At 41.0% G+C, this 68,317-nt stretch overlaps 1 protein-coding gene across 3 annotated transcripts; it reads left to right on the top strand.

Moving 5' to 3' along the window:
- Window positions 1–14,858: 14,858 nt before the first annotated feature.
- dapp1 (dual adaptor of phosphotyrosine and 3-phosphoinositides) lies at window positions 14,859–61,564 on the top strand. 3 transcript variants are annotated; one of them, XR_011077495.1, is made up of 10 exons: window positions 14,859–15,068; window positions 23,526–23,648; window positions 28,827–28,960; window positions 34,206–34,336; window positions 34,743–34,790; window positions 34,937–34,999; window positions 35,183–35,268; window positions 56,753–56,840; window positions 59,567–59,696; window positions 60,636–61,564. XR_011077495.1 is itself a non-coding variant. In XM_068576500.1 (9 exons), the coding sequence occupies exons 1-9, from the start codon at window positions 15,022–15,024 to the stop codon at window positions 59,588–59,590; spliced, it is 744 nt and encodes a 247-aa protein (XP_068432601.1). In that variant the 5' UTR covers window positions 14,859–15,021; the 3' UTR covers window positions 59,591–60,186. The 3 variants fall into 3 exon arrangements, 1 of the variants encoding a protein (XP_068432601.1); XR_011077494.1 differs by lacking the exon at window positions 60,636–61,564 and adding an exon at window positions 59,804–60,186; XM_068576500.1 differs by lacking the exon at window positions 60,636–61,564 and having other exon boundaries at window positions 59,567–60,186.
- Window positions 61,565–68,317: the final 6,753 nt, after the last annotated feature.

Below are 68,317 nucleotides of genomic sequence, written 5' to 3'. Positions count from 1 at the left end.
GGCCGCCAAAACCTGTGGAGGGTGCTGCGTCGGTGAAAAGCTGGATGTCCTCCGGTCTGGTGATGTGGTCTTTGTAGAAGGAGATGCCGTTCCAGGAGGAGAGGAACTGGTGCCACAGTTTGAACTCTGTTCTGCAAGCATCGTCGAGCGTGACTTGTGCGTGGAGGTTTGTGACGGAGGCAGCGACTGAGAGGAGGTGTGACAGGAAGGATCGACCCTGGGGAATGATGCATATGACGTAGTTGAGGTGGCCTCGCAGGGAAAGGAGTTGGTGTTTGGTGCATGACGAGGCCAGGAGGAAGTTGGAAATAAGTAGGGTGATGCGGTTGATTTTCTTGGTGGGCAGGGATGCTTGGAACAGCAGTGAATCGAGAGTGATCCCAAGGAATTCTAATGACGTGGCGGGACCTGAGGTTTTCTCGGCGGAGAGTGGTATGGAGGCCGAGTGCTGGGGGGGAGGAGGAAGGTGTGATTGTGAGGAAGTCGTCCAGGATGTGTATGTCGTATGGGTGTTTATGGTTGTTGGTTAAAATCCAGCACAGAGCTTCAGCGAGCCAGTCAAAGATTTTTGGGCTGCTCCTGCTTCCGAAGGTCAGGAGCACTGCAAAATAGTACTTTGCCTTCCAGAGAACACCGAACAGGTGCCAGAAGTCTCGATGTATGGGCATGACCTTAAAGGCGTTGGTGATATCGCTTTGGACAGCCATGCTGCGTGGCCTGCTCGGCAGATGAGGGATAATGGGGTGGCTGATGGTGGCATACTGCATGGAGTAGTTGTTGATGCTGGGTATGGAAGAGCCGTCAGGGGATGAGAAGTCTAATGTCAGTCTTTTTTCCAGAGTATTTCCTGGTGGGCCGATGAGCGGGCCGATCATAAACGCCTTTTTGACCTCTTTGACCAGGAGTACGTCGACTGTGGGCTCGGAGGTGGCGGATGTAAGGTTTCTGCATGTGAAGGGGGCTTCACATGTAAGCCTGGGTGGAAGCCGTGTGTGAGGCCCCTGTATTAGGTTGCGAGTGAGCTGGCGGTCGCGATGCGGTGAGGGTGCATGTGGCGGCCAGGTGGGACGGTGCGCCGCAGAGCTCTCAGTTGAGGGAACGTTGTTGAGGGAACGCTGGGCTGCGAAAGACTCTACAATAGATCTAGAGTCCAGTGCGCCCCAGTAAGTGCCCAGGTTAAACTGTAGCACGCAGCTGGCGGCTTCTGCAGCGAACAGAGTGCCAGAGCCACCGAAGCGCAGAGCTAAGTTTAGGACTAGCGTGAGGTAGTCGTCTAGTTCTGGCCTCCGGTCGGGGTGGGCAGTGCAGATGACATCTCTAAATAGGGAGAAGGCGTAGGCAAACTCTGTCGTGGTGAGCTCCTTAGACCGTGTGAGGAGGGGCTGTTTTAGTTTGATGGGGTTAGTTTGATGTCATTCGAGCGGCGAGCAGCGCGGCGGCTGGCATAGCGCTGCAGGTCCGGCGGCATGGACGAGGTGTTGCTCCGGGCGGCCAACAGAAGTGAATACAGTGTTGCCTTCCTGTCTGCCTGGCGGATAGGGATTTTTTGGGTGAGGGTGGTTTTTAAGCTGATGCACGGTCCAGCTGCTGACCAGGTGGGGTCTGGCGGAGCAAAATCAGTAGCTGTGGCCGCTCCGGTGGCTGGATCCCGACCCGACGAGAGAGTATCTCAGCAAGGATCTAAGGATCCAAGGATCTACCGGCTGGCGGCCGGTGCTGGACTGTCGGGGATGTTTGCTGGTCTCTGGCAGGAGTTCCGGGGAACATGAATTGTGGATTGCGGCCGGGGATGCTGGCGGCGGACGATCGTCGATGACAGAGAGGTTTCCGGAGGTTCAGGACGGGACGGCTGGTAGGGGAAGAGCTCGTCGTCCGAGGGGGTCAGCGTTAGTTGCAGTTTCATCGTGATCTGATGTGGAGACTGAGTCAAGGAGGAATTGGATCGGTTAATTGCGTTAAGGTAGCCGGGTGCACAGGAGAACAGGCTGCGTTGGGCGTGGTCCACGTTCCCAAACTACGTTTCATGGAAACATCATTTAAATGTAACCATTCACTGTATGTTTGTTGTCATGCAGTTTTTCATGTTTCCTATTTAAATGTTTGGACTTACCCTTCATCTTAAACATGTAAAATTCAAACTTTAATAAAACAAAACTCCAGGGGGCACTATGGAGCTGAGTCGGGACAGGCAAACAACAACCACCACAGATGATATGCTTAATAAGCTTAGAGACATCCAAATGCTGAAAAACATTCTTTTGTTTGTTTTCAAAACACTATGCATGTAAAGAGCGGCAACTTACACAACCTCCATTAGACGTACAAAAGTAATGGTCTTCCATAGTACTGCATTCTAAGACATTTCTGTACTGACTACGGCTCTCATCCATGGTGTTGGCTGGTAAAAAGTATACAAAGTATTCTGAATGAGGGCCTTGAGATCAAATGCATACATGATGATGTGTTATGATGCTCACAATGGCCGCGTTTCCCAGATTGGTTTTGATGCAAGAAAAATAATAGCGTGAGAAGAAAAATAACGATATAAAAATAAAGAATTGCCCATGTGTTCCTGTAGCTACATGAATTAAATGAATCATCAATACTATCACTCATTACATTTTCACACACATTCGGCGTCTATATATGAGTTAAAATTAGCTATGAAAATAACAATCCTGTGGTAATTTCACAGATATCAGGGAAACTGACAGGTGTTTGCTGGAACCTCATCAAGAGAGGCTCCACCTGTTTGTCCAGGCGTTGCTGTATTCCATGCGTGTGAGACACCATGGCTTCAATACAGCATATTCTTTCTGCTAACCAACAGCGTCGCTGTGCGCGAAGCCAGATGGTTTACATAAATGCATATGTGTGTCAATGTGCTGTCGGACTGGGCTGTCCAGTCCAAGTACCAGCTTCCCCGTGTGGAGATCCAATGCCTTGTCACGCTAGTATCACCACACATTCAGAGGCCAACCTGCTGCAATTTTGCCCTCAGCCCGGAGGTGCGGTTTTACGCAGTGGGGAGCTTCCTGGAAGTGGTGGAGGATGGTATCGGCCTCAGCAAGACATCGGTCTCACGGAGTGTGGCAGCCGTGACACTGATCCTCCTGCGCCATACCCGGACCCACATCAGATTGCCCACCACACGGGACGTGGTTCGCCAGGTCCACCATGCATTTCATGCCATGTCTGGGATCCCCCGGGTGATTGGTGTCGTGGATGGCACACACGCACACACACGCGTAGCATAATTGCACTTGTGTATGGGGCCACAGGGTGTTGTGTGTAATTTATGCGCTGATAAAGTGGTGGGTGATCGATTTGCCTGGCATCGATTGATTTAGTTTCAGCAACACGGCGGTGGACAGCTTCCACCAAGAGCTTCTTAGGAAGCTTCTTTGGCGGGATCTTAAGAAGGCAGTTAAGACCGCGTCTGGAAAAACCCTATCTTAGTGCTCCTTCTTAGCCGAACCCTTCTCACGAGCCTTCTTAAGTCCTTCAAATCTGGGAAACGCGGCCAATGTCTTTTTTGCATACACTTATGTTAACGTCCTCTGTTTATGTGTGATCCATCATTAATGGTTCTGCTTAAGATGCAGAAAGAGAGAAAATACTGCATGCTGTTTCACCTGAGGGTTGTACTCTCACTGAAATAAAGAACAAATAGTTCAATATGACAAGAGTCTCATCATAGCAATGCAATCAATGATAAGGGGAAGTAAGCATCATGGAGCTGAGTTAAATAATATTTGCCAAAATAATTGATATCTAAAAATAGTAAGTGTAGCGTACTCCTCTGACAGATGGTCTTGCACTTTAACTGATGATTTTTTAAATGGTTTTATTCCTTACAAAACAAAAATGAATCACTAAAAAACCAACGTAAGAACTTGTTCCTCTTCAGGAGAGTGCTAAAACCGTTTCTTTTACATTCCGTATTACCGTTACAAACTTATTTTTTAGCCGTTGCGCACTCTGACTTCCGGTTTAACCGTAATTCTCGCCTTCAAAATAAAAGCACCTCACAACAAAACGTGAAATCAAATACATTTTGATTATGGCAGATCAAAACATGCAACAAAAAACAACTAAATTGATTACCAAACAGTTTCTAACTAAAGCACACATTGAGTTACTTACAGTAAGTTAGCCTGGTTAAACTTCTAACTGATCTTATTTCATACGAAAACAAATTAAACTTAAAATAGTTGCTCAATATTGATATCGTAGTATCATACAATATAGCATCAATAGCCAACTAGAAATAGCATTTCCTGCTGTAAAAGAGTTGGAATGCTAAAAGCTGAAGCTTAAAGCTTAAATATTTGAAAAGTATAGCTGAATGTAGCTAAATATAGCTGAAAAGAGCAACTACTTGCTGAAGTGTTGAAGCCCAAAAGTGTTGAATTGAACTGCTGAAAATCCTTGTTGTTTAAATGTTAAATTGAAAAGTTGGAAGCAAAAACTAAATCTAAATAATCCAAGAGATGAAACAATCCAGGAAAAGAAACTAAACGATTTTACTGTCGAGTAGTGTTAGTAAAAATAACTGAGAAAATGTTGAAATTTCTGAAAAAGAAGTCAAAGCCCAAATGCCAAGAACTGCGCTGCTAAAATACCTGGTAGTTGGATTTATAAAGAGGCAGAATTGGAAGTTGAACTGCATTATCAAAAGCAGCTAAGAACTTAAATACAGGCATCTGAAAGCTAAACCGGTAGCACTGATAAACCATGAACTAATCATTTATAAAGCATTAATCCAACATGAATACTTATTAGTAACTCATCCATAAACACAGTTATAAATGATTATTTCTTGATTAATAAGCTAGGGTTTCATACTTTATAAATGATTGATTCCCCATTTGTAAATGAATTATTCAGGACTTATACATGATTAATAAGAACATTTGTAAAGTGTTAGTAAATGCTTAAAAATGCAGCAATTCATAATTAATTCACTAGTTACAACTAGTTAGTTAAGCATTAGTTAATTATGTCTGTGACATAATCTAAAGTGTACACTATTTATACTTTACAAAGCATTAATAAATGCCATGATGAATTTACCAGTTACTACTCATTAATTCACCAGTTACTACGAGTGAGTTAAGCATGAGTTAACCATATTCTGCGACCTAATCTAAGTGTAGACTATTTATGCTTTACAAAGCATTAATAAATGCCATGATGAATTTACCAGTTACTAGTAACTAGTGAAGTAACTGTAGTAACTGGTGAATTAATGAGGAGTAACTGGTCCTGGCAGAAGGTGCATCATAACAACAACAATAAAGAACATTTAACTATACAAGTGAAAGTATAAACATTTTGAAAAAAACAAGTAATAACTTAATAAGTAAAGATGCAGTAAATATACTGTAAATTAGTAAGGATGCAAGTAAAATACAAAATTAAAACGATCAATAATAAGAGTAACGGTAAAGTAAATTGCACAAGACATGTTTTCAAGGGTATGGCTTTAGATTTATAGGCTGTGGTTTCAATTTAAAGGGGTGCATCACATTAACATTAACAGGGTGTGGCTTTTATGTTAATGAAGGTGTGGCTTTATGTTAATTGGGTGTGGCTTTACGTTAACAAGGTGTGGCTTCAAGTTAACAGGGTGTGGCTTCAAATTAAAGGAGTCTGGCATCACATTGAAGAGGTGTGACTTTATGTGAAAAGGGCGTGGCTTCTTGTTAAAAGGGTGTGCCATCACGATATTGGGGTCAGACATCACATTTACTGGGTGAGGCTTCACAATAAAGGGGTGTGGCTTGATGTGGTTTCACGTTGAAGGGGTGTGGCACCAAGTTAACGGAGTGTGGATTCAAGTCAATGGGGTGTGGCTCCATGATAAAGCACCACAATAACAAGGTTGTAGCTTCACTTTAACGGGGTGTGGCTTCTAATTAAAGGAGTCTGGCATCAATTTAAAGGGCTCTGACTTCACGTGAAAGGGGTGTGGCTTTACATTAAATGGATGTGGCTTCACGTTAATGGGGTGTGGCTTCACGTTGATTGGGTGTGGCTTAATAATAAACTTCATGTTAACAAGGCTATGGCTTCACTTTAATGGGGCGTGGATTCACGTTAAAATGGTGTAAATTCAAATTAAAGAAGTTTAGCATCACATTAAAGGGGTGTGGCTTCTATTTAAAGGAGTCTGGCATCAATTTAAAGGGCTCTGACTTCACGTGAAAGGGGTGTGGCTTTACATTAAATGGATGTGGCTTCACGTTAATGGGGTGTGGCTTCACGTTGATTGGGTGTGGCTTAATAATAAACTTCATGTTAACAAGGCTATGGCTTCACTTTAATGGGGCGTGGATTCACGTTAAAATGGTGTAAATTCAAATTAAAGGAGTTTAGCATCACATTAAAGGGGTGTGGCTTCTATTTAAAGGAGTCTGGCATCAATTTAAAGGGCTCTGACTTCACGTGAAAGGGGTGTGGCTTTACATTAAATGGATGTGGCTTCACGTTAATGGGGTGTGGCTTCACGTTGATTGGGTGTGGCTTAATAATAAACTTCATGTTAACAAGGCTATGGCTTCACTTTAATGGGGTGTGGATTCACGTTAAAATGGAATGGTGTAAATTCAAATTAAAGGAGTTTAGCATCACATTAAAGGGGTGTGGCTTCTATTTAAAGGAGTCTGGCATCAATTTAAAGGGCTCTGACTTCACGTGAAAGGGGTGTGGCTTTACATTAAATGGATGTGGCTTCACGTTAATGGGGTGTGGCTTCACGTTGATTGGGTGTGGCTTAATAATAAACTTCATGTTAACAAGGCTATGGCTTCACTTTAATGGGGTGTGGATTCACGTTAAAATGGTGTAAATTCAAATTAAAGGAGTTTAGCATCACATTAAAGGGGTGTGGCTTCACGTTAACGGGGTTTGGCTTCATGTTAACGGGGTTTGGCTTTACATTAAAGGGGTGTGGCTTTACGTTAATGGGGTGTGGCTTCACATTAACGGCGCATATCTTCACGTTAACGGGGTGTGGCTTCACGCTCACAGGGTGTTGCTTCACATTATTGGGGGTTTGGCTTAACGTTAATTGGGTGCGGCTTTACATTAACAGGGTGTGGCTTCACGTTAAGGATGGTTTGGCTTTACGTTAATTGGGTGTAGCTTCACATTAACAGGGTGTGGTTTCACGATATCAAGGTGGGGCATTACATTTCATAGCCTATCAGTCTACAAGCATTTATGGATTTAATTAATAGATCAAAACCGTTGTTTAGCCCGCTGGATACTATTCTATTTTCTCTACTTTTTTTTTTTTTTGCCAATTATTGGTCCTGCCATAATATTGATTTTGAATTATTCTCTGTCTACAGGAAATGTCCCCTCCTATTTCAAACATGCCACTATCCAGCCGTTATTAAAAAAAACCTAACTTGGATCCTGCATTGCCCACGAACTACAGGCCTACTTCAAAACTGCCTTTTCTGTCAAAAATCCTAGAGAAGGTTGTGACCGGCTAACTTACTGCTACTTTGGAGAAGCACAATATGCTTGACAATTTCCTCAGTTCTGCGTTCGACACCGTAGACCATAACATCCTGATTGAGAGGCTACGTGATTGGGTGGGCATATCTGTCACAGCGCTGGAGTGGTTTTCATCTTACCTCGCAAATAGAAGTTTTAATGTCTCTGTAGGAGAATTTGCGTTAGACATTTCAACATTGTCTTGTGGGGTAACGCAGGGCTCAGTCCTGGGGCCCCTGTTATTTTCTTTATATGTATTGCCTCTGGGACAGATCATTAAAACTTATAATGTTGCTTACCATCTCTATGCAGATGATATTCAACTCTATGTCTCCTTTAAACTCAGTGAGGCTTTCAGTCTAACCGAACTGCTAGATTGTGTAAATGCCATCAAGGACTGGACAGCAGGAAATGGCCTTCAACTAAATGAAAATAAGCCAGAGGTTCTAGTTATTGCTCCTGATGATGCTGTCCCTATAATCAAGCAGAGCATTGGTCCTCTCTCCTCTGCTGTCCGCCTAACCCTGTGTAATCTAGGGGTAATATTTGATAAATCCTTGTCACTTCACCTCCATGTGAAGAAGCTGTCTCAATCTTGTTTCTTCCACCTTCGAAACATTTCCAAATTGAGATCTATTTTATCTGCGGCTGAATTACAGATGGTCATACACGCTTTTATCTCTTCACGTATTGAATACTGCAACGTACTTTTCTCTGCACTCAGAAAATCTGCAATAAACCGGTTGCAGATAATCCAGAAGGCTGCTGCCAGAATACTAACAAGGTCAAATAGACGGTTGCATATAACACCCATTCTCAGGTCTCTTCACTGGCTCCCCGTAGAGCATAGGATCCACTTTAAAATCCTTACCCTTACATACAGAGCACTCAACGGTCAGACTCCATCATATGTGGCTGAACTACTCCGCCCATATACAATAGCCCGTTACCTCAGGTTCAACCAGCTAAATCTTTTGTCCATCCCACACACTCGCTTCAAGATCCAAAGTGACCGAGCCTTTGGGGCAGTAGCTCCTAAGCTGTGGAACACTTTACCTGTACAAATTTGGTTTGCTGACTCGGTGATGTCCTTTAAAAAACAACTAAAATTGTTCCTGTTTATACTGGCAATTGTTTAAGTACCTACGACCTGTTTTTATCTACTTTGACCTGTTTTTAGTTGTTTTTATGTGTTTTTTTATTTTGTTTTTATTTGTTTTTAATGTGTTTTGGCTGCTCCATTAATTAATGTGTTTTTACCGTGTTTTTTTTTTTACTGTACAGCATTTTGTGACCACTTTGTCTGTAAAATGTGCTCTATAAATAAAAATATTATTATTTATTATTAATATTATTATTTACTGTGTGTGGCTTCACGTTACCGGGTGGTGGGTTCAAGTTAGTGGAATGTGGCTTCATATTGAAGGGGTTTGGCTTCACGTTAACGGGGTGTGGCTTTACGTTAAATAGGTGTGGCTTCACATTTACGAGGTGTGGCTTCACGTGTACAGGGTGTGGCTTCGTGTGGAAGGGCTGTGGCTTCAATAATCGACTGGAATTTCAGCATCGAAGTTTTTGTGGGTTTTAGTTTGACTCGTTCTTTTTTATGAGCTAAAGATTGCGTAGATGCTCTACTGTGGAGCGGGATGAAACAATAATTGGGTTCACCTTACGGCCTATAGTTGCATTCTTTACAACAGCCCCTCCTCCCCGTCCCCCCCAGTAATAAATGCATGTATTAACATTTCTTCATCATTTTGAGACAGGATATGCCTGATTTATGAAATATTACATCGGTAAAAAAAAAGGCAAGTTTTGAAATTTGTTTTATATGTGGCCTAAAGGACAAGTCCTGGTCAAATAAAACGCCAAGATTTATTACGGTGGTGGTGGATGCCAAAGTAATACCATCCAGAGAAACTACATCATTAGATAATTGATTTCTGAGGTGTTCTGGGCCGAATAAAATATGTTCGGTCCTATGAGTCCAGCAGCAGAAAGTTACAGGTCATCCAGATCTTTGTCTGTATATAAAATGTATATAAAATGTATTTTTCTGATATAAAATGTGTACTTAAGTATTGAGAGTAAAAGTACAAGTAAATGCTGTTAATAAAAAAGCAAATGTTTAGAATTTTAAGAATTATGAAGTTTATTCTTTTAAGTGCCGTGTCCTCCATGACCAAGGACCAGGGGTTGTGTTGCTTGTGTTGGCTGTGATCCATTCAGGAGCAACCAACAAGGACCCATAGCCTTGTGGGTCCCTTGCTACCAGGCCTCACAAAAAGAAAGAGTGAAACAAATTTCACAAAAAGAAAAATCAAGGCCGGAAAGATGTTTCATTTTGAAAAACAACCGGATACATCCGGTCTGTGCGTAACCTCAAATGAACAGCTTTACACATGTCAAGAGGTCACGTGTATAAATTCCCAATGGCGGCTGGCTTTTCTTTTTGGTAGGGCCATTTAATACATTTCAGCAAACATCCCTGTGTAATTCAATGCAAAAAAGATACATATTTAACCTTTATTACAACACTTTGACATTGCAATTCAGTATATATATATATATATATATATATATATATATATATATATATATATATATATATAATACCATAGGCCTACACTGCATGCACTGTATGACAGGGAAAAAAAGAGGAAACTCTGCAGTTGAACAATGCACGGAACCTGAACCACGAAGCTAAAGCGACCCCCCTCTGAAAATGTATAAAATGGGCTTGATGCAGGACAATAAATGTTTGAAATGTAACAGAGAAATTGTCACTTTTCTACAAGCTATGTGGGGGGAGTGCTCCAAGGTGTTGGATGGTAGTTTCGGAGGAATTAGAAGGGTGGCTCAATTGGCCTCTACCAGATTCCCCTCAATTTTGTTTACGAGGGGACAGATTGTTAGCGGCACCAGGCCTTACCAAAGCAGAATTGAGACTGTCATTAACAGGTGGCTCTCACAGGTGGTCTCATGGAGGCTGCAAGGCTTATCCTGCGAACCAGGAAAAGCCCACATACGCCCACGCTCACAGAATATCTTAATCTTATGACAGAGACGGCTACCTTTGAAAATATGATTGCTAGGGTAAAAAAAATAGTTCAAGTAAAACTGACCAAGCACAGGAAAATCGAATGTTTTTAAAAAAAAAACAAATTAGAATGGTACTGTGTGTTCAAGAAATTGCATCTATAAATGCAGGGCTGTGCAAATGTACATGTAACAGATTTAAAAAATGGGTGTATTTTGTTTTGTTATGTTTGTCTGTCTGCTGTGTTGTTAGTTTTTTTCCTGTGCTTTATTATTTTACGACAATCCGAATTTTTGAATTTGTATTTATGTTAATATATTGAAATGATTAAACATTTAAGTGATAAAAATAATATAACAAAGATTAAAAAAAAGATCATGCCCCACCTCGTTTGATCTCAGAAGCTCAGCGGAGTTGGGCCTGGTCAGTACTTGGATGGCAGACCACCAGTGAAGACCAGGTGCTGTAAGCTATTCTTTATTCCTCATAATTAGCACTCCAGGTCAATAAAACGCCCTTTGGTAGGGTCAGTTTTCGCTTACAGCGACACCACTCTGATCACGCCCGTTCTCATTTGATTCTGGAGGCTGCAGAGTTGGGCATGGTCAGTACTTGGACCTGGGAATATCAGGTGCTGTAAACTTTTCTTCATTCCTGATAATTATCATTCCAGATCACTCCAGGTCAATAAAACTCTCTTTGGTAGGATCACTTTTCGCTTACGGCGACACCAATCTGATCATGCCCGATTTCGTCCAATCTCGGAAGCAAGCAGGGTTGAGCCTGGTCTTGGATGGGAGACCACCTGTTGCTGTATACTTATGATCAGGCCAGGTCATTAAAGGCTCAATTTTTGTTTACGGCCACACCACTCTGATTCCCCTCCCCCTCTATACTAGGTGCATCGCATTTTTTCACTCCAGGTCTCCAAGTCATTCAAACTTCCTTTGGTAGGCTCAGTTTTCCCCTAACTGCCCCTCTGGCAGTAAAGTGATGAAACAACAGGTATTCAGAAAATACTCTGAACTTGTATGTCTGGTGTTCTGAGACACTTTATTGATGGAAATCAAGTAAACTATGTGTATGAGCCATTAGTAACAGTGGCAGACACGGAGATCAGCCACTATACTATGTATTCTCCAACTAAATCCACTTTTGGCTTCTTCCCTGCTTGAAAAGTCTTTTGGGGGCATAAAAGGTGGAAATGCTGCTTAAGGCAGTAAAGTTATGAAAGAATCAGGTATTAATAAAATATGGTGACACTTGTATGTCTGGTGTTATTTTGAAGAAATGTGTTTTTCAGAATTATTATTCATATTTCATGCAAACAATATTTAATAGCATCACAGTAATAAAACATTAAATGACAAAAATACTTTCCTAAATCAATGAGCTCCCCCTTGTATTACGACGGTTGTTATTTTTTAATAATAAGAATAGTATTGAATTATTATGAATATTATATTCAAACAATAGTCAATAGTGTCACAGTAATAAAGTGTAGAATGACACAAATCATTTCTTACATCAATTAGCTCCCCCTAATACTACAGTTGTTTATTTTTTAATAAATGTGATTTTTAGGAATAATTATGAATATTTAATGCAAACAATATTCAATAATGTCACAGTGAAAGCAGTGCTAGGGTTTTTGATGATGATTCAATTGATGGAGGATCTGGCCAGGGGTGCTTTATTTTAGTCTTATTGCAGTGAGCAGGAATGTTCTCCTGTATTGGTCCTTGTGACAGCAGAGCTGAATGAGTCTGTTGGAGAAAGTGTCATATTTGTATAGATTGTAAAGCCCTCTGAGGCAACATTCAACATTTTATTTGTGATTTGAAGCTTATTAAAATAAACTGAATTGAATTGAGTGTTCCGCGGTCCCTGCAGTAGGTGGTGGAAAGGGTGGTCCGGCTTATCCAATGTGGACAATCTTTTCTTCAGTGTCCTCTCCTGTTTGCAGCCAATAATGGAGCTGGCACACATCATCAGAACACGCCTTATCTAGAATATACTAGTATGCACACTGTAAAAACATGTTGGCTAAACGTGAGGCCAAAGCACATTAACAGACGTGACAATACATTGTAAGCATAACAAACAATAAGATCTCTCTTCCTTGATTAATGGTAAGCGATAGTATGTAAAGATATGATACATTTATGAAATCTGTTATACACATACACAGGGCAATTTTAACCATACATGTTGTAAAACGTGTTTCCTCTCTCCAGCTCTCTGATTTTAATTACATACATAATAAAAGTTATTGAGAGAAACAACAGATCAAATCAAATCTTTGAAGAAAATAGTTTGTTGTCCTTTTGTTGTTCCGACCTACAATGAATGAACACATATTTTAACCAGATGGTGAAAAAGAAAACACTAAAATATATAACGTTTATTTTGTGATCACTCTGGTATGAAACTCCAGCGATCAGCCCGCTTAGCTGCAGCGTCCAATCAGATAACAGAGGATCAGTGAAGGGGCATGTCTAGCGTTAAAACATTTCCTGGAAGTCTGCTCTTGGGGCTCCTCGATCATGACTCCTCCGAGGGAGCGAGGAAACGACAATTAAGAGACTTGAGATGCACCCCTGGTCATGTTTGCGTGCTGCAGCACATTAAATAGCCTGGGCTGCGGTTGAAAAGTCTTTTTTGGTTAGGAACCTCCCCAACTGAGGGAAATGACCCAGAAGTACATAAGTGGCCGCCTTGATAAGTGCTGGTCGAATTCTCTAAACGTAAAGGAAAAGAGCTTCATGCCTCCTAACTTAGCTCCTTTAGCTGAGGAACCACTGGACCTTCCTTAATGGAAGGAGATAATGGCGACCCACAATCCCTTGCGGCAGCAACATTTAAAGTGACGTTTCATTCTGCCGTTCACGAGAACAACCAATCATGACCGCTAAACGCAGATCATGAAAATAATAAGTTGTGTAACTTCTAAATACTTTCAATATTCTGTTAAACCGGCTGGAAAACTATGGCCCAATCCCAATCTCCACCCTCACAGACTCACAGACTTTGAGGCGCGCTCCCGTGAAGTGCTTGAGGGTTTAGGGGTGTCCCAGTGTTACATCGTGGAGTGCCTGAGGGCTCTGTGGCGGACATTTTGAGCCCTTTATGAACCCTTACCGTAAGTCAACATTAGATGCTGACTTTGCCTAAGGGAATTACCCACAATGCATTGCACCGTGAGGTTTAACACGCAGTTCCCAATGGAAGAAGGGAGACGTAAAAAAAAAGGTAAACAAACAGGCACGTGGGCATTTAGCCCAATAAAATACCTTTACAACATTATGGAACATAAAAACACATGAATTAGAGGAATGCAAACAGTATATATATTTTTGTGTACATTGAGCATACATTTTATTTTGACAAAAACAAGTGAATAAATAATATAAAATGACTTCTCATCTTATGAGGAAGACGTTTGAACCTGTGAATAAAAATAATAAAATAAATACATAATTGTACACAATATTTTTAATGTAGTCACGTGATGTTGCAGTAAAGTGCTGTCAGCTCAAGCCCCCACAGACTCTCACACTCAACCATTTAGCAGCTGACGTCAGTGAGTCCCTGAAGATTCAGGGCTTGAGGGTCTAGGGTGGAGATTGGGATTGGGCCTCTGAACGTTATGTTGCTGTTGTTGAACATGGCTTTAAAGTGATGAAACAGCTGTCAAGTGATGAAACAGCTGTAAAGTGATGAAACAGCTCAGTCCTCATTCTTTTATTTTACTTTAGTTACAGAAGTTTTAATAAAAGTATTAAACTGGTCGAGCTCTTCAGCCTGACTCATGTTTATGATTATCATCTTTTTAATCAACTATTTTGTTACATTACAATAAAGCACTATCAAGGTGTGTGGTGTTTCATAAACTGTTGTCTGCATATTTTTATGATCAGATTATAATCTGCATATAAACCATAAGAACACTAACGATGTGTGTCATATGTGTCTAATATCCATTCTAGTGGGATAACGTATTTAATTCAGCAGGTTTGAAACTGAAAAGACAGTTTAGTAGCTTTGTACTCTGTGTGAAATTCCCTTGGTTTCACTTTCATATTCCTTCGTTAATTTTTATTCCAACCTCGTTAATAAAGTAATATAAGAACCGGGTTGTTTAATCGTCTGCAGGACGCAACACTGTAAGAACACAGATGAAGTATTTAAGATGCTTTATTGTGGTGGAGATGGACTACGACGTTGTAGTTTTACCGCTGCAGACAGACCGACGTCACTAACATCGCCCGCCGTCGCATCATAACGACGTCGCTTGGTGAAAGTGGAGTCGGATTCTCTAAACACCGCGGTTGTCTTTTTTTAACTCCTCATGAATTCTCCATCCCATCTTTCCTTGACCCCGTGACGTTTCTACAGCGGTAAAGGAAAAGTGCTTAGGGTTAGACGTTAGGTGATTATTTGACTATTCGACTGCAGCCCGACATCGCGACATGAGTTTCTGCAGCGACGCGTCTGCCGAAGAGCTGAAGACTTTGGGGTAAGAGCACGTTGGACTGCCGTTATTAGATGGAGAGCTTCATTCTTCGCTCTCTTAAGGAAAAAGAAGGTCATTAAGTCCCACCTGACATACGACATCAGACTCCGTCTCACAACATCGTCATCAAGTTTTAGAACATCACAATTTTTCCAGTTTTTATTCCAGTCCAGTAAATAACCTGAAATGATACAACGGTAAGCGGCAAACTGCTAGAGTTTAAACACAAAAGTTTAGGTTACCAAAAACTGAAAAATCATGTACATTTTAAAGTTATACCAAAAGGTATTTTTCAGGGAACAAGTAATGGGTTGACAACCGCCAGTGGACGACTGAAGACTGGAAAACGAACCGATGAATCAAAATGTGAAATCTTGGGTTTCATCACGCAGGGTTTCTGTACGCTGTGGAGTAGGCGAAAGGATTGCTCCTGGGTGTGTTACACCAATTGTACAACATAGAGGAGGAATCGTGATGGTCTGGGGCTCTTTTGCTGGATCCAGAGTTGTCGACTTGCACAGAGTGACTGGCACTCTGAACCAAAACCTAGAGCATTTTGCGGCACCATGCAATACCCTCTGGGATACGCGTCGTTGGTCAGGGGTTCATCCTACAGCTCGATAAGAAAAGGACAAGATGGTAGACTTCTAATCATGGAATAGCCAACACAGTGTCCAGACCCTATTAAGCTGGTTTGGGATGAACTGGACAGAAGGGTGATTATATCTGCAAAAATGAGTCAAAAATGTACATTACATTTTGTTAAACAAAACAATTCCATGAATTTTTTATTTTTTTCTCCAATTGTTTATTTGTTCTACGCTTTACTTTCAGAGTACATTGAGAAATTAAACCGTGTACATTTCAATAAAAACTGGAGAAATTAAGGTGTTCTAAAACTTTTGACCTGTGTGTGTGTGTGTGTATGTATGTATGTATGTGTGTGTGTGTGTGTGTGTGTGTGTGTGTGTGTGTGTGTGTGTGTATACATATATATATATATATATATATATATATATATATATATATATATATATATATATATATATATATATATATAGTGAACGAGAGAACCCGCAGATCGGATATGAAGCTTAGAGTAGGGCAGCATTAAAATGAGGTTCTTTGTCAAGGAGAATGGAAACCTGCTTCTAAATCATGATTTGTACAGTACAGATTGAAACAAAGGTTATAAACTCAGTGACATAACAGGTACAGCTGTGCAATCCAACGTAAGATAATACAATAGCCCAGCAATGCATTCTACTACTTTTATAAAACTTATGTGTGCCTAATATTCTGTAGTCAGTATATGACGGTATGCTATGTTTACACACTCCCATAGCTGGTTGTGTATACACTCTCAGAAACGGTATGCAAACATGGTACTTTCACATCCCTTTACTAGTTTCCTCTGCATCAGTCTTAGTTGGAGGTAACAAGATTTATCCCTATCACTATTTAATTTTTTTAATTGTTTATTCAAAAAGCACATTTGTTCCATCATATTCTTCAGTGCTTCCCCTACCATTATATTATGAAAACAGGTGTACCCCTTTGTTGTTATTAAACAAACTAAACGGCCGTATTTTATTGATTGTAAAATACAACAAAATGGCAACAGGCGCTCTCCTGCTCTAAGTGAAACGAGCCAAAGTGCTTGTGTCTTGTTCCAACAATGAGCTGCTGGCTTCACACATTACAAACATACACGGACATAAAACTAAGTCATTAATAAATACATGAAGAAATGCCTGTACTCTCAGGTAAATGGTTACCGTACACCGTTAACAGGTTAAGATGCGCATGCGTGACTCACCGATTTTTGGCGTTTTGCCAAAAGGCAATATCCGTAAAGTGCAGGTCAGGTCGTCTTTTCTGCGGTTCCGTCTCTCAAAGCCGAAAAAAAAATCTCATCTCAATATGGAGCATGAACTGAGAGCGGCCATCTCAAGTCTACAACCCTGTTTAAACATATGTGTAAAGGAAAGCAGCTCACTCAAGTCACTAATACTGATACAACCTGATGCTCACATATCTGCACTCATTCTGTTTTGTTTCGCAATTTGCTTTTATTATTCCTAAATGAGCTATTTAGTAGTAACTAAATATTATTTATGTATTGCACAGATAGAACTTTTTTTTCATTGTTTTAAGTGATTGCAATTTATTTATTCTTTGGTCTGATGGGGCAATCTGGTTTAATTGAAAATTATTTCAATTGTCTTTATTCTGTTAAATTAATAAAAGCAGTGGGCTTGATCAACAGCATAAATTGCTCTTGTTAGACCAGGCCTTAATTAGTGAATTGGGATTAGATCATAATAATCAGATCTGTGCTCTATTCAGGATACAAATGCTCATAGCACACCCTTATGCAGTGAATGTGGACGTTGCGGTTTTTCATCGCAGTGTACTCAAGTGTTTGCTGTGGACTAATGTGTATTCACACAGAGCACAACAAGAGAGAAGGCTCAGAGCCACTACTCAACCCAACCTTTTGAGACACACACTGCTGTAGTGCCATCATGTTTTCCTTCAAGGCAGGGTTGGTAACCTTGAGAAACTAGCAAGAGTAAGATAGCTTTTAAAAAATTTCCAACCAAAAACCCCAGCCCAATCATTCCCAGTGAAAGTAGCTAGCAGCATTACTGTTTAGTATATCATACATGCTATTTTAATTCAGGCTGCTCTTTTCGAAAACAACTTTGTTAGACATTATAGACCTTACATTCCTTGAATTAAGGGAAAACTCACATTTTTCACTCGCCATTACATTTAAATGTACATGGGTGACTGTGGTGTGCCTCAGTGTTAGAGCACGGTTGTCCGTGGATCAGAGCTTCTGTGGTTCAATCCCCAGCGCCGCTAGTCCATATTGATGTGTCCTTGGGCAAGACACTTAACCCCAAATTGCACCCCTAGCTGTGCCTACAAGTATTAATGATTAGTTACTCCTGATGGAGTATATCAGGTGTAACTTGGCAGGTGGCACCTTGCATGTTAGCTCCTCCCATTAGTTTATCAGTGTATGAATAATACATTTTTATTTATATATGCACTTTTCAAAATACTCAAAGTCGCTTTACATGGTTAAAATCAACATAAAACAAGGACATCATATAAAATCACAGCAGTAATTACACATTAAAAGCAGATCTAAAAAGGTGCGTTTTGATTAGTGATTTAAAAGTTGTCAGGTTGTTGCAGTCTCTAATGGGTTTGGGGAGTGAGTTCCAGAGGAAGGGAGCGGCGATGGAGAAAGCTCGGTCACCCCGGGTTCGGCGCTTGGTCATGAGTGGGACAGGGAGGTTGGCATCAGAGGAACGGAGGGAGCGGGAAGGAGTGTGGTGCTGGAGCAGGTCAGTGAGGTAGCCTGGGGCCTGGTTGTGAAGGGCTTTGTGAGTCAGAAGAAGGATTTTAAAGTTAATGCGTTGAGGGACGGGGAGCCAGTGGAAGTTCTGGAGGACGGGGGTGATGTGGTCACGGGAGCGGGTGTGTGTGAGCAGACGTGCGGCGGAGTTTTGGATGCACTGGAGTTTATTGAGGATTTTGGATGATGAGCCGAAAAGGATGCTGTTGCAGTAATCGAGTCTGGAAGTGATGAACGAGTGAATGAGAATCTCGGCAGTGGAGGAGGAGAGTGACGGACGAAGGCGTGCAATGTTTTTGAGATGAAAGAAGACAGTCTTGGTGATGTTATTGACGTGACGTTCGAAGGTGAGGCGACTATCAAAGATGGTGCCGAGGTTACGGATGTGAGGGGAAGGGGACAGAGTAGAGTTGTCAATGTTAATAGTGAGGTTGTGGGAGGTTTTGGTGAGGGATTTGGGACCGATGATGATGAAGTCTGTTTTGTCACAGTTGAGTTTGAGAAAGTTTATTTGCATCCAGGATTTAATTTCACTGAGACAGTTGGTGAGGGTGGAGATTATAGCAGGGGTGATGGAGGTGGTGGAAATGTAAAGATGGATGTCATCTGAGTATCAGTGGAAGCGTATGATGTTGCCAAAAGGTAGCAAGTAAAAGATGAATAGTAGGGGACCAAGCACCGAACCCTGGGGGACATCTTGGGAAAAAGGGGCAGGGGAAGAGGTGCAGTTGTTAATGTGGATGAATTGTTGTCGGTCAGTGAGGTAAGATTTGAGCCAGGAGAGGTGAGTACCGGTGATATTAATGGTGAATTGAAGTCGGTAGAGGAGGATAGAGTGGTTAACAGTGTCGAAGGCTGCGGTGAGGTCAAGAAGGATGAGGATGTTTAGGTGGCCGGAGTCTGAAGAGCGGAGGAGATCATTGGTGACTTTGAAGAGGGCTGTTTCAGTGCTGTGTTGTGGGCGGAAACCAGATTGGAATGGTTTGTACAGGTTATTGGAGGTGAGGTGGGTTTTTAGATGTGAGGCGACAGCACGTTCCAGTATTGATAGAAGAGGGAGATTGGAGATGGGCTGGAAATTAGACATGTTGTCAGGGTTGAGTCCAGGCTTCTTGAGGATGGGGGTGATGGCAGCCAGTTTGAGTATTTGGGGAACTGAACTGGAGCTGAGGGAGGAGTTGATGATGCGTATGATGAGTGGGGAGATCGCTTGGAAACAGTCTTTGACAAATGCGGATGGGATGGGATTCAGAACACAAGTAGTGTTTTTCATTCCGACCATGAGATCGGATAACTGTGTTGGGGACAGAGGGGAGAACTGAGATAAGGACTGGGTGGTACAGGAGGGAGAAACAGGTGGGGTGGTAGGAGAGGCAGGGGGGGTGGTCAGGTTGCTGTAAATGTTGTCGATTTTGGTTTGTAAATATGACAGGAAGGCATTGCACTCGTTAATTGTGAAGGAAGAGGTGATGTTGTCGCCTGGTTTCAGGAGTTTACTGATGATGGAGAAGAGAGTCCTGGGGTTGGTGGAGCCAGAGTGGATGAGGTGCGAGTAGTAAGTGGACCGGGCTGTAGAGAAGGCATGTTTGTAATCCTGAAGGTGGTCTGTGTAGGCTTGGTGATGGACTGTTAACCCGGTTTTCTTGTAAAGTCTTTCAAGCTGGCGCCTACGGGATTTCATTTTATGAAGTTCCGGAGTGTACCAGGGGGCTGTGTGTGTGAAAGAGACCGTTTTTGTTTTAACAGGGGCCAGGTGATCCAAACAGGAGGAGAGAGTGTCGTTGTAATAGTTAGTGAGGTCGAAAGGGTTATTAGACAGTGGGGGAGGGGAAGCAGACAGTTTACTGGAAAGGGAGGCTGAGAAAGCTAAGGGGGAGATGGATTTGAGGTTTCTGAATGAGATGCTGGGTTTTTCTTTTGGGATAGGGGCAAAGGTTTCAATGTCCATGGTAATTGCTAAGTGATCAGAGATGTTGAGGTTGAAGCTGGAGAGATGGTGTATTGTAAGACCAGTGGAGCAGACCAAGTCCAGGGTGTGACCACGGCTGTGAGTGGGGAAGTTGATGTGTTGTATGAAGTTGAAGGATTGCTGTAATTCCAGGAATTCTATGGCCAGTTTGGAGTTGGTGTCATTGATGTGGAAATCAAAATCCCCCAGAAGGAGAACAGAGGGTGAGATGGCACATAACTGAGTCAAAGAATGAGTGAAATCTGGAATAAATGACAGGTTTGTTTTGGGGGGGGGGGTAGATAACGGCAATGACCAGGGGAGTGGGACCAGAGAATTTGAATATGAGGTGTTAGAAGGAATGAGCAGCAGAAATGGAAATGGTGGTTGTTTTAATGTCCTTTCTGTAAACAGCAGCAACACCCCCTCCCCGCCCCTCAGGACGAGGTTGGTCAGTGTAAATGAATCCAGGGGGTGTGGTCTGATTGAGTGAGAAGTAAACCAGGGGTTTGTGCCAAGTTTCAGTGAGACAGAGGAAGTCCAGGTTATTGTCCGTTATGAATTCACTGAGGATGTGACTTTTATTGTTAAGTGAGTGGGTGTTGAACAGAGCCGACTTCAGGTGAGGTTGCGTGGGGATGGGTAATGCGGACCGAGGGAAAGGACCGAGATTGGCTAGATTTGCGTATTGTTTGTTGTGATGATGTAATGCGGAAGTGCAAGCGGACCAGAGGGAAGGGATGGAGTTTGGGAACGTAAAATTGTAGAAAAACATGCAACCTGAGTTGCATGTTTTGTGGTGGATAGCGTCTGTGAAGGATGGCATCTGTGAAGAAGTCCAGTTTGTTTGAGGGTGTACAACATCCGGAGAACAGCAGTGGCATAGTCCAATGGTAGAGTGCTAGCGTGGAGCGCCAGCGTGGAGCGCCAGCGTGACGCTAGTGTTAGGGTTAGGATTAGCATGATGATGACATGTAGTATTAAAGAGCTTTGAGTGGTGAAGAAATAAATGTCCAAAATCCCAGGCGGTCGTGAGGAAAGAAGCTCTGGAATCAATGAGTTATAATAAAAATATTTAATTAAAGCTGCAAGCAGCTATGAGCTTATTCTCGCTCTATCCGGCATGTCGGGGACGCCTGCAGGTTGCCGGCTCACACGGCTGAGAACGTACGCCCACCTGGCACACGTTCTTGACTGGACGTTCTCGACCGGACGTGCTTGGCGAGCCTTCGACGCCCTCTGACGTGCCGGATAGAGGGAGGACCCGCTGATGACCGGCATTATGCATGAGGAGTTTTGGGCTGATTACATGATGTGCATTAGAGTTACAACAGGTTTCTATTACATAGCGAACACACAAAATGGGTGTGTCTTTGGGTCCACGTCACATGAAGGCCGTTCAGTGAAAACGCGAACAAAGCACAATTCATACTCACAAGAGTCTTTAGATTATCCCTGAACAGAATTAAAGTCGATCGGATAAAAATTGTAGGAGGAGATACATTTAGAAGAAAGGCAAAACCCCCCCGAAAAATGACAAATGACGCTGGTCTGACTTCGAGGGGGCGCTAAAGAGCCATTTTTTGGTACTTTTTTTTTAGCCTAAATCAGGTGGCTATTTTCACCAGGCCTGACAAACGGTCCAAAACGGAGTTTTGGGGTATGACAAGTCCCAAAAAAGCAGTCCAATGTATAAAAATAAAAAGCGGCATAATAACAATACCCCTTACAGTTTCAATAGGGTCCTACGGACTGACTACGTCAGTCGCTCGGACCCTAACAAAAAGAGACGATGAAATTTGACAGATACAATATTTGATCAAGGCCTTCTAAATCTTGGCCAGAACCACAGACTGTAAACAGTTAGCTATCGTTTCTGCAGTCTCGGAAGAAGAGAGCATGTGACCAGCTCTGCGCCGCGTTAAATACAGCTCACTTGCTTGGCTTAAGGCCACCATTGGTTAGTTTTCCTAATTTCACACTCTAAACATTGTCCTCACTTGCAGTTGGCTCTATGCCGTTTCAGGGGCGGGTTTATCTTCGTTGCAGTCATCAAAATTTAATCCATGCACCAGAGTCACACTTCCAATGTCCACCTCTGCTCATTGACCAACAGCTGGCAAGCACTACCTCTTAAAGCTAAAGTAACACTATTCTAACACATGCAGACTGTTCAAAATCCATTCACTCCTGAATCATTACACAGTAATACAAAACATACAGTGACCTTTGTATGCATAGAGTTACAAATCTTTCATAATAAGATCCCTTATTAATTATCAAACCCTCATATATTTTATTGTACACATTAAACAATTCTTTATTATACATGTGCAAGTCCAATATTTACACCCCAAACTATTACAATTGTATAAAACCCAACAGTGGTCAGAAGATTAGAAAAGCGAAATACAAGAACAGTCCATTTATCATTAGTTCCTAAAGCAAGCAAGAAAATAGCTGAACAGCAACACTGATAGCCCGTCCCTTCAGGCCGAATGAAATACCATCCTGCAACAGTCACAGATACCAGATTGAATTTATTTGATTCAATGATTTCTGTCAGGATGTAATGAAAATTTAAACCCATCCAACCACTTATCCTCATTGGGGTCGCGGGCGCTGGAACCGATCCCAGCTGTCAAGGGGCGAAGGCAGGGTACACCCTGGACAAGGCGCCAGTTCATCACAGAGCAGACATATAGACAGACAACCATTCACGCTCACATTCACACCTACGGGCAATTTAGAGTCCAATTAAGCTGTGCAGCATGTCTTTGGACTGTGGGAGGAAGCCGGAGAACCCGGAGAGAACCCGTGCTGCCACGGGGAGAACATGCAAACTCCACACAGAAGGACCTGCCAGACCATTATCTGAACCCCGCCCCGCCCGGGATCCGAACCACAGACCCTCTTGCTATGAGGCGTCAGTGCTAGCTACTACACCACTGTGCAGCCCAAAAATTTAAACCAAAATATAAAAAATGTTTTTGAAGACAATTACCGACCGTGCCTTGAAAGATTGTTGTAATTTAGATAATATATTTTTTCCACAGGAAATAAAAATAGATTAATATTGACATTTACAATTACACTATTACAGTGAAGTTACAGGTTAATCTTGTTTATGTTGTTGAAGGTGGTACCATCATGACCTGTCCCGTCATGCGGCAGAGGCCCTTCTCTTGTCCAATGGGAAGGATGGAAGTTATCTCCTGAGAAACAGTAACGAAGGGCCAGGCTACTTTGCCCTGTCTGTCAGGTCAGTCTGTCTAAAAATGTATTTTAAAATGAAACACAAGTATTAGCTGTTGTAATACTAGACTCAAGACATTTCCTTTGCAAAACCTGTTGTACAATGACAATACATTATTCTTGTCACCTTGCCACCTGGGATATGGAGGACAGAAAATGATTTAAGGATAAATAAATACATGCATAAATAAATGCTTAACTAAATTTATAAATAAATACAAGAATAAATAAATGCATGCTTAAATAAATGTATAAATAAATAAATACATGAATAAATTAATATAAGTTATACATAAACAGGACATCTTTAAATAAATATATTTCTACATTTCTGTATTTATTTATTGATGTCTGTATTTATGTGTCCACACGTACTTTTTCATTTATTTATGCCTGTATTTGTGTTGTTATATGCAAACGACCTGGGGTGGTCCAGACCTCTGTCTCAAGCATGATTGGTCACAGGAGTGTGATCGTACCTGGTATGTTATGCTCTACTACTTCTGCCTTGCACATGTTGTTGAAATTGGTAAGCTCAGCTAACCGTTAGCAGAAGTCGTCTTTAGCGATTGGCAACATGGCATTGTTATTACAAGCCATTTCAAATCAATTGCTGCTTTTTGTCCGGTGGGACAAAAAGCACTAAATCTGCTTGGGACCAGGGCCCTATTCCACGTACGTGGCTCAACAAATCCAATCAAAAGTCATACATATCATCCGGCTTAACCTAACGAGATGATTGACTACAGGATATGTCGGTTCCACGAAAGTGGATCCGCCCACAAACGGTCTCGTTCATTCTAACCAGATGTCAGTTCACAGGATAACTGTGCGTGCCCGCTCCTCTTCAGAAGGGAGAAAAGTCGAACGCCAAATTCATGATGTTGTCTTTCTAAAAAGACATATAGACTCAAACAAAGACTGTCTCTTCTCTCTGCTGATGAGCAGAAGTTGATCATGACTACATGTGATGAATTTAAGACCATTATCATGACAATATTAGCAACACTTCCTGTTGTGAATGCAGCATAACGCCGCATAACATGAGTCAGTGCAAAATATCAGACAAGTAAATGTGTCAAACAAAATAAAATGTATCTGCTAATTTTAAGTGCCTCATCACCGAAATCAATCAGATTATATTTAAATGTGCTTGCTGGCAGTAGTATACGAATTAATATTGTAACGGGATGGGAGGAAGGGCCCAGACGTTCGGGCAGCACAGCAATCACAGGCAGAGTCTTTTCTGCAGGTTTTAAATGGTTTTATTGAAATAAACAAAATAACGCAAAGGTAGCTCTGTCTAGAACTATCACAACCGGGCCACTACCCAGCTTACCGGTTTCACCTCCGTCGGCAAGAAGAGAAGCCTCTCTTCCCTCGTCGCATCTGCGCCCCCCCCCCTTCTTTTCCCTCCCAGACCTTTATAAGCCTCGCTGATGAGGAGATCAGGAGAGTCTCGTCCCGCACCTGATCCTGATGCTCCTCAAATGCGTGGGTGTAGCCTTCTGGCTGGGATGTAGATGCCTGCGACAACCCTTCCCCTCAAGCCATTACACAACCCCCCCTTCAGTCCTGGCCTTGAAGGGGCGACCAGTGTCCACAGGGCGTCGCTTCGGGACAGGGCATCTGCATTTCCATGCTTGGCTCCCGATCTGTGAACAATAGCAAAGTTAAACTCTTGCAGAGAGATGAACCATCTCCATTCGTGTCTTTTTTATTCGCCATCCACACCAGTGGCGCATGGTCAGTCACCAAAGTGAAGCGGCGTCTCCAGAGGTAATACCGAAGGCGGTCTAGTGCCCACTTTATGGCGAGAGCTTCCTTTTCCACCGTCGCATATCCTTGTTCTCTTGGGTTGAGCTTCCGACTGATGTAGATGGGATGTTCCTCACCTTTGACTTCTTGGGAGAGTACTGCCCCTACGCCCATCTGTGACGCATCCGTTTGCACAATCATCTCTCGGCTGAAGTCGGGGGTCACCAACACTGGCTGAGAACTGAGGGCCCTCTTTAGGCCATCAAAGGCCTGTTCAGCTGCTTCTGTCCACTTGACATTGAGTGGTTGGGAGGCTTTGGTCAGTTCTGTGAGGGGAGACGCTACAGCAGAGAAGTTGGGAATGAAGCGACCATAGTATGAGGTCAGACCTAAAAATGTTTTTATCTGGGCCTTTGCGGAGGGGCGTGGCCAGCCCTGGATTGCCTGGACCTTGCGGTCTTGCGGCCTCATGTTGCCCCTCCCAATAGTGTAACCCAGATACTCTGCCTCTTCCAGACCAAGCTTGCACTTTTTGGGGTTTGCCGTCAAGCCGGCCTTGCAGAGCGCTTCTAGGACTGCTGTCAGTCTTTCCAGGTGGTTGTCCCAGGAGTCACTGTGAATTACCACTTCATCGATATACGCAGCGGCATACTCACGATGCGGCTTCAGAACCCAGTCCCTTTAATCTGGGCGGCAAGTCCTCTTCTGTGCCTGGTCCCGATGGGAAGGCGAACCCCAAGTTGTCCAGGAGCGCCTCTGCCTTCTTTTCCCTCCCTGACCTTTATAAGCCTCGCTGATGAGGAGATTAGGATCAGGTGAGTCTCGTCCTGCACCTGATCCTGATGCTCCTCTAATGCGTGGGTGTAGCCTTCTGGCTGGAATGTAGATGCCTGCGACAACCCTTCCCCTCAGGCCGTTACAATATAAACTTATGAGGATATATGTACTGTATGCACATATGTATCATGAACTATGTGTATATTCATGTAACCTATGTGTGTTTAGATTACCATATAACTAGGAGTTTGAAAATTTGTATGGACGGATCAGTATGTATGTATTATTCCTAATCAGAAATTCAATTAGTTGAAGCAGTGATAAGTATTGTTATCTTGAGTCCACCTTCATCGTGTTCTACAGTAATGATATGTATCGTGTACTAATGACTGTCATATAAGTATGAGTGCTTTCAACACATCCATAAGTTTCTTAAGCACTAAATAAACGTTATGAGCAACACGGGACGCAGCGGCTTTCACAATGTTCTCCGCATCGCGGACACAAACGCGTACCACTTGCAAAAAAGCGAGCTGTGCCTTGTGCTCTTTTTTTTGTACACAATCCTTCTGTGATCTAGTCTGCATATACAATATGTATTGTGTACATCAGGGGTCACCAACCTTTAGCTAATTAATCGATAGCTAATTTGAGGTACAAAATAATCCGAAGGGCTACTTGTTTGATACAAACTTCCTGAACGACAAAGTTGCACAGATCACCTTTTAATTATACTATATGTGAACTGTCTGATCACATATCAATGTTAATTATTCCTCACAATAATTATTAACAATTTCCACAACAATGATGGTAGGAAAAACATGTTTTTATCACTTTGTTAGAAAAATGAAAATAAAGTTATATCTGTGCAAAAAATAACTAATATTTAATAACTACTAAATAGCTTATTGTAGAAAGCAATAAGCTATTTTTTTGCAAAACAAAACAGAAAAAGTGCAGATGTGTGAGCATTAGGTTGCATCAGTGGCTCAGTGAGCTGCTTTCCTCTACGCATCTTTAATAAACAGGATTGTAGATTTGATACGTACTCTCAATTCATGCTTAATGACCTGAGGTCTGTTTTCTGATAAAAGACGCAACAGCATAAAGACCTCAAGGAGATTTTATGGAGATTGGCTTTTGGCAAAATGCCAAGAATCGGCGAGTTGTGCGTGCGCAGCAGCCTGTTAGCGACGAACAGTGAACATTTAAAATCAGCATTTCCTCTCGTGCCCAGAGACTCTCGATATAGTCAGAAACGTTGTTCATGGAGCTCCAGGCTGCAGCCTGTTGTCATAACCCGCATGTACATGAACTGTTAGGCTTTAAAACTGATAGCTGTTAGCTTATAATAGTGTTAGCTTAAAATAGTGTTAGCTTAAAGCAGCAAATCCCATTGAAAAGCACGTGACATATTTTTCCTCTCTCTCTCTCTCTCTCTCTCTCTCTCTCTCTCTCTCTCTCTCTCCCCCCCCCCCCCCCCCTCTCTGTCCACTGTGTGCGCGCCCGTGTGTGTGTGCTCACCTGTGTGTGGGCCGTGTTCGTGTGTGTGCTCTGTGCGCGCCCGTGTTGGAGGCGGACCTCCGCTGCTTGCGATACAGAGCAGAGTTTACACGCGACCATGGTCGGTTAATAACTTTTTTTTTTTTTTTTTTTTTTTTTGACAAAGTTTTTTTATTTTTAGATTACGTCTAGCAGGCGACTCACATGGTCGCTGCGGGCGACAAGGTGCCCGCGGGCACCGTGTTGGCTACCTCTGGTGTACATTATGTGAGACGGACAGCGCTCGGCTGCGCCGGTGTTCAATGTACGGCTCCAGAAAGTCTTGTAAATAAATGAGACCTGGTCGGCATAATCGACAGCGCTCATATGACGTCATCATGATGTGAGAACGGATCTTGTCGATCTGGAAGACCTCTCTCCCTATAAAACTAATATCGCCCCTTCATCAATGAGGAAGAGAGCTGCTTTTTATCCGGTGGGTGTGGCCAACTTATCCAGTGAACTTTCAGTAAACCTGCTCCCGACCAGGTTAGGCGATTTCGATGTGTTGCCATGGTGATGTTTCTAAACTTGCTTCGAAAAACAAAAAGCTGCTAGACAGCTCTTTTAACTTCATCTACATGGGCCATGTGTTAGTAGTCAGTTGCTTCTGTCTTGTTTAACAATGAGGTTTGGACCGCCTCAGCTCATTTGCATATAAGGGCACAGAAATGCAGACATACATAAATTAAGAAATATGTATTTAATGATGTCCTGTTTATGTATAACTTTATTTTTTATTTCTGTATTTATTTATACATTTAAGTATCTATTTATTTATTTATAATGAAGGCATTTTCTTTCCTCCATAATGGTAACCTTGCAACGACTACCTGGCTTGTCCTATATTAAATTTGTGTTTTCATTTTATTTGTTGTGTGCATCCTCAGCAATGAACACTACTCATTAACATCATGTAATTTATGTATGTCAACAGTGGAGGCAGTGAATAGTAGATTCTGACCAAACCACAACAACGTTAGTAGAGTTTTAAAGAGAAACTAATCAATCTAACCTACTTATAGAATAGTGAAACGACTGTATTTGTGCACATTTATGATTTAACAATGCACTGCTAAATGTTTGTCTGTCATTTGACACATAGGGCGAAGGATTCTGTGAAGCATTTTCATGTGACACACAAAGACAACGGTTATGTGTTTGGGTTCAATGAGTTTGCAACCCTTCAAGACTTTGTCAACCACTTTGCTAACCAGCCTCTGCTGGGCAGTGACACAGGTATGCAGCACTTAAGTTCTTCTCATTAACAAGCTTCCTGCATATGACCAGCTCATACAGTGAAACACCACATTTTGATCTATTGGCTATATTTCTACTAAAATGCTTTCATAGCAAAGCTGAGATTCTTTGATCCTTTTTGAAACTGGAAATCACTTGTTGTTTGTGTACAAATGTGTAAAAGGATCGAATAGAAAGAGACAGTCTTTTGAAATTGTTAAGGTAAAATTTAAAAGTGTTTAAGAGTAGAACAAAGTGTAAACAGTAAAAAATAAAATATATGTATATACTGTATAAGACATACACATATATGAGAGCCTCCGCCTCACAGGAAGCACTCAGACGGTAAGTCTCAAGCCTAGTTTATGCTTCTGTGTCAGGTCGACGGCGTAGCTACGCCGTAGCTACGCCGTCAACGCACACCCCTACGCCGTAGCCTGACGCGCGCCTCCCAAAAATCCTAACTACACGTCACGTTGACGCGGACAGCAAGCGCTGTGATTGGTCTGCTCAGAACGTAATTTCCGGCAGTTGCTTTTTTTTATTTTAGTGGTCATACAGACCACCTCCGCAAACGTCTTCTCTGTCGCCTGCGCTTCAACATTTGCAATATAAGCATTTGCTCTTCAATATTGATAAGCTCCGACTCTATAACTCCTGAAACCACACAGCCACACACCCCTGGCGACATGGCAGTGAATTGCAGAGCAACGCTGTCCCTCGACGCAGAACTTTGAATGCTCAACGACGGCGTCATGTCGACGGCGTAGGTACGGCGTCGATGTGACGCAGAAGCATAAACTAGGCTTCACAGGAGCCTCGAGCTGCAGTCTCCACGTCCAGATTGAAAATGATTTGCGCATGCGCAAAGCTGCCACTGATCCTGATGTTAGTTCTCTTTGGATGTACTTATACATGAGAACAAACATTCTCAGTGATAAAGTTCAACAAATCCAGATCTAGATTGTCTCTCACTGCTGTCCTTCGCATCTCCACCTCATTCAACCAGACTTCTCACTTTTCTCACTGAGAAACTGAACTGAACTGGAAAACATCAAAAGCACTTATTGCTTTTGTATGAAGTTAATCAATTGCTTAACATATGTTTAAGGTAAGCAACAAACTGAACATGGACAAAAGAAGGTGTACTCCTGAACAAACTGTTTATGTTGTTCCCTGATTAAAGACAAATGTTTCTTCTGATGCCTGTTAAAAAAAAAAAAGGGAAAAGATGTATATGCTGTTGTTAACTTGCTGTTGCTCTGAGAGAAAGTACCTGTATATTTTTTCTGATGACATTGTTCTGATAACATTACATTACTTTAAAATAAAAACTATTTTTTCATTCATTATTGAATGTGGCGCATAATGTGATTAATCGCTGTTAACTTTTTAAGCCCCGTGCCCCGCGGCGCCCATTAATCGTACGTGAAAATGAAAAATAAGTCAAGTGATGTTTCCTAAAAGATCTCCGGAACCACTACATTGATTAGCTTTATTTAAATTGCTGAATACAGTAAAGCCTTGTGGGAGGAGTTATATGGCTCAGATATAATTTAACTTACCGTTAAGTTTATGTAATTACATAGTAAATACACTTTACAAAGTCGGATTTCAATAAAAGACACCTCTTTGTAACTACGAGCTGGTAGGAGTCAAATAAATCATGATAGATTCTTGTGGGTAGTATAATAGTACCTGAAAAATCCAAATGCGGCCAGACTGTTTTTTTTATCCTACTTCTTTTAACATTCTTGACTCATTGGTACCCAGCATGTACCAATGTTTAGGCATAAAAGGTTATAACTTTTACATTTTTGCACTGAACGACAAAGTTTTTTGACTAAAACACACCAATACTTTGTTTTATTGTGATTTTTCTTGCAAACTCCGATTCTGTAAGTCATTATCTTTTAAAAAGAGGGGTCTTACAATTAACTACTTTAACTACAACTACCTACTCTACATAGTAGGTAGTTGTGGTTGTTGTTTAGGCCTTTAAACATGCGTCTGGAAAAACTCGGCGGCGGCTCGAGAAGGCATTTTTGTGAAATCTTGCTCATATTATATGGATGTTTTTCACAAACAAATTCTGAAAAAATTTAGGGCTTGGCAAAGTTGAAAAAATTTACCTGATTAATCGCATGATTTTTCTACAATTAATCGTGTTATGGGCCAAAATCAATAATGAAGTAAAAACTAGTGTATTGCACGCTTTTATTTGAAAGTAATGTGCACTCTGGAGCAACAGCAAGTTAACATACTTATATAGCAGTGGCGGGCCGTCAGGGCCAGCTAGGCCATCTCTTCTGGCCTAAACGGAATCACAAATTTATAACTATTTTATCATTTAAAATTTTATATATATATATATTAGTGCTGTCAGATTAGCGCGTTGTTAATGCCGCTAATGCAAATCAATTTTAACGCCGTTAATTTTATTAACGTCGTTAACGCAATTTCATTTTTCAACACCGGATGTAGCTCAACCGGAAGCAAAACAATAGGCACGCCGTTTGCGCTTGGAAGCTAGGCTAACGTTACGGGTTGAAATGAATGATTGGTGAGCGTGATACGGCAAAATGAATGATAAGACGCTAATGAATGGAAAGTTTACTTTCAAAGAGTTGTCAGAGGGTTCCGTTGACAAAACCAAAGTGGTATGAGCCGTTTGTCATTGTGAACTGAGCTGTCATCGTAGCTATCCAGTCTGAAATACCATTCGATGGCCAAGTACACAGCTGATGCTAACTCTGCGCCCCCTCGTCATAGCCAGACACGAATGGATGAGTTGGGACAGAAACACATGGACACCACAAAGAAGAACAAAGTTACTGCAGCCATACCTGAATGGATGCTACTGCGTGTAGGCCTGTTAATGTTGTGGAGGACGAGGATCGAGCTGATATAATACACATCGCATCCAACAACAGGACCTACGAAGCCTGACTGCTATTTCATATCTCTCTCTCTCTCTCTCTCTCTCTCTCTCTCTCTCTCTCATCAGAAAAACATAGTAATATACTATTTATACAGATAACAATAATAATAAAACAATAATTAAAATAAGCTCTCTCTCACCCTTGTTTACCTGTAATGTGCACTTTATAATTTTATTTTGTAAACCCTTGTTCACCTGAAATGTGCACTTTATAATTGTATTTTGAGCCACCCTGTTTGGCAGTTATTTTTTTCAATAAAATAAAACATTTGCATAAAGCAAGCCAATCCACTTTTTCATGTTAAGAGCATTAAAATGAAAAAAAAAATCTTGAGTTAACTATGAAATAAATGTGATTAATCGCAATTGAATATTTTAATCGCTTGACAGCACTAATATATAATAATTAAAAGTTATATCTATTTTATAATAAATTTTGAAGTTGTTTTCCACAAATACACTACATGTTAATGATATTTTCCTATTAGTTCATTTTCTTTGAGCAGCTCCTGTCTGTTCCTCATGGCTTGCTGGTTGCTGGCTGTTCAGGCCAGCGAGCTGGCACTGGCCAAGAACGCTGCTTTAACGCTCTTTATCCAATCAGATCTCACCTCTGTCTCTCTGTAAATCGCTCTCTCTTATTTCTCTCTTCTCTTAAACAGTAAAGGCTAGCGGCCTAGTGCTGTGTAATCCCTGCGCTGTGTGATTCATAGACCTTGCACAGTGCACACACACAATCCACTACTTTTGGTGGCGCTGTAGGCACCTAGTCAAGTTGGTTGTACTACTTTAAGTTATAGAAGAAGAATATTTTAGCTTGTAGATGAAGAAGAAGTAGTAGAAGGAGAAAGAATCTGTAGCTGGAGAGTATTCCCTGGTGGCATCTCACCCTGCTTGTGAGACACGCGCGATGGAAACTGGAAAGTTCCGCGTAGTTCGCTGTTAGCTCTCGAGCTGACTAGCATGCGCGGTCAGCTGTTAAACTCTACAGCTGGCGTCATGACCATTTTCACGGCCTGCCACTGATATATAGTATATAAATTTGTTTTCTTTTTTTTCTGAATAGGTACTAGAAGAAAACAAATGCATCTTATCAGGCAACAACATAATTAATGTGTTCAGTAGTCCCTGTTAGGGACAAGACACTCCTTATTTTGTCTGTTTAGTTTGTTGCTTACCACAAAGATGTATGTTGAAGACCAGCAATTGATTAACTTTATACAAAAGCAATTAGTCCTTTTGATGTTTTCCAGTTCAGTTCAGTTTTCCTTAGTCCAATCTATGTTGGCTTTAACAAGTGCACTTCTGATGTTTGAAAAGTTCTCTTTGAGAGAAGAGTAAAGCTCCAGAAGTGATACTCAATTTGGTCAGGACCTTTGTGCATGCGTGATTAATTCTCAATCTGGATGCGGAGCCTGCAGTGGGAGCCTGCTGGTAGACTGACCACCTGTGCAAGCTTTGTGAGGCGGAGGCTCTCGCGGCAGCACCACTGCTTGCTGAGATTAGAAACTACAAAACAATACGTGGTTTTATGTCAGACTCAAGTCGGCAAGTCGTCAACACTGCACGTAGAGAAATTACCTTCAAAGTAAAAGCAGTGTTGTTGTATTGCATTTATAGTGTGCATCTTATTTATTTCTTTTTCTTTTTTAATTGACCTCATGCGGGCTGTACTGGGAGAGCCGTAAGACGCCCAGGTCTGAACTACGCCATCTGGGAGGGAATTAAAGTGCAGTACCTGTGTGCGGCAGTGATAAGCCCCTCCTAATACAAAAAAATGCAGTTAATACATGGTCAAATAATTAACGGAGTTTGCATGTTCTCCCCCGGGTTCTCCGGCTTCCTCCCACAGTCCAAAGACATGCTGCATAGGTTAATTTGACTCTAAATTGCCCGTAGGTGTGAATGTGAGTGTGAATGGTTGTCTGTCTATATGTCGACTTGACCAGGGTGTACCCTGCCTTTGCCCCTTGACAGCTGGGATCGGCTCCAGCGCCCCGCGACCCTAATGAGGATAAGCGGTTCAGATAATGGATGGATGGATGGATAATTAACACCAAATTAATTAATAATTAATTAATTTGCCCATCCCTAATGGACTACAAGCACACTAAGTTGTTATGCCTAACACTCCTCTGTAACCCGACATTTATTTTAAGTGTTTTCCATTGTTATAAATGATCCACTCCACATTTTTCCAATCCAACAATAAGAGAAAAGCTCCCGCCACAACAACTGTGTTGTTGGATGCTGTGTGTTATTGTGTGTTAGTTGGTCAGGCCTCCCCCCTTGCCTCTGAACCAGGAACCCTGATTGTGCTGAAGTGTCCGTACCCATGGCGTGTGGAGGAGCCATCCATCTACGAGTCCGTTCGAGTTCACACAGCCATACAGACAGGCCGCACAGAGAATGATCTGGTACCAAATGCACAATCGGTATGCCACCTTCTGCACGCTCACATCTGTGAGCAGCTGATCCCTAAGTGTGTCAGATTTCCCCCTGTGATGCCATGTGATCAAAAGTAACCTTAAGATCTAAAGACCCCACCAGAGACCATCTTTGAACCAAGACAGACGTTACCACCTCCAATCATATACAACCATCGGTCATCATTTGTGTTATGAACTGATCGAACTAACCCCCAGATTAATGAGCCAAACAACTTGTTCTGAAGAGCTGTGAGATGTGGTTAAAAGCTCAAAAACAAAGTTAGTACGTTGAGTTGAGCTGATTTTGGCCCAGATCCAAGTTGCAATAAAACAGAATCATCAATGTAAGTCAATACTTTGGTCACAGTAAAATTGTTTTTCTACTAACACAAAGCCTGTCTCACTGTCTCAGCTGGGCACAAAGGAAGGCTATCTGGTGAAACAAGGAGCGATTGTGAAGGTAAGACGTGTCAACGTGTCTGAACACAAATCCGCTTTTATCAGAAAATCTGGAGACGTAGTGGAGCAGGACTCTTTCAGAGCTTGAGCACAGACTACTTTACGAGGTGATACTTCAAATACATCCACTTTGGCATCTTTTTGCAGAGCTGGAAACAGAGGTGGTTCATACTGAACAGATATGAACTCAAATACTTCAAAGACAAAATGGTAAGTCTCTCTTAAGCTCAAGGATAAGGTGTGTTAAATGTCCTATTTCACAGCTTCACTTTGGATATTTGATTTTAGTATGTGAGTGAAGCAATTGTATTAAGCTGCTTCTAGTTACAGCAGACACAACACAGGTGGGGCTTGTAATGTGGATGTGTAAGATGCAGAGTGTGTCTGTTGCAGTGTGAAGAGCCCATTCGAACCTTGGATCTGAGAGCCTGTTCTGCAGTCCAGTTTGACTACTCTCAGGACAGAGTCAACTGTTTCTGGTAAGTGATGTCAGTCAGTGATCAGCACTGAGAGGATTCACCATAAAAGAATTTGGAAATTAAAATTCAACCAGACATGTAGGAGTTATATTTAAAATTTTATGAAGCAAATTGTGGACTGGAGCAAATTCTCACCTGACAACCGACCCAGTGTGTGGAGTTTTGCTCGCAGGTCCAGGACATATTGAAGAACACGCTTACTGGTGCTCGGACCTTCCTCCCAGTTTTCTTTAATCAGGTCGAGCACCCCATGTGGTGTCCTGCCGAACAGCAGTTCGGAGAAAATCCCGCGGAGGTCTGGGGAACCTCCCACACTGCAAACAACAGAGAGTCACGCCATTTATCCCAATTACGTTAATCATCACTAATAAATTTACGGATCATAGACTTCAAACTCTTATTCAGACGCTCCACCAGACCGTCGGTCTGTTAGTAGTACACATTGGTCCAAATAGATTTAATGCCCAGTAACCCGTAAAGTTCTCTCAGTGTACATGACATGCATGAGGTGCCCTGGTCAGTTAGAATCTTTTTCGGGATTCCGACTTGGGAGATGATCTAAAACAGAGCCTGCGCGACACTCTTTGCAGAAATGTTGCGCAAAGGCACTGCCTCCGGATATTGTGTTGTGTAATCCACCAGGACTAAACACAAAGCGATATTTGCGTGTGCTTTGGTGAAATGGCCCGATGAGGTCCTTGGCTGTTCACTAAAACGGCACCTCCATTAATGGCAGAGGGCGCAAAGGCGCCCTCGGAATGGCCAGTTGATTTACCAATTGACACTCCGGGCAGGACGTGCACCAACGGCGCACATTTCCCCGGATGACCGGCCAATAAAATCGGGTCATTATCAGGTCTAGTGTTTTTTCATATCCCATGTGATCAGCCATTAGGTTATAGTAAGCCGCCTGGAAAATCATTTCCCGGCGTCTTTTTGGCACCAACAACTGGGTGTTCTCCTGCCCTGTCTGAGTGTCACGACACATCCTGTCCAGCCTGTCCCTAATCAATAAGAAGTGCGGCTATGACTGCGCTGTGTCAGGGTGCAGCGGCTGACCATCAACCCGTATCACTTGGTCAAAGGCCAAGTGCAGAGTATGATCACGAGGAGTGGAACTGGGGAGCTGGTGAAGCCTCCACAGGGGGCTCCGCTGGTTCCCCCTTTCCGTCTGCAGTGTTGAACAACCCCGCGTCACCGCTGAGCACAGCACACATCGCATGACCTTGTCTGCCGTGACCGCACCCCCGCTGCCTGCCACATTAACTTATTAAACACGGGCCAATTGGTTCCCAAGATCAGAGGGTGCGTAAGACGGGAGCTAACCGCAGCTCTTCTATTATGCTTTTTGCCCCGTATCTAACATTCACTGGCACTAAGGGATACTTGTAAACGTCCCCATGCACACACCTAATCTTCACCCATAATGCATCCACCAATGCCCTGGGTCGAACCAGGCTCTGGTGGATCATAGACTGCGTACAGCCCAAATCCACCATGGCCTGATGTATACCCCCCTGGATTCTTACCGGAACGCGGTACGTCACTTCCGGACCAGGGGAGGGCGTTGGAGTGCTGGCAACCCGAATCACCTGGCCCACCTCCATCAGCAGACACTCCCTGAGGAAGTGTTCGGGCTGCCTGGACCTCCAACACACCTGCCCTGGCATTTGAGGGACCCCTTGTGGGTTGGAGAGGTGCCGGTATTCACTGGGGTCCAAGGGTCCGGGACCCGGGTGGGGGTTGTCTGCAGCGGTGTCAGTATGGTTTGCGCCTGCAGCTGCAGTGGGGTTCTCCTCCGCTGGGCGGTCTTCAGCTGGGCTGATGCTGGTGGGCGATCGCTTTCCCCCTTCCCGCAGGAATGAACCGCCAGGTGGTCCTCCGCCAGGGTGACGGCGGTCTCCAGCGTCGCAGCCCGGGCTCTCGGGCTGCAGCCATCAGGTTGCGAGGTCACACAGCCGATGCGCATACGCGCATGGCCGTTCATCGGGCTCCTCCGGGGTCAGGCCTGCATGCCTGTGTAACTGTGCCGGGTTGCCAGGGCCAGCCCCAGGGCCGCTGTCTGTGCCCCCCCCCCCCCCGGTGAGCAGAAGCAGGAGACGGACCACCCACTCGGTCGCGGGCCAACCGCACACCTCCGCCTCGAACGACTTCAGAAAGTACTGCACGTTGTTCACCACAGTCATTTTCTATAGTGTCACCCCTGCCAAGGTGGAGGGTTTCGGCACCGGACGAGCTGCAGCTGTCCTGGCAGCGAGCTGTTCCAGGGCGTGCGTCTGCCACTCTGCCTGGACAAGGAGCACCCTCAGGAACTGTTGGTTGACCTCTGCCTGGTCCCGCTACATAGCGGCAATCCTGCTTAGCATTTGCCCCAGCGCAATAATCGGCTAGGGTTGCTCGTTGCTTTCCATGTCCCTTTTTAAAAGGGCCCCCACCTTAGATTCCACTGTAACACGATCCTGCTACCTCGCTGAGTTCCCCCCTGCACATCAACTCAGGATTTCAGATAGTCGATTGGTAATAAACTTTATTTGTATCAACTCGCACGGACCGTTTGGCAGCAGTCACCTCCCGTTCTTTCTCAACATCTTTCCGACTGCCCTTTTTTTGGGGGGCAAGCAATCAGCCTCAGCTGAGAGCGATCAGTCCTGATATCCGGCACCTGTCGTCTGAGTCACCCCCAACCACACCCCTCTGCAGCTGAGCACAACCACGCCCCTACCACATACTTGTATATCGCCTTTCTAGTCGTCCGCTTTAATACTACTTGGGTGAGTCTCAAGTCTCTAAATTGTCGTTTACTCGCTCCTCGACTGAACCGGAAGTGGTTCTGTGCCGCCATATTGCAGGCCGTCCCAAAGCTCTTATTCGGCTCGGAGGAGCGAGGAGGGAAATCGGAGAAGTCATGATCGAGGAGCCCCGAGAGCAGACTTCCAGGAAGTGTTTTAACACTGGACACGCCCCCTCACTGTTTCTCTGTTATCTGATTGGACGCTGCAGCTGAGCGGACTGATCGCTGGAGTTTAATACCTGAGTGACGACGATCACAAAATAAACGTTATATATTGGAGTGTTTTCTTGTTCACCATCTGGTTAAGATATGTGTTCATTCATTGTAGGTCTGAACAAAAAAAGGACAAACTATTTTCTTTAAAGATTTGATCTGTTGTTTCCCTCAATAACTTTTATTAAGTGTGGCTTCAGCAGCATGGGGTCATGTTCTCCTGCAGGATTATTATTAGTTGGAATGCTTCAGCATTATTGTTCTTCAAATCTTCATTAAACTTCTTCATATTCTTCTATTTCTTCCGTACGGATTTTGGACCTCTTCAGCTCCTTCATATTTTCAACTACAGAAAAAGTTCAATTATTCAAATATTCAGCTACTTAAGGACACGATGGTAACTTCCTTTTCATATTTCAGACTTTTTAAATTATTAAGCTTTTTATGATTTTTTTTTAAAATGGGACCCAATGGGAAAATCTTCAAATCATCTTCAACTTCAAGCATTTACCAGTTCTTCATACGTTCAGCTTCAGACACAATTTCAATTTTTAAATGTTGACAAAATGTTCAGAGCTGACGGAGCTGTGAATGCGAAGAGATGAAGCCAGGGGAAATATTACACCAAAAAGGTCCTCCTCTGGGATAAAATGGAGGCCGCATAAAGTTCGATCGGTATTTTAAAATGAGGCAATCAAATGCTCCGATTGTGTGTCCTCCTGAAGATATATATACACACACACATTACGGCCAATATTTTGACAATTACAACTACTGCTAATCATACAACTACCACTATTACTGCTAGTACTATGAATACCACCCCTCTCTCTCTCTCTCTCTCTCTCTCTCTCTCTCTCTCTCTCTCTCTCTCTCTCTCTAAGACAATGCAGTTTTCCATTTAACTTTTCCAATTCTACATTTAAACAACAAGGATTTCCAGCAGTTCAGTCAAATGCTTTTGGGCTTCAACCCTTCATCAGGTAGTTTTCTATATATGTTCATATATATTCCGCTATTTTCATATATATTTAGCTGTTTTGATATATATTCCACTATTTTCATATATATTCATCTTTTTTCATATATATTCAGCTGTTTTGTTATTTTTAAATATATTCAGCTTTTTTGAGCTCTATTGAACTATATTTCACTATTTTCATATATATATATTCAGCTGTTTTGATATATATTCAGCTGTTTTGATATATATTCAGCTGTTTTATATACATTCAACTGTTTTCATATATTTTCAACTGTTTTGTTATTTTCAAATATATTCAGCTTTTTTAAGCTTCAACTATATTTCAAAATGTTCAGCTATATTTAGCAATTTCTATCAAATATTTCAGCTTTATGCTTCAGCTTTTTGCATTCCAAAGCATTTTCAGCAGGAAATGCAATTTCTAGTTAGTTGGAATGCTTTTCCAACTATTGTTCTTCGAATCTTTAATAAACTTATTTTTCTTCTATTTCTTCTGTACGTATTTTGGCCCTTTTCAACTGCTTCATATATTAAGCTACAGAAACCGTTCAACTATTAAAATATTCAGCTTCTTAAAGACGCATGCGGAATATCTTTTCATACTTTTAACTATTAAAGTTTTTGAATTATTAAGCTTTTTATAAAAATTAAAATAATGGGATCCAATGGGGAAAATTTTCAAATCTTCTTCAACTTTAACAGCTTACAGCTTCTGCATACATTCAGCAAAAAACATCATTTAACTTTCCAAATGTTGTCACAACCTTCAGCAATCTTTCTATAATTTCAGATTTTTTAAATATTTTATACTGTTTAAACTGTCTGCGTTTTAGTTTTATGTTTTTTTGCCGCCTTTTCTCTCTTTAACAGGGGTGTGTATTGGGCCACTCTGAGCGCGTGATGTCATATTCAGAGTGCACAGAGAAGTCAGATCTTGCAGAATTAATTTTTTTTTAATTTGCCATTAACTCCGTACCGTGTACTCTTTGGGCATAATTTATAGCTCAAAACGTTGGAAATCTTGTCTTCCGTCATACACTGTAAAGTCTGATTAGTTGACCTTACTTTAAAAAAGTATGCAAACTTGTTGCCTCAAAAAAAAATAAGCAAAGTGACCTTAAGATTAGTGAGTTAGAAAAGCTTGTTTATTTTAAGTGTGCAGTTCTAAATTAAGTAGTAATACAAAACTAGAAAATTTCGCAAGAAATTTTGAAAGTGTGGCTACTACTGCCGTAAGACGTCGCAATATATAGCTTTTGTTTATGACGCCCGTCTCTCCTCCAAAGCACTTGAGTTGGTTTGTGTGTTAAACCGATTGGCTGATATGAAGCACCTGTGTGCTGCCGTCGTCATGGTGACCAAGTGAGCACCAGCAGACTGATTAGAGGCAGACTGGACTGTGGACTTAAGGAAATAAACTACTGAACGTCCTGAACACACACAAACGTATATGAAATATCATATGACCCAATTAATGATCACAGTGTTGACAACTACACAATATAAAACACACGTAAACGTCTTTGTGTGTGTGTGTGTTTGTGTGTGTCTGTTTGTGTGTGTGTGTGTCTGTTTGTGTGTGTGTATGTGTTTGTGTGTGTGTATGTGTTTGTTTGTTTGTTTGTTTGTGTGTGTGTATGTGTGTCTGTGTGTGTGAGACAAACATAGAGACAGACAGAAGTCATCTGTGTTGTGTGTGCGTGTGTAAGTGTCTGTGTGTCTGTTAAACTGCCCTAACGAGAACACCTGTGGGTCGCTAGATCAAAGGTTGCCATGGCGATGACTTCAAAGGGACTTCCTTACGCTGAGCTTAATAGAACTAAATGCTGTGGAACTCCTTTCAAACTATTTTAAAAAATGGTACTTTAAAAGCCACTATTGCTTCGATATCGCATATTGAGCGTTAGGAAGACCTGATAAACAGATGCTGTGACTGGTGAGTCTGTACGATAAAACATGTGTCTGTACGGGTGATTTACAAATCAGGTACGAGCTTCAGGGGAGAAGTGGTTTTGGAGGGAGATTTAACATGGCGGTGGATGGCAGAGCGAGGTGGACTTGCTCTCACATTCAGTCCGATTTCAAGACATCTGAATCTGTTGGATTCCTATCGACCGCAGTTTATGACAGAAGACAAGATTTCCAACGTTTTGAGCTATAAATTATGCCCAAAGAGTACACGGTACGGAGTTTACGGCAAATTTTAAAAAAAATTCCCACAAGAACTGACGTCGCTCTGCCCTCTCAGTATGACATCACGCACTCTGAGCTGCGCAATACACACTCATGTAAAAGAGAGAAAAGGCGGGAAAAAAACATAAAACTAAAACAATAATTACATGAACACTGTACTAGCTATCAAAAAATGTCCAATTAGGCAAATGAACTCAAGCCTTTTGTCGACGTTTTGAATTTTAATTCATTTCTCTACCTCCTATTATGGCGAGTCACTATGGGCACAAAGATGAGTGTTTTTTTGCTTTTTTTGCGGCAAAACCCCATTCAAAGTCAATGGGCAAATTTGTCGCGATTTTCGGGAAAATGGCCGGGCGAATCTCTTAGAAAAGTCATAGCTCACGATTCCCGTGCAAGCCGCACGTTTTGATGTATTTTGACGCATGTGCTGGCAACGCTGTGGGAGGAGTAGCGGTCCAAACTTTTGATAATAATAAGCAATAACTAGAAAGAGCATTTCCTGCTGAAAATGCGTTGGAATGCAAAAAGCTGAAGCTTATAGCTGAAATATTTGAAAGAAATAGGTGAATATAGCTGAACATAGTGGAATATAGCTTAAATTAGCTAAATATAGCTAAATATATTTGAAAATGAAAGAATAGCTGAATATATGTAAAAATAGCTGAATATATTAATATAGCTGAAAATAGTGGAATAGATGAATATATAAATAACTAGAAAATTTCGCAAGAAATTTTGAAAGTGTGGCTACTACTGCCGTAAGACGTCGCAATATATAGCTTTTGTTTCTGACGCCCGTCTCTCCTCCAAAGCACTTGAGTTGGTTTGTGTGTTAAACTGATTGGCTGATATGAAGCACCTGTGTGCTGCCGTCGTCATGGTGACCAAGTTAGCGTCAGCAGACTGATTAGAGGCAGACTGGACTGTGGACTTAAGGAAATAAACTACTGAACGTCCTGAACACACACAAACGTATATGAAATATCATATGACCTTATTAATGATCACAGTGTTGACAACTACACAATATAAAACACACGTAAACGTCTTTGTGTGTGTGTGTATGTGTGTCTGTGTATGTGTGTCTGTGTGTGTGAGACAAACAGACAGAGAGACAGAAGTCATCTGTGTTGTGTGTGTGTGTGTATGTGTTTGTTTGTTTGTGTGTGTGTATGTGTTTGTTTGTTTGTTTGTGTGTGTGTATGTGTGTATGTGTGTCTGTGTGTGTGTGAGACAAACAGACAGAGAGACAGAAGTCATCTGTGTTGTGTGTGCGTGTGTAAGTGTCTGCGTGTCTGTTAAACTGCCCTAACGAGAACACCTGTGGGTCGCTAGAGCAAAGGTTGCCATGGTGATGACTTCAAAGGGACTTCCTTACGCTGAGCTTAATAGACCTAAATACTGTGGAACTCCTTTCAAACTATTTTTAAAAAATGGTACTTTAAAAGCCACTATTGCTTCGATATCGCATATTGAGCGTTAGGAAGACCTGATGAACAGATACTGTGACTGGCAAGTCTGTACGATAAAACATGTGTCTGTACGGGCGATTTACAAATCAGGTACGAGCTTCAGGGGAGACGTGGCTTTGGAGGGAGATTTAACATGGCGGCGGATGGCAGAGCGAGGTGGACTTGCTCTCACATTCAGTCCGATTTCAAGACGTCTGAGTCTGTTGGATTCCTATCGACCGCAGTTTATGACAGAAGACAAGATTTCCAACGTTTCTATCCAACAATGGTGTATGAAGAGTGAACATTGTGGGAGTAAAGACAAAATACGTTTTATTTTTTTAGCAGTTTCTGTCGCTTCTTCTCACTCTGTTAATTGGTGCGCCACCCTCTACGAACATTTCGTGAAATTTTTTTGACAGTTTTTGACGTTTTTTGCATTTTTCGGGAAAACGGCCGGGCGAATCTCTTAGAAAAGTCATAGCTCACGATTCCCGCGCAAACCGCACGTTTCGATGTATTTTTGACGCATGTGCTGGCAACGCTCTGGGAGGAGTAGTGGTTTGACTATAAGAAGAATAATAATAACTAGAAATTGCATTTCCTGTGGAAAATGCGTTGGAATGCAAAAAGCTGAAGCATAAAGCTGAAATATTTGAAAGAAATTGCTGAATGTAGCTGAAAATAGTGAAATAAAGTTGAATAAAGCTTAAAAAAAAGCTTAAAGCTGAATATATATGAAAACAGCTGAATGTATATGAAAATACTGGAATATTTATCAAAACAGGTGAATATATATGAAAATAGTGGAATATATATGAACATGTAAAGAAAACTACCTGATGAAAAGTGTTGAAGCCCAAAAGCATTAAACTGAACTGTTGAAAATCCTTGTTGTTTAAATGTATAATTGGAAAAGGTGAAAGGAAAACTGCATCATCTAAACACTGAACATAGTGAAATATTGTTGAATAAAGCTTAAAAAAGCTTTAAAAAAGCTGAATATATTTGAAAATAACAAAACAACTGAAGAAAACACCTGAATATGTATGAAAATAGTGGAATATATATGAACATGTAAAGAAAACTACCTGATGAAAAGTGTTGAAGCCCAAAAGCATTAAACTGAACTGTTGAAAATCCTTTTTGTTTAAATGTATAATTGGAAAAGTTGAAAGGAAAACTGCATCGTCTAATTACTGAACATAGTGAAATATTGTTGAATAAAGCTTAAAGAAGCTGAATATATTTGAAAACAACAAAACAGCTGAATATATATATATGAAAATAGTGGAATATATATATGAACAGATAGAGAAAGGGAGGGAGGGAGACAGAGAGAGAAGTCCTGTGTGTGTGTGCGTGTGTAAGTGTGTGTGTGTGTGTGTGTGTGTGTGTGTGTGTGCGTGTGTAAGTGTCTGTGTGTCTGTTAAACTGCCCTCATTCCAAGGGTTGCCATGGTGATGAATTCAAACATCGGCAGTTACAATTACTAACTGCCGATGATTATATGGAGTCAATGCTGGGAAACACCTATCCAAAAATCACCCAAAAAACATACTTAAAAAGCCCCGATTGCTTCAATATCGCATATGAAGCGTTAGGAAGACTTGATGAACAGATACTGTGACTGGTGAGTCTGTACGATAAAACATGTGTCTGTACGGGCGATTTACAAATCAGGTACGAGCTTCAGGGGAGACGTGGCTTTGGAGGGAGATTTAACATTGAAGCGGATGGCAGAGCGAGGTGGACTTGCTCTCACATTCAGTCCGATTACGAGACGTCTGAATGTGTTGGATTCCTATCGACCGCAGTTTATGACAGAAGACAAGATTTCCAACGTTTTGAGCTATAAATTATGCCCAAAGAGTACACGGTACGGAGTTTACGGCAAATTTTAAAAAAAAAAATCTTCAAGATCTGACGTGGGTCTGCCCTCTAAGTATGACATCACGTGCACTGAGCTCCGCAACACACACTCATGCAAAAGAGAGAAAAGGCGGCAAAAAAACATAAAACTAAAACGCTGACAATTATGACAGTATAAAATATATCAATAAGTGGAGATATGCGGTAATAGCTGAAAGTTTTGGCAACATTTTAAACTTGGAATGGTGTCTCTAGCTGAAAGCATGGCAGAGCCTTAGGCTTTTGGAGCTGAAGAAGTTTTAAAACGTTTTTCATTGGAAACCATTCATTTTTATTTTTATAAAAAGTTTAATAATTTAAATATTTGAAAAAATATGAAAAATGTAAAAGCGTAGAATAATAGCTGAACGTTTTGTCAACATTTGAAATTTGAAATTGTGTCTCTAGCTGAACGTATGAAGAACCTGCAAACGTTTGAAGTTGAAGATGATTTGAAGATTTCCCCATTGGGTCCCATTTTAAAAAAAATCATAAAAAGTTTAATAATTTAAAAATTTGAAAAGTCTGAAATTTGAAAAGGAAGTTGCACACGTGTGCTTAAGAAGCTGAATATTTGAATAATTGAACTTTTTTCTGTAGCTGAAAATATGAAGGAGCTGAAGAGGTCCAAAATACGTACGGAAGAAATAGAATAATAAGTTTTTTAAAGATTCGAAGAACAATAGTTGGAATGCTCGAAGCATTCCAACTAATAAGTTTTTTAAAGATTCGAAGAACAATAGTTGGAATGCTCGAAGCATTCCAACTAATAATAAGTTTTTTAAAGATTCGAAGAACAATAGTTGGAATGCTCGAAGCATTCCAACTAATAAGCCCGCAGGAGAACATGAAGTGTGCTTGCAGCATGGGGTCTATGACCCCATGCGGCTGAAGCCACACTTAAATAGCAAATCATTATTGAAAATTTAGAAAAGGCAAAATACCTGCTAAAATTTTACAGTTCAAAGTCATTTAATTGAACTGTTGAAAATTCTTGTCGTTTAAATGTATCATTGGAAAAGTTGAAAGGAAAACTGCATCATCACACACACACACACACGAACGTGCACGCGACCATAATAACACGTTAATGCGGCCGTTCGCGCGCGCGCACGGCCGTTCACGCGCGCGGCCGTTGAGGCGCGGGCGCACCCGTTGGCGAGCGTTTACACGCGCGGCCGTTTCACGTTAGTGGGCGTTTACGTGTGCTGCCGTTCACGCGCGAGCACGGCCGTTCATGTGCGCCACCCGTTCGCGTGTGCGGCCGCTTACGTGCCTGCTGCCTGTAGATGCACAGACCAAAGGGCTGCTGCTGGGGACGGACCTGCTCTCCCATTCAGTCGGACTTCAACACGTCTTATCTGTTGGATTCCTATCGACCGCAGTTTACGGCAGAAGACAAGATTTCCAACGTTTTGAGCTATAAATTATGCCCAAAGAGTATACGGTTTGGAGTAGAGAGCAAGTTTAAAATATGTGTATCGCCAAGTGCCCTCGCTCTGGAGTATTACGTCACTGCTCTGAGCTGCCCAACACACAATAATGAGAAAGGCAGAAAAGGTGCGGAAAAACTATAAAACGAAAACGCCGACAGTTAAAACAATATAGGATATATCAAAAAGATGAGTAATACAATAACAGCTAAACGTTTTGTCAACATTTTAAAGGTGGAATGGTGTCTCTAGCTGGAGGCATGACAGAGCCTTTACCTTTTGAAGTTGAAGAGTTGAAAGCGGATTTGAAGATGTTCTTCATTGGAAACCATTCATTTTTTTTAATAAAAAGCTGAATAATTTTAAAATTTGAGAAAATATGAAAAATGTAAAAGCGTAGATTAATAGCTGAAGGTTTTGTCAACATGTGGAATTTTAAATATTGTCTAAAGCTCAACGTATGAAGAAACTGTAAACGTTTGAAGTTGAAGATGATTTGAAGATTTCCTCATAGGGTCCCATTATAAAAAAAATCATAAAAAGCTTAATAATTCAAAGATTTGAAAAGTCAGAAATATGAAAGGTCTCAGCCATCGCTTCCTTAGGTAACTGAATATTTTAATAATTGAACTTTTTTCTGTAGCTGAAAATATGAAAGAGTTGAAGAGGTCCAAAATACGGATGGAAGAAATAGAATAATAATAATAATAATAAGTTTAATAAAGATTTGAAGAACAATAGTTGGAATGCTTGCAGCATTCCAACTAATAAGCCCGCAGGAGAACATAAAGTGTGGCTTCAGCCGCATGGGGTCTATGACCCCATGCGGCTGAAGCCACACTTAATAAATAAAATTAAGTTCATGTAACTTAATATCCATGCTTAGTGTTAAGTTAATTTTTTTAATTTGTGTGAACTGCTTAATACAAATTTAACCCCCCTAAGAATTACTAAATACCTACAACTTGCTACTCACTAATTTTTCAAGTTCACTTAAATTAAACAAACTAATTTCCTTGAATGGGTCCTCTCTCTCTCTCTCTCTCTCTCTCTCTCTCTCTCTCTCTCTCTCTCTCTCTCTCTTTCTCTCGTTACCTAATAAAAGGCATAAACACCACAAAGATATACTTAAAAGAAAACACTCATTAGGTTGATTCAGCTGCATTACAACATTTATTCAAAAAAATAAATAATTGCATCATTGACAGATCTAGGCTGAACAATAAACATTTGATATTGTTATTACTTTTAATTCCAATTTTCCCAATATAAAAGTTGTATTACTCATGTAATAACCTTTCAATAATTAATAAAATTACTGTTCTCCATCCTCTTGTTACATTAAATTTATTTTAAAGCTAATTGTAAAATTGCTCATAGTGTGATCTATGTTAGGCTATTGTAATAACAATGTGCATTAAAGCTATTATTCAGCCTCAAGTGTTCTGTTCCCAAGTATCACTTTCTTGTACATTCAAATACAAAACATCAAACGTGTGGTTTGATTGGACTGTGCACCATGACAAGGACGAGTCAAGAATAAACCCACATTTTTGTGAACTAATTCTATGCATGTAACAGTCTTACGATATTAAACAGGTAAACACCTGATAACTACAGGACTTCACTGCATGAAAATTATTGCATTTCTGATCAAAACTGAAAGTACAACAAATGCTTTTGTGTCCCAAAGCAAGCATCAGTCCAGGGTTTAAACAAGGTTAAAGAAAAAAACACTCCTTAGGGTTTATTTGTACTACATAAAAGTTCTCCCAAAACACAAATATAAACAGGTCCACCTTGCTACAACAACTCTTTGTAACACAATGTGGCACTATTTCCAGCATTAGCATACCAGCATAATATGGTACAGACTTAAATGGATTTCTTTCTTTTTTTTAAATTGAGATCGTAAACAAGCCAGCTCAGTTGCATGAAAGCATCAAACTTTATCTGACAACATGAGAACATTATTATAACTTGCGAATTGCTGACAGCTGATGTCTCTTTACTAGTCTAATCCAGGAGACTGTTCTTCAAAGTTAACAGTTTTGGTGGGAGATTTTTTTTTCCCAGTCTAAGCATCACAGTCTGAATGAAGTTGAGTGTATTTGCCATGCATTTTGGGTAATCCAAATGCAAAGCATATGTAAGCCCAAACAACAGACAAACTGCCTGAGGCAAGTTTTTAATATGAGCCATGACGATACCTCCCTCCAGAATGATGGCAGTGGAGATGGGCTGGAGGTCCACTGAACTTGGACCCTCGTGAGGACTATTTTCACTGACAACTGTCAGCACACCAACAGTGATGCATTTTAGGGCGTCGTCTCTTGCTGTATCCTACACACACACACACACACACACTTCAGTATTGGCAATTTATGCTTTTCTAAAACATTAATTTTTAGTGTTGAAAGCATTTGCTAGATAATATGGTTTTCAATATGTGTTCACATGGATTGTCAAACAAAAAAATTTGGTACGGTTAAACTGAAGCTATGGTCCACAAGTTCCATATATTCTTGAACAGTGACACCGACCTTTCAACCTAGACTTCTGCTCCTGAGATTTAAAATGAATTAATGTACATTTTTATGTACAGGCTATTTAAATACCTCTCATATTGGCTGTGGAGTACAAAATGTGCAGATAGAATTACATCTTCTGTCAGCACAGGTAAAGTTTTATAATAATGCACACCAAAGTTTTACTTATGTGCAAGTACTTACAGAGCATGTCTTGAAAAAATCACTGGAGTCGTCACCAAGTAAAATCGGAATGCCTTTGAGGACAACAGATCGAAGTACTGTCACGTCTGGTGTCTAATGATACAGAGAGAGAGAAAAGACCAGTTAACAGAGTTATTTGGCTAAGCACGGGTCAGACAGAAAATAGAACAGGTTGGTCTGGATCATCTCATGTAGAACTTGATTAATAATCTATTATACAGATCAAAAGCAAAGTGACCCTACTTACCATCCAGCTCATGTGCTGCATCAGCTCACTGAGTTTCCGGCCAACATTTCCCTTTTTTGTTTTGAAAATTTCGGGTGTACTGGTCCAGAGCCTCAAAGAAGTCTCCCTCAAGATTCTTACTTGCGATTCTGTTGAACTCGACAAACACCTTAAAAAGTAGAGAGAGAGATGGGTGGGGATGGAGAGATGGCAGAGGGCTTAACATTCCAACAAGTATGTTTAGATTTCGCGCCACACACCTTAAATTTCTTTTTGACTGGCATTATTTTATTGGTTGATAACAAAAATATCTTACCTGTCTCTCTGTGAAGAGTGCTGGCCATGGTTCAACCATGTTGTGTCCAGCAGGCTCCTTTTTTACAATTTCTTGTCTGCGTAGTGGGAATGAATGGTCCATCATTTGTGAGATCAGAGTGCCATTTGGTTGTTTTTCTTCATTTCTTCTACGAGAACCTTTCTGGCATTTTCAAGACTTGTTTCATCATGTCCTTCAGGTAAGTTAGGCAGGTAGTTTGCTTCACCTCTTTTTGGCTGTTTGATATTCTTGCTTGAGGATTCTCCTTCTGGGTTGCCTTTATTTCGTTTGCCTCCATTGATTGCTACATCCTGACATCCAGCTTTTCGAAGCTTTGTTCGGAAATTTGCCATCTTAAATTTAAGACTGTTTTTCCAGCCATACCATCTGTGTGGTCCAGGCTCAGCGAGGCAGGGGTGTTTGCTAATCAGTGCTTTTGCAACACTGCTGAAGTCATCATCTGTAGGGTAAGCCTTGAAACTGTACATCGTCTCAGCAAGCTTTTCTAATATGTCATGCTTCATATCTCATGGTGTTTCATCTTTCATGAAAGCAAGATCTGCCTGTCTAAGTCTATACTCAACATTAATTGAAAAATTGGGTATGTCAAAGAACTCTGGCCACTGTTGTCTAATCGATGGTGATGCTCTTCCTGTTGACAGGATCTCAGTGTCTGCTGTGCTACAGTCAGTGTCTGATGTTGTGGTGGGTGATGACAGCGCGGTTAATTGGAGAGTCAAAAGAGGGATGATTTTGAGCGTAGCCCTTTCAGGTAGATCGGTTATTTCTGTCAAATTGCAGAGGGCATTATGGAAGTCTTGATCTTCATACTGCAGTTTAAAGTCATAGTGCAGAGACAGTTCATCCACCAGTTGCACTTTTAACTCATCAATAGACTGTGGTCTCTCAATTAAAGTCAACTTCCTTATATCATCTTTAGCGATAATGAGTCCCAGCAACAACCTTTGATCCATTTGGTCACTCAGCATAAAATGTGACGTTTAAGTGTGACAAGCTGCTTGTCTCCAACTCTGTAAAGTGACAGAGGAAAAACATCATTCAGTTCCGGCAACTGGGTGACAGAGAAGGTGGACATATTTTCTAGTTATGTATGTAATTCAAATCAGACAGTTTGAGAGAGGAAACACTTTTCTGTATGGTTATTTTATAATATTACAATTTCAAAACATGCCGACGTAAATAATTAATAAATAAGACGCGTTCCGCTGTTAATCGATCCTGCGTATAAGCAAGACCCTGAAAACAACACAGTATATAAACACTCAATGCAGTTTGTTTAACAGGTAACAGACTACAGAGAAAACATCTCCACTCTGACACTAATGATAGCTGTGCCTTATTTAAATAAGTTGTAGTTTAAAACCATTAAATCAACTTAAAACATGCAACAATTTGTATCAATATTTAAGTGCATTTTTATTGAAATGTTCGCTAAATCCGGTCTGGCCCAGAAAACAACTCCGATGACTGACAGCTGATCAGCTGTGATCAGCTGTCAGTCTGCTGCAGGTATCAGAAACTGACGTCGCTTCACGTGACACTTCAGAGGAAAGGACGTCTCATGTGTCTTAAAACATGTTTCCTCACGTCTTCTCTCCTCGTTTGGTTTCCTTGCGTCTCTCCGTGCATCCCTGGTGGGCGTGACTAAGACGCAAGGAAGGGACGCAAGTGAGGGAAACGGGGATGCCATTGGGATGAGACTTGGGATGCAGCCCCTGTCATCATAGACATTCACACCCATTCATATGGGAGGGGATATGGTGCAACTTGCCCATCAGGAACATTCATACCTATTTACAAACTGATCGCACAGCCTTCAGGGCAATTTGGGGTTAAGTGTCTCATTCAAGGACACAAAGGAGCCGAGGATCAAACTGCCGATCTTCTCATAATCATACTGCCAGTAGGCAGGGCTAGATAAACCTGGAATTTAGGAATGACGTGTTGACGTACCAACGTCAACAGCTATACAGTTCCACAAGACTGTGTAATAATCCAGGAGCCAGTTTAAGTGTTTTCTAATGGTGCAAATACCAAATCAAATTGCAACAATAACAAATTCACACACAGTGAAGTTGGTTCTGAGGCACCTGGTGATCTGAGGCCTCAGAGTAGTTGCCAGCTTTGCCCACCAAGATATTCAATGGAGTAAAATTGATCTGAAAATGATTACAAATGTGTATATGATATACAAATGTGAAACACGATTTACAAATGTGGACCATACTTGATGTGGGGTATTCATAAATTTGACAAACAGTTATACACATCACAACTTGAATAAATATTAATAGTTCACGTACAGATCTTCAACTTCACAAATTTTATTGTTTTTGCCTTTGAAAAGCCTCCTGTGTATAGAAATGTCTAAACGTATTAGAACATTTTTTTGTAGTAAAAATGCACGTGGATCAACTGATTTGCACGATTACATGAGGTTTGCATATCAAATGTATATATCGTTTATAGCTTTTTATATACTATATAAACACATTTGTGAATACCCAAAATTGCACAAATGTACACATTTAGGAATTATTATTTTTTTACATAGAGTAATTTATGTCTGTGACCAATTTTATTTTTTCATAGTAACCAATTTTTTATCTCATAGTAACTTGCCACCGGCCTTTGCAACTGAAACAACACTGCCTGTTTGCTCACAGCACAATGGCTGAGGAGTTTGAGTCCAAAAAACTCCAAATGGCCAAATGTGATCTCACTAATATAATTATCAAATGACTAAAGTACTTTTGTTATTTCTGTCGAACTAATATACTGTGGTCACTTTGTGCTGTGAGGCTTGGACCTTCAGTACTAAAGTGATAATTACTGAAAAATGTACACTCAATTTTTTAAATTCTTCATAACTCTTGTGAAAATACTCATGTGGTCGAACTGTTTTAGTGCTAGAAATTGTTTTACGAACGGTCTTAGGTTCATAAACGCAGTGGAATATATGAATGTTGAATGTACACATAGACAAATAAATGTCTAAAACCAAATTTAGTATTATATGGTGGGGGCCACTGCAGGCTGGAGTGGCCTGCAGTGGTGATCTGGCAGAGACGGGCTACAGTGATGCTGCTTGTTGTCCGCTGGACAACAAGCAGCAATTACACATCGACACGTAACGAATGCTACGTGCTAATGTTGCTAAGCTAACCGATACAGCTATGCCCAGGTCATGTCTACGCACTGCGGCACATTAAATAGCCTGGAGTTTTTTTCAGCGTGAGAAATACGATGTGTGGCGGGAGGGAGTGATTTAAGACCGAAATGCGTGACAGTCACGCTCAATGCGTGACACTTGAGAGCCCTGCATACGACACGTTAGTGTTTAGAATGCATATATCCCCGCTGTGGGATTCTCGTAGGCAGCAGAAGCAGAAATTAAACTGAATCTTGGAGAAGTTGAACCATATTTCTGTGCAGAATTATCACAAAGAAATAATTGTTAACAAAATGTAAATATTATATAACGCGGATCCACATGCACAGATTCCGAAGGATTAAGCAGCTAATCTACCAGAGAAAGGTGGAATGTGATTGGATGAGCGTTTTTACCAGCTCCAGCGTGCAGGCTGGAAGCAGCCTGCAGGCTACATGTAGTGTATTTATGAAAAACAATTACATTATAAAATAGCTATTACTTTTAATTAATAAATAATTATAATTATATAATAGCTATAACTTTGTGATTCTGTTAAGGCCAGCAGAGAAGGCTTAGGGCCCTGACGACCCGCCACTAATTAGATGACACCAACAACATTTAGAAAAACCAAATCAAATATAAGTCGTCAGTCACAACACTGCAGTCTAAGGCCACAGCAAGTTGTACTTTTGTTTGTAAAAGGGAAGTGTGAGCAGTAAAATAGCAGAAGGAAACAAGAGGGGGAGGAGAAGTGCGCATGAACTGAAACAAAGCATTGTCTTTACAGAGGTTATACCCACTGACGCCTTTTACCTTTAACACTGGTTTTAATTCAGATTAACAGTCGGAAAACTATTTTTTCAATGAATTTGACTGAAACACTAAATTTATTAAATGAGAAACACTCCTACAGCTTTGTCTATTTTTAGAAAAAAAACAGACTCACTAAGTCTAGTAAGAGTCCTGAGCCTGATTATGGCTGTGTTTCCCAGATTCGTTAAGATAAAAAAAAAGAAAAAAGAGAGAGAAAAAAAAAAGATATAAAAATAAAGAATTGCCCATGTGTTCCTGTAGCTACAAAAATAAAATAAATCATCATTACTATCACTCATTACGTTTTCACACACATTCGGCATCTGCATATGAGTTTACATTAGCTTTAAAAACATTTCACAGATATCAGGGAAACTGACAGGTGTAATTGAACTGGGCTGGAACCTCCACAAGAGAGGCTCCAAGTTTGAAGGCATTGCTGAAGTCCAAGCGTGATAGACACTATGGCTGCAATGCGGCATAATTAAATAATAATTATAATATAATTATATAATATATATTATAATATATATATATATATATATATATATATATATATTATGTATAATATATTATATTATATAATATATATATTATATTATATATTATAATATATATTATAATTATAATAATAATAAATCATTTAAAAAATTCTCCTTGGAGATTAATAAAGTACTTTTCATTAATTCATTTCATTCATAATCTCGCTGCTAACCAACAGCATCGCCGTGCGTGAAGGCAGATAGTTTACATAAATGCATATGTGCGTCAGCACTTCTCCCCACTTCATGTTTTGTCGGATCGGGCTGTCCAGATTAAGTACCGGCTTCCCCGTGTGAAGATCCAACGCCTCATCACGCTAGTGTCACCACATACCCAGAAGCCAACCCGCTGCAATGTTGAGGTGCAGCTCCTGGCTGCGCTGCGTTTTTACGCAGTGGGGAGCTTCCTAGAGGTATTTGGGGACGGCACCGGCCTCAGCAAGGCATCGGTTTCACAGAGTGTGGCAGACGTGACACCAATCCTCCTGCGCCATGCCCGGACACACATCAGAATGCCCACCACACAAGACGAGGTCCGCCAGGTCCACCATGGATTTCATGCCATGGCTGGGATCCCCCGGATGATTGGTGTTGTGGAAGGCACACACACACACAAGCGGGCGTAGTGTAATTGCACTTGTGTGTGGGGACCACAGCATGTTGTGTGTGATTTATGCGCTAATAAAGAGGTGGGTGATCGATTTGCCTGGCATCGATTGATTTAGTTTCAGCAACAAGGCGGTGGACAGCTCCCACTAAGAGCGTCTTAGGAAGCTTCTTTGACGGGATCTTAAGAAGGCAGTTAAGAACGCGTCTGGGAAACACTTCTATCTTAGTGCTCCTTCTCAGCCGAACCCTTCTTTCAAGCCTTCTTAAGTCCTAAAGAACTATCAAATCTGGGAAACGTGGCCCATGTTTGTGGCCGGATTCACAAAACTAAGTAGCATCTTCCATTTTATTTGTTTTATTTATCTTTTCAGCAATACCGGGTCTTTAAGTAATGCGAACATTCTGGGATGGTCCCAGTTGCTCAAACTAAAACCCTTGCAACATTAAATGGCTTCAGGCCAGTACCGTTGACATCTGTAATAAGTGCATAAAAAAGTAGGTTTAATCCAGGGAGAGAAGTTCCTTCATCCCCTGCAGTTTTCACACAGGTCTGGCTAATGCCAGGGAAAGCCAATTCATCTTTTTAAACTGATTTAAAGCGAGTAGGCTGGATACTAAACTTCTTAACTGGTCGCAGTGTGAGACAGTAAACACCTTCTTTTTTGTCTTTGTTGTATCCTGATTTGGCAACTACACATATACATATGTGATTGGAGGAGAATATTACAGTCCAGTAGTGAAGAAACTGTGTGTTAAGTTTATTTTTGTCATATTACATAGTTTTTACATACATACATGAAATTTGGTCTCTGCATTTAACCCATCCATAGCAATTTAGGAGCAGTAGACTGCTGTCCGGGGAGCAACTAGAGGTTCAGTGTCTTGCTCAGGGACGTTTTGACATGCAAACTATGGGGAGACTATGGGGAACTAATTGTCACGGATTCCCGTTCATGTTAACTGTTTTCATCCTGTCTGTCAATTCTAACCACTCTCCTGTCGTTCCAGATCTTCCCACTCACCCCGATTACCCCTCATCACCGTCACCTGGTCCTCACGCCCTTCTCACCTACAGCCCGTTCACTCATTAGCTCACTATTTAGGTCCCCTCACTTGCACTTGTCCTCTGCCAGATTGTCTTGTCCATTGTGCCAAACTCTCCAGCGTATCCCAGTACTGTTTCCTTAGTGTTCTGACCCCGTTTTTGCCTGTCGTGACTACTATGATTTTGCCTGCCCCTTTATTGGATTTGTCTGCCTGTTTGATTGATCTCCTGGTTTTGACCCCTGCCTGAATATGACTGAAGAACTTTGCCTGCCACCTGTCTCTGAGTTGTTGCTTTTGAACTCAATTGTCTACTGTGCCTCACAACCTTGCGGTTTCAGGACGACCACTCATGCTCATGAGCTACAGTCGCGACATAAGCTTAGAACCGCTTTCTAATCTTCGCGGAAGCCTTTCATTTCAGAGAGAGAAAAGAGAATAGTTTATTATTAATAGGATGATATGTGATGATAAAGTCTCGACAGAGTCTTTGGTGTTTCGACTCTTCAGGGAGATTATAATGAAGAGCCCTTTGCCCTGATTAGTAACAAGATAAATCCCCCTGTGGAGTCCAGTCTTGGTGGTCGTGGTGTTGATGATGCTGATAGAATGATGAGTTAAAGAAGCCGATGAAGACTGGGGGAAGATGGAGGATGAGGGGTGCGTAAAAGCAACGTGAATGGGACCTTGTAAACCTGTCTGGAATAAAGTTCGTGAAATTGATTCTGGGATCCTATTGGACTGCATCTTGGTCCTTTATCCACACTCCCCAGAGACAATCCTATTTAAAAGAGACAGCAGCAACCATGTAATTGTGTTGTTGTGCTTATTGGATAGTGGAGACCAGCTGATTTAAACAGCTGGTGTCATGATTGACACCCCCAAACAATAACAGCATGTAAATAATGAGTGAGCATGTTTGAGAAATAAATTACTAGCATGCAAAAGTATAGTCTCCCTGACTGAACTAGCTAGAACTTAAGTGTAGATCCTCGATAAGATAAAGTAATGAACATCTCTGCTCGCCTTATCTCCTTGTGTCCACAGCCTGGTGTTTCCTGAGAGGACATTTTATCTCTGTGCAAAGACAGGTGTAGAGGCAGACGAGTGGATCAGGATCCTGAGGTGGAAACTGGTGAGTTTGGTCAGACTGCATGTTTTACTCATAGCTGGCAAAAGTGGTATATTTTACCAGTAACTCATAATGCTGGAGGGCCTCTGCAGGACGCATAAATCCAATCACAGGTAGCAAAGGGGGTAGAAAAACCAGCTGAAGAACTATTGATAATGTGCTGTGCATCTCTGGACAAATGCTGACTTCCATGAGTAATGTTGGAATGCATTCCAAAAAAGCGCTGGAAGAGAACATGTCAGGCGTTGCAGCATTGGGATTTATAAGATGTGCAATAAAATCTGGTTGACTAGCTGGCACAGTTAGACATGAGGATGACTGATTTGTTTCCCTGATGGAGGGTGTTGTAACATACTTTATTGGTGATTATCCATTATTGAAATAATTAATTATTGCAATAATCAGCAATCCTTGCCCAAATTATCTTTAAAAAATAATCATTAAAATATTTATATTTGAAAAACATTCTATTGTATGTCCATATATACATACATATTAGGGCTGTGAAATTATTACATTTTTAAAATCAGATTAATCACAGGTTTCTGTCGATTAATCACATATTATATTACCGATAAATATACCGATATTCTCAGTATATTTTTGTAAAAACATAAAGATTTATGATAAGAGTGATATGTAAATTGTCATTTATACATTGGGGTGCTGTTGTAAACAATGCAACTACAGGCCGTGAGGTCAACCCTGTTATCGTTTCATCCCGCTCCACAGTCGTGCATCCACGCTATCTTCAGCTCATAAAAAACTGAACGAGTCGTGCTAAATTACCTAAAAAAAGTTTGTGGCTGAAATTCCAGTTGATTATTCATGCGGCGATGTTTTATGCCAAACTAGTTTCTTCAGAGTGTAACAGGATATTCGTCACGAGTCGAGGTGACAAGGTGCTCAGTGTTGCCAGATTGGGAATGGAGAAGTATCGTACCAAAGGCTCAAAATGGTTGTATTTGGAGGATAATTATTGTGCATCTAGCAACCCTGAGATCGGTTGACCAATGACAGTTCTCTCTACAGTCAGAGTTCGCGCAAGAAGGTGAACGTAAGATACCGTTTCAAAACTTGTAAAGGCGTAATAAGTAGTTTGTGCTTTCACAAAAAACCCAGAGAAACACAAATATCCAACGAGGTAAAATACCGGACGTTTTTGGAATCCCTGCCGGACACATTTTTTGGGTCTTGAAAAAAGGACACGTCCGGGAAAAAGAGCTCACCCATGTAATTCTCATTACTCACAAAGGTCCAGTGATCACCTGTCAGCGCCACAAGTTCCGTAGCAGCCAAGTCATTTCCCTTTTTGTTCTTTCCAGCTTCATACAGCTTGTGGATTTTTGTTATGATTGTGCGTGTTTGCGGTGCTTTGATGCTCGAGTTTGCCGTTGCCACTCGCAAAACTTTGGTAGACCCCTCATCCTCAACAATATTAATTCCGCAGCTGTGCTACTCAGCTTGTCACACGCAGACTAGTGAGGGGTCTACGTTGTTCAGTGAGGCTGGTTTGACGCATTTTGACCAATGCTTGCTTCGCGTTGAGATGGTACTTTAGGCTGGTCGTTCTGCAGTGAAACGACGTCTTCCCGCAGAGTGTACATCTGACATCTCCGTCTGACTGCATTAGAGCGGAAATAGTTGAATAGTTATGTAGCGACCCTGCGTCAGGAAGTTACGAGACGTCGTCTGGCTTATTGGATGCTTTATTGTACAACACAAAACAGGCTACTGTTGGCCGTAGCCTACGCCAAAACAACCCAAAAACCACACTCAAAGTCTCGCAAAGAGCTTCAGGTTCGCTGTCTGTCGTCCTCTCACCGGACCGCAACACCACACACATCAATCCACACCCCCTCACTCGCTCTGCCAATCACAGGCACGCTCATAGGTAGCTACTTTGAGGGACAGCTTACACAGCAACAAAGCTTATGTGACATTCACTGACCTCCTGAACTAGTAACTAACAATTAACATTGAAACCATAACATTACATAACAATTAACATCGAAACCATAACATTACATGTGCTGAGTCCGTTACAGTTATATTGGAAGCTCATTCTGCTCACGCGTTAAATGCGTTAAAAAAAATAACTAATTAATCCTGTAATTTAATCATAACGCGTTAACGCATTAAAAAAAATTATCGCGATTAATCGCATGATTTTTCTTCAATTTATCATATTATGCGCCAAATTCAACAATGAAGTAAAAAACTAGTGTATTGCATGCTTTTATTTTTAAGTAATTTTATCAGAACAATATAACAGCACTCTGGAGCAACAACAAGTTAACATATATATGTATATGTGTATATATATATATATATATATATATATATATATATATATATATATATATATATATATATATATATACACACACACACACACACTCACCTAAAGGATTATTAGGAATATCTGTTCAATTTCTCATTAATGCAATTATCTAATCAACCAATCACATGGCAGTTGCTTTAATGCATTTAGGGTTGTGGTCCTGGTCAAGACAATCTCCTGAACTTTGTTCATTGTTGTTGGTGCCAGACGGGCCAGATCTGTGTGACCTGGTGGTGTTTCGCGGCCTTCCCCATTCTTGTGAAGGCGATATCTCAGGAATGTTTGGAGGTCATTTCTTAGGGCTAAGACCTGAAGGACATAATGTCATTCATTCAGTGACAACATGTGTTTTTGCAGCCGGCAGTGAGCTTCTCTTTCTTTCCAGTCACAGACACTCAAAGGCCGATGACTGCTGATGGAAAGAATCCAAAGGGTCATAGAAGACGCCACATCAGCTGGAGGAGGAATACAAAAAAAGCACCATTCAAACGTGACGTGGAGCATGGATAACACCGGTACAAATTTCCCTCAGTGTAGTCTGACTAACTACTTCGGTGTGATTCCACTTCATGAAAAAATGCTTCCTTACTCATGAGGGTCTTACTTTCTGCTTTGCTTACAGGATCTTTGGTCCTGTATATTTAACATGAACATATACAAAAAGCATATTGCTTTCATGATTGTGTAAGACCAAAACCAATGATGGTTTCCCAGTCCTTTCTGACTTCCCTAACCTTTCTGTTCCTCTTAGCTCCAAGACCATTGGTTCCTAGCACTGAACTAACAGCTACACAAACGTTACTCAAACAGGAGTAAATAATACATTTGTTGTCTTATTTACACACTGATGTTAATTTGTATTTCCGTCAGTAGGACGGTCTGTGTGGAACTGAGAAAGAATAAACTATAAGTGTGTTTGTGTGTGTGTGTGTTCATGAAACAATGTGTCTCCTTGATGTGTGTAATAGAGTTTTAATAAACTCCCAACAGCTGTTAGTCCATTAACCAGTATTGGTTTGTGTCTGCACATGGGGGAGTCAATAAGAGAAGCATAGGGTGTAACTGACCCTGAACAGGTTCTTTAATAGAGTGGTTATTTTTTGAAAGCTTTTATTTGTAAGTGTCGTTGTATTTTTCGGGTGCTTTTATTTTGAAGGCCTTCTGGCGATACCGGAAGTACATGTAACGGTTGTAACTTGATTCCATTTTTGAAGCCCGTCAAAAATGACGGAGTATCGTAAAAGTAACTTTGTATGAATTTTTAAAGGACAATGTATTAACGGCAAAGCGCCTAGCTGGAAAGGGAACAAGGTACTTTATGATTTATTTGGGTTTTATTATATGTTGTGTAACTGTTTTAGTTAACTTGTGTGATTGAATGTATGTATTATGATGTTAATGTTAGGAAACTTTTTGACATTTTTAAGAGCTAATTTTTATTTTGTGTTTCGTAGCTCTTTCCTTGATTTTCGAAGGACTGACAGAAACGGAAGAGATGAATTAAACTTATATTCATCAATCAAGCTGAGTCGAAAATCATCGGTACGCTATTACCAATATCCGGCTGGGGTCTGCTACAGTAAGAGCTTAACCCTCACCGACCCGACGACTTGCTGCCTCCATTACGGGCTGTGACGGAGGATCTGCGCTACTGCGGCTGTTGCTATGATACGCGCTGTCTACATCCGTTTCTCAATATGCGTTCTTCTCTGTACTTGTGTTCTCTTGGACTCGTGAAACGTCATCAGTCGTTGCCCAAGTACTGTTCCAATTCAAAAGTCCGCTTCTCGAACATGCACGGTGAAAATGCCCGGATGTGACTTGATCCGCCCATTTTACCGGGGATGCATCAGAGAAGACTTGTGCGTACTTCAGACAGCCAATGTCCCAGAATGCATTTCGTACCAACAAACGGGGAACAATGGCGGACGAGAAAACTCGCATCTAAAGTTGACGTTCTCTGAATACTACTGTTGTTGAGTCACAAAATGTAATTTTAAGATGTTTTCAGGCGAGAAGTAAGTTGTTTAAGGATCAAATCTGTGGTCGGTTTGTCAAGAATCAGAAGAATTAAAAAGTTATGCGGCTAGTTGAGATCCTGGTCGCGGGACCGGTGTGACCCGTAACCACCGCGCCGTCCGCGCTCTGCTGCCCGCCGACAGAGGCCTGATCTGGGCAGGACTGTTTGAGATTAACCGCTGGCTCTGTAGCGGTGAAACATGAGATATAAATCGGTTTTTAGGATCTAACGAGCAATCTTTATTATTTTATTATTTATTCACAGTAACGTTACATCAGTTTGACTGAAAGTTTAAGATATATAACTTAAGATTTTAATTAAACTTTTACGTTAAACTACAGTGGTGTCTTATATGTGTGTGTGTGTGTGTATATATATATAGATATAGATATAGATATATGTGTGTGTGTATATATATATATAAATATATATATATATATGTGTGTGTGTGTATATAGAGAGAGAGAGAGAGAGAGAGAGAGAGGATATATTGATGTTCACATGTTAAAGTTGCTATTCAGTTGTATTAGAGCATAAGTAGAGAAAACCAATGAAAATGTACAAAAGACTTGAAGTTTCAAAGATGGATTCATACATATTTTGGGGTTTGTTGATATTGCATAGTATCTTTATTGATATTTCTTTAATAAAGGATCTGAATGTAATTTTATTTGTTGCATACGCTTAAAACCAAACTGTGTTTCAAGGCAGTTAAACTGTTTAAGAAATGGTCAAATACAATTCCAACACAAGATAAACAGATAAAAGGACTAAATAAGAGGGTCAGACCTTTTATTTGACTATTTAGATTATATTGGTGGCACCACCAGATAATTCACTAGAATAAGAGAGCAACAGTTGTAGAAACCATTATATTAAGTTAAAAAAAAAACAGGTCATTGCATCATCACTTTGAAAACTGTACCCAGGACCCATATTACTAACAGATTCTATGCAGCTGTATGGGACGGGTGTTACAGAAATAAACTCAATGTATACAAAATGAGATATTTATACGATATCTATGTCATATGTAAATATCCATAGATCATATCATATCTATACATAGAAAGAGAGATATGATATATATTTATAAACACAATTATATATATATATATATATATATATATATATATATATATATATATATATATATATATATACATACATACATACATACATACATACATACATACATACATACACACACACAAAAAAAACACATACACACACACACAATGTATGTGTGTGTCTGTGAAACGAATGCAAAAAAGTAGGATTGTCATATTTTGTTTGACTGTAAAATTACTTTTCAGTGAAGAATTAAACTCATGACAACAGCAGCTGAGGTGGTGAAGTCATCAAGTCAGCTGCTGTTCCAATTGCAGAAATACGTCCTGCGTCCTCCCGTCCTCGGGAGACTAGACTCCCAAGTCACAACTCCGAAGTCCAAACCCCGAAAGTACACAAGTCTGTACCTAGCGTACTTGGTATTGAAAAACGGCCGATGCAGTACACGTCCCAAGTCTCATGGATTCGGTGTGATGGTCACATCAACTGACCCCCCCCCCCTCTCTCCTCCTCCTCCTTCGCCTCCCGCCCCCTTTTTTCTATTAGTCAGTGCGTTTACATGCTGGTAATAATTCGAATCTTGCTTTAGTCGGACTATGCTCTCTCTCGGGGCAACTGCTGTTATCCGAATATACATGGCAGTGAATAAATCGAATCATTGGCCGAATGCATGTCATATCCGATACGACAGGTGGCGCTGTTTTCATTACATGTAGTGGTGATACAGCCATCTCCGCTTGACCTCTTCACTCTTCATAATGGAGAGAACCCCGCTAGCTTCGGTGGTTGTCGGGGAGCTAGCGCAGAGCAAACAGGGAACTAGCAGCAGCGCTAGCTGGCTACATCAGGGAGCTAGCAGAGACACCCACCGAAGGTAGTATCGGCTCGTAACCCGACTTTTACGTTTGTTTGTTTCTGCCGGCCGTGACAACTTATCGTCTCTTTCGACTTCCGGGTCACGACCTGGGAGGGAGGGAGGGAGGAGGCGGCGGGATCTTGAGCATGCGCACAAACGCATTGTCCAGTTCCGATCCGATTCAGCGTATACATGCAGCGTTATTCGAATTATCAATCGAATCGAATCGAGTTATCCAGGGGTGTTAATCGGATCGTAGTCGGACCGCAGTTATTCGAATAAAGGTGTTTACATGAACTGGATAATTCGATTTTAGTCGGACTAAGCCAGTTATTCGAATCCATGTAACCGCACTGACACAGTCTACAGTGCTGGAAATAAAGTGAGCTCCACATTAACTGCCTTTGGACTGAGCCAGTGAATATTTCATACTGAACTGCTCATCTACGATAAAGGAAAGGAGCTGTTGCTTACATTCAAAGGACTCTTAAAAATTATGGCCATTTTACTATTTTTGGAGCCTGAATTCCAGTTACTTTGTGAATTGTGTTAACATGGCACTTAATTGAATACTTATAGTAATTTGAGTGTTTGTATATGAATGCAGCTCTGTTACTTTCTACTGTTTATCTGATATTATACGTGTATGCTGTTTATTACAAATGTCTGATAATATATGCTAGAATGTTTTTTATTAAATAATTTAAGTAATCTAGTTTATAATGGCAGACACATGTAGCTTTACGGAGAATGAGGAGCAGCTAATGGCGAGTTCCCAACACAAAGTTAAAGATTTGAAGAGTGAGTTCCAGTCATTGACGGATGTATCTCAGAGACCCTGTCTTAAGGACTTAAATGAAATAGAGCAAAGTCGGACTGACTTGCAAGATAATCTAAAGAAAAACGATGACCAACCTGAGGTTCGCCGACGCTCTGAGTGTACACGGAACCCCACAGAGAAAATGCATTCGTTACAAGGTGATGAAGCCAAGAAAAGGGAAAAAAGGCTGCTCTTCATGTATGAGAAATGGAAGCTCAAGATACGCAAAGCAAGAGATCAGATGAAGACGTACATGTCAGAGAGTGAGCTTTGGCATCTCATTGAAGAGCTGAAGAAAAGTAAGGATGACATAATGAACATGTATTTCGAGATTTGAGATCTTGCCACACCTTCCACTGATGTGAGAAGAAGAGTTGACACTTGTTAATCTGTTACCACGGAAATTGTGAGTGTTGCCTATAGTATAACAATAGACGAAGACAATGAGTTTAATGAGGACCAGGAAAAAACGACGCCTTCATGAACTGCTCCACCGTAACTATGCAAAGTCTGTTTACGGATCTGCCGCTTCCTTTAGCATACAAATGAGTAAATGCAGCTTTCGGGCAGTATAGTGATGAAAGCTTCAGGTATTCATGAAAATATCATACAATTTGAAGTTCCGATGTTCTGAGACACTTTCTTAATGGCAAATTTAAAAAAAATGAATTCTTTAAGAAAATCTAGTTTTGAACTCTATTCAATCTGAAACGTCGTTTAAGAGCATAAAAATGAGTAAATGCCGCTTTCGGGAAGTATAGTGATGAAAGCTTCAGGCATTCATGAAAATATCATACAATTTTAAGTTCCGATGTTCTGAGACACTTCCTTGATGGCAAATTAAAAAAAATGAATTCTTTGAGAAAATTTAGTTTTCAACTCTGTTCAGTCTGAAACGTCGTTTAAGAGCATAAAAATGAGTGCAGTTGCAGTGCAGTGCAGAATGCAGTTTACGGGCAGTATAGTGATGAAAGCTTCAGGTATTCATGAAAATCATCATACAATTTGAAGTTCCGATGTTCTGAGACACTTTCTTAATGGCAAATTTAAAAAAAATGAATTCTTTAAGAAAATCTAGTTTTGAACTCTATTCAATCTGAAACGTCGTTTGAGAGCATAAAAATGAGTAAATGCAGTTTACCCGCAGTATAGTGATGAAAGCTTCAGGCATTCATGAAAATATCATACAATTTTAAGTTCCGATGTTCTGAGACACTTCCTTGATGGCAAATTAAAAAAAATGAATTCTTTGAGAAAATTTAGTTTTCAACTCTGTTCAGTCTGAAACGTCGTTTAAGAGCATAAAAATGAGTGCAGTTGCAGTGCAGTGCAGAATGCAGTTTACGGGCAGTATAGTGATGAAAGCTTCAGGTATTCATGAAAATCATCATACAATTTGAAGTTCCGATGTTCCGAGTCACTTTCTTAATGGGCAAATTAAAAAAATGAATTCTTTAAGAAAATCTAGTTTTGAACTCTGTTCAGTGTGAAACGTCGTTTGAGAGCATACAAATGATTAAATGCAGCTTACGGCCAGTATAGTGATGAAAGCTTCAGGTATTCATGAAAATTATACAATTTGAAGTTCCGATGTTCTGAGACACTGTCTTGATCGCAAATTAAAAAAAATGAATTCTTTGAGAAAATCTAGTTTTGAACTCTGTTCAGTGTGAAACGCCGTTTCAGAGCATACAAATGAGTAAATGCAGCTTTCGGGCATTATAGTGATGAAAGCTTCAGGTATTCATGAAACTATCATACAATTTGAAGTTCCGATGTTCCGAGTCCTTCGCCTCCCGACCCCTTTTTTCTATTACACAGTCTACAGTGCTGGAAATAAGGTGAGCTCCACATTACCTGCCTTTGGACTGAGCCAGTGAATATTTCATACTGACCTGCTCATCTACGATAAAGGAAAGGAACTGTTGCTTACATTCAAAGGACTCTTAGTAATTATGGACATTTTACTATTTTTGGAACCTGAATTCCAGTTACTTTGTGAATTGTGTTAACATGGCACTTAATTGAATACTTATAGTAATTTGAGTGTTTGTATATGAATGCAGCTCTGTTACTTGCTACTGTTTATCTGATATTATACGTGTATGCTGTTTATTACAAATGTCTGATAATATATGCTAGAAGGTTTTCTATTAACTAAATAATTTAAGGAATCTAGCTTATAATGTCAGAGACAGGTAGCTTTACGGAGAATGAGGAGCAGCTAATGGCTAGTTCCCAACACAAAGTTAAAGATTTGAAGAGTGAGTTCCAGTCATTGACAGATGTATCTCAGAGACCCTGTCTTAAGGACTTAAACGAAATAGAGCAAAGTCTGAATGACTTGCAAGATAATCTAAAGAAAAACGATGACCAACCTCAAGTTCCCCGACGCTCTGAGTGTACACGGAACCCCACAGAGAAAATGCGTTCGTTACAAGGTGATGAAGCCAAGGAAAGGGAAAAAAGGCTGCTCTTCATGTATGAGAAATGGAAGCTCAATATACGCAAAGCAAGAGATCATAATACAATTTGAAGTTCCGATGTTCCTAATCACTTTCTTGATGGACAATTAAAAAAAAAAAGACTTCTTTAACCCCCCTGTTGCCTTCTGGGTCAAAAAGACCCACGTTCGAGTGTTTACGTATTTGTGTGCATCGCGGTCTCAGGGTCACAAAATGACCCACTACCAGTGTATACGTATGCAAGCATGCATGCATGTACGTATGAATCCCTGAAGCCCGTCGTCCTCGGGTCAAAACGACCCGCGTCTTTCCACCGAGCCCTCGCCGTCGCCCTCGGGTCTGTTCGTTCTCGAGTTTGAGCGAGCCCTCGGCCTCGTCCCTCGGGTCAAAATGACTCGCGTTCATCGCCGAGCCCTCCCCTCGCCGTCGTCCCCCGGGTCAGACTGACCCGTGTTTATCGCCGAGCTCCCGGCCCCCGTCCCCGGGGTCGGAATGACCCGCGTTTATCGCCGAACTCCTGGCCCCTTCCCCGGGGTCTAAATGACCCGCGTTTATCGTCGAGCTCCCAGGCCCTGTCCTCGGGGTCTGAATGACCCTCGTTTATAGCCGAGCTCCCGGCCTCGACGTCGTCCCCGGGGTCAGAATGACCCGTGAGCCCTCGGCCTCGTCCTGGGGTCGAAACTACCCGAGTTTTACGTTGTATTACAAGTCATCCCCTATGCTAAATGTCAAAAATAAATAAATAAATGATACAAATAAAGACATGACAAGACAGTTGCATTGTATTGTTTTCATTTATTTAGTCATCATCAGTGTTACAAGCAACGACACAGAACACACACACACACACACACACACACACACACACACACACACACACACACACACACACACACACACACACAAAAACACGCGCACAAATGTGTCCGCCACAGGATCACGGTTCGAAACGCAGACGACCGACGTTCTCCGGTAGCACTGTCGTTTAAGAGCATACAAATGAGTAAATGCAGCTTTTGGGCATTATAGTGATGAAAGCTTCAGGTATTCATGAAAATATCATATAATTTGAAGTTCCGATGTTCTGAGACAATTTCTTGATGGCAAATTTAAAAAAATGAATTCTTTAAGAAAATCTAGTTTTGAACTCTGTTCAGTGTGAAACGTCGTTTAAGAGCATAAAAATGAGTAAATGCAGTTTACGGGCAGTAGAGTGATGAAAGCTTCAGGTATTCATGAAAATATCATATAATTTGAAGTTCCGATGTTCTGAGACAATTTCTTGATGGCAAATTTAAAAAAAAATGAATTCTTTTAGAAAATCTAGTTTCGAACTCTGTTCAGTGTGAAACGTCGTTTAAGAGCATAAAAATGAGTAAATGCAGTTTACGAGAAATATAGTGATGAAAGCTTCAGGTATTCATGAAAATATCATCCAATTAGAAGGTCCGATGTTCCGAGACACTTTCTTAATGGACAATTTAAAAAAATGAATTCTTTAAGAAAATCTAGTTTTGAACTCTGTTCAGTGTGAAACATCGTTTGAGAGCATAAAAATGAGTAAATGCAGATTACGGGCAGTAGAGTGATGAAAGCTTCAGGCATTCATGAAAATATCATACAATTTGAAGTTCCGATGTTCTGAGACAATTTCTTGATGGCAAATTTAAAAAAATGAATTCGTTGAGAAAATCCAGTTTCGAACTCTGTTCAGTGTGAAATGTCGTTTAAGAGCATAAAAATGAGTAAATGCAGTTTACGGGCAGTAGAGTGATGAAAGCTTCAGGTATTCATGAACATATCATACAATTTGAAGTTCCTATGTTCCAAGACACTTTCTTGATGGCAAATTTAAAAAAAATGAATTCTTTTAGAAAATCTAGTTTCGAACTCTGTTCAGTGTG

Source organism: Clinocottus analis, unplaced genomic scaffold (genome assembly GCF_023055335.1).
Source record: "Clinocottus analis isolate CAN_PGR_092001 unplaced genomic scaffold, fCliAna1.0.p SCAF_15, whole genome shotgun sequence".
NCBI classification, from domain to species: domain Eukaryota; kingdom Metazoa; phylum Chordata; class Actinopteri; order Perciformes; family Cottidae; genus Clinocottus; species Clinocottus analis.
Note: the sequence above shows the minus strand (reverse complement) of the source record. Positions and strands in the feature narration are given on the sequence as shown.

Bases quoted from the DNA above. Each gene is read 5' to 3' on its own strand.
- dapp1 (XM_068576500.1), top strand. From the start codon at position 15,022: ATGAGTTTCTGCAGCGACGCGTCTGCCGAAGAGCTGAAGACTTTGGG. The intron at 34,337-34,742 runs GTATGCCACCTT...TCACTGTCTCAG, and splicing joins TGGTACCAAATGCACAATCG to CTGGGCACAAAGGAAGGCTA. The intron at 35,269-56,752 runs GTAAGTGATGTC...TTGTGTCCACAG, and splicing joins GACAGAGTCAACTGTTTCTG to CCTGGTGTTTCCTGAGAGGA.